The sequence below is a fragment of the Salminus brasiliensis genome, chromosome 12 (genome assembly GCF_030463535.1).
Source record: "Salminus brasiliensis chromosome 12, fSalBra1.hap2, whole genome shotgun sequence".
NCBI classification, from domain to species: Eukaryota; Metazoa; Chordata; class Actinopteri; order Characiformes; family Bryconidae; genus Salminus; species Salminus brasiliensis.
The window spans coordinates 2,854,738-2,925,411 of NC_132889.1; the positions used below are offsets into that span (position 1 = coordinate 2,854,738).

Below are 70,674 nucleotides of genomic sequence, written 5' to 3' on the forward strand. Positions count from 1 at the left end.
GGGCTCTTTTTCCGTGTCTCGACATTAAGCGAGGACGTCTGTTACCTTTTTTTTTTTTTTTTTTCTCGAGTTCACAGAAGCAGCTTAGTGTTTACTGTGGAAACTGTGCTGTATTTTAAACTAAGTGTGGCGAATGCTGGAGGGTTGTGGAAACCAGCACATGTTTATGTAACCCAGGTTTGGAGGAATTGAGGGAGTATTCGTTTTGGAGTTTTATTTTTCCACCAGAGTCTAAACTAGATCGGCCTGAACTGCTGCAGACTTGTTTAGCCAGTTGTAACATTTGGTTATAAACTTTTAATGGATTCAGACCAACGCTCGGCTCAGCCAGGCAGCGGGAGACTTGCCGATTGAGGCTCCAGACAGCTCCGCTTTGGCTCAGGAAGTGGTAGTATCTCCTTGCGTATTGGTTTACATTAAAGGGCTGGTATTTGGTTAGATGGTGTTTTTCTATAATTACGAAGTCTGTAAATAAAAGTATGTAGGATTATTTACTAAACCAGTTGAAATGCGTAGGTATGCACTGCTTAGAACTACAGTGTGAATAGGTGGGGCTGAACATCTGCCCTGAAAACTGATGAATATCTGCGTTAGGTTTTGTAACCTCACATTATAATTAAAATAAAAGTGTCGTCTTATTTTTCAGACTCTGTGGACTGGTAGCGAGTTGTATGTTTTGAAGCTTGCGATGTTTACGTGTTGTGGCCAACTCAACTTTATTAAACTGTTTGTTTTCTAGGATACAAGCCCTTTTGTTTTTACAGCCAAAGCCTCGTTCAGTCTCTGCTAGATGAGTAATTTGGTTTATTGGCAGCAAATGAGGCCGGGGTGTTTCTTTTAAAAAAAAAAAAAAAAAAAAATCACTTCGTTAGCTAGTTTGTTTTGTTTGGCTTTTAAGAGTGGGAAATGGAGAAAGGGTGAGTTCAGCCTTGTCTTGCAACTTTGAGGGGAGAAAAGGTTGATGGTCTCTTGAGTCTTTTGCGTTTTCAGGCTTCCCTCCCCCATCGGTGAGTGCAGGAAGCTGTACCTAACTGTGTTAGAGATTTCCGTTTTCCTGGGTTTGTCCACATCCTCTTGCGTTCTGGAGAAACGCTGTGGCGAGTTCACGTCCCTTAGTCTTGATTTAGTTAACCAGGTTGCAGTGGTGTGATGGATGGTGGATACTAGCTTGAGGGTGGGGGCCTGTTGACCCGTGCTTGGTGTAACTTGGTTTTGCAGTTTGAGGGTTGTTGGTGTACCCTAGTTTAATGTTAAGTGCAAATCAAGCCTGGGACACACCATCATCGCTGCATCAGTGAAACGTGATCTCTGTATTGAGTGTATGATTGTTTATTGCCATATTTTACAGGGATCACTTGGCGCCGGAGTGCCTGTGACTGGTTTTACTACCCTAAAGAGTGCAGTTCCAACACACCTGGCTCTGATATTGGGACATTAACCCAACCAAGAGCCATACCGGAGGAGATATTGCTCTAATGAGTGTAGTTGAGGGTGTACTCGAATATTGAGATGTTTACTAAAGTAGCTAATATGACGTATCAAGCATTTCTTAAGTTCTGAGATGCTTTTATGAATCTTGAAGGCACATTTGGATGCAGAGTTGGGCTCCTGTAAAGTCTTGGCCTTCTCACCTTTGCTTGCCTCTTACAGTTCATCGCAAATCTCTGCGTACATTAGAGATGGTCCCAGTTCACTGTTGAACACTGGGTCCATTGGTGGACTCTTATTAAAAGGTTCCTGTTGGCTGCTGGACTGGTGCTCATTGGTGCTTTTTATCGGCCAGTGCCAAAATATAATGATTTTTACCAGTACACTGCATAATATTGGAGAATGGCCCGGTTTCTGATGGCGTTGTATGTTTAAACACTAAGCTGAATACTCTGAGACAAACCCAGACACTTGGTTCTTTCTTTGCCAAAGTTCCTCATGTTTAATGTTGATTGTAAACATTGAGGTTTCCAGTTTTACTTTTTGGTTAGTTTCACACCACCCTGCTTTGTAGTGTAGCTCTCAAAGGACAACTTCCTGCCTGCTTCTGTTTCCTTCTGGCATGGAAGTCCTTAGACGGTTGTACTCCACCTCCCTCCCCCATCCCAGACATGTGTGCGCTTTTGTGAATTGTCCGTAGTCCTGGTGCTAGCAAGCCTAGTCTTTGTGGCGTGCCTCTTGATACTTGGCTGTCATTAACTTGCCAATTAACACCCCATTCAGAGCCCTCCCACCCAGAGTTGGGAAATCACAGGAACTAGAGTGTCTGAGTCATTACTGATTCATTGGCTGCTGGGAAGAAGTGTAGATCCAGTAGCTTTACTAGAGAGCTCTCAGTTGGTGGGTTTCCTTTTGGGTGTAACGCATTCGAACGCTGAGTTCGTGTTACTGGTCAGTGTTAATATTGCAAGGTGTTTCCCAAAGCCAGATTTTTGCACTCTGGACAGAGGGTGAGGTCATGTTCAGAATTTGTTGAAACATCTCATAAGCTGGACCTGGATAACCCTGGGTTCACTAGCAGACCTGGTGGTTTATTATTAATTTTAATAAAATTTATATTGAGAGGGTGTTGATGAACAGATCAATCTGCTGGTGATCAGTCCTGTTATAGCTCAGCTAGCCATGGAGGAACTCAAACATGGCCATGAACTCAAACATTCAGGACTTTAGGAGAACTTTAAGATGATTAAAACAGCCACCCTACTGAATATGCTCTAATTGAAGAAACTTGCTATACCAAATATACCAAGCAAGCCACCAGGTACACCTTTCATTAGAGAGTGTAATTAGTGCTGTTTAATTGGAGGATGTGCAGCTGATTTTTAAGCAGATCGCTGTACTCAGTATGAGTATCTGTAGTTTAAAAAAAAAAAAATGCTGATGCTACTGCCTGGGAATTTAAAGACCAGCCATAGATACTGCTGAAAATTGCCTTAATATCTGGGGGGGGGGGGAGAAAGTTGAGCCACTGAGATTCCATATTCTAGCTATGCCATATTTAATGTAATTCTGTCTTAAATTGCTGTGCAGTTTAGCCCCTTTTATGCACATGCAAATGAGTGTGCAGCTCATTGAAACTGGTCACAATCATCTTTCCTAAGGCTGTTTACTTTCATTGTTTTTTTTTTTTGTTTGTTTTTTTTTTCCCCTGTATCTCATTGGCTGATGCCGCTTTGTGTCCCTATCAAGTTTTGATGAATGAAGATGACTAACCCCCAGGAATGTTTTTATTGGCAGTGCCAAGATGAGTCACTTTTTTTTAAATGCATGTATATGCGTGCGAGTATGCAAGAGACTGACACGAGTGCGCGCACACATGCAGACACCCTGCTGCTTGAATACAGGGAGTTTCCCTGAGAACACACACAGCTTGAGGCTCTGCATGACTATAGACCCCCTCATAGAGACAGCTGTTGTCTGAAAGGAATGGCGAGCTGAGTATCAGATTTCAGGCAGATTGTAAGAGCCAGTATCGTTTGTCTTCTCCCACAACGTGGCCAAGTTATACTGGTACTGCTGAATTGTCGTCTTTTCATCACATTCATGGCTGGCTTCTTTGTTTTTTGTTTTTTTCCCCTCCCCCAGATTTGGAAGTAGTTCGGACTGAGGGCTTGGCAGTGCGATGGCTACCCAGTGTGAGTATAAATCTACTGTAGTCTTGGAAAGTACTAATTATAGAGGAAAAAATGCATTGAACTTTGATGTTAAAAAAAAAAAAGACCCTGATGAATGCTTATTGAAACGCTGACTCTGTAAGGCGTACATCAGAATGTAAAGTCACTACAAGCTGTTGTATTAATGCATGGCTGACATCTTGAATATTTTCTATTATTCATATAGCTGATCTGATGGAACTGGACATGGCTATGGAGCAGGACCGGAAAGCTGCAGTCAGCCACTGGCAGCAGCAGTCCTATCTGGACTCTGGTATCCACTCTGGGGCCACCACCACCGCACCCTCTCTGTCTGGCAAGGGCAACCCAGAAGAGGAGGATTTGGACAACCAGGTGCTATATGACTGGGAGCAAGGCTTCAGCCAGCCCTTCACCCCAGAACAGGTGGCAGGTACGGGTTTCGTTATTCTTTGATCGCCATGCTTGCACGCGTTTGGAGTGCACTTCAACACCTGTCGGTTAAGTGCACTTGTGCGCTAAGTGCACTTCTTCTCCAGAATAGTTCGCTGGTGTTATTCTTGCATTGATCTTACCACCTGGAACTGGTCCTTTTTAGTTCTCTAGTTTGTATACAAGTGGCCTGGCATAATGGTATCATTTTCACCTGTTCTCTAGACCTGGACGGGCAGTATGCCATGACTCGTGCCCAGCGCGTGCGTGCCGCCATGTTCCCTGAGACCCTGGACGAGGGCATGCAGATTCCCTCCACACAGTTTGAGTCCACCAACCCCACCAACGTTCAACGGCTGGCTGAGCCCTCACAGATGCTTAAACATGCAGTGGTCAATCTCATCAACTACCAGGATGATGCTGAACTGGCCACCAGAGCCATCCCAGAGCTTACAAAGCTCCTCAATGATGAAGACCAGGTTATTATCATTTTTTTTTTTTTATTGCATTAAATCATTGAATCTTTCTTTAGAGTTAAATATGATCAACCGAAAAGTATTAAGGCCCTTCCCATGGTCAGATGCACCAATTTTAAATCCTCTGTACTTTTTTCCTTAGGTGGTGGTGAACAAGGCGTCCGTGATGGTGCACCAACTCTCGAAAAAGGAGGCCTCGCGCCATGCCATAATGCGCTCTCCTCAGATGGTATCTGCCATCGTTAGGACCATGCAGAACACCAACGACGTGGAGACCGCTCGCTGCACAGCCGGAACACTGCACAACCTGTCCCACCACAGAGAGGGCCTGCTTGCTATCTTCAAATCTGGGGGCATTCCTGCCCTCGTCAAAATGCTGGGGTGAGGGGACTTGGTGAATTGTAGCTCCACACAATTTGGTGGCCGCAGTTTCTAAACGTCTGCTTCAGCTTATTGAAAGGGTGTAAATGAGGTGTTGGTGCAGGGAAAACGTGTACCACCAGAGGACCACCTGCTTTGGTTGCGTTAGTCTTAAGATCTTCTGTTCTTAATCAAACTCTAGGATGCAGCTTCTCAATGCATTTTTTTTTTAAATATATTTTTCTACTAAATTTATGAAAATTGGGACCAAGTTTTATTTACTTGATTAGACTAACCAGAGTTTCTCCTGTCATTCAGATCTCCAGTAGACAGTGTTCTCTTCTACGCCATCACCACACTGCACAATCTTCTCCTGCACCAAGAAGGGGCGAAGATGGCTGTCCGTCTGGCTGGCGGCCTGCAGAAGATGGTGGCTCTTCTGAACAAGACCAATGTTAAATTTCTTGCCATCACCACAGACTGCCTACAAATCCTGGCTTATGGCAACCAGGAGAGTAAGGTGCGTGGTGTATCATTATTTAATATGTATTTCTACAAAATGCCTGTGTATACACTTTCTGTTTAAGAGTTCTGGGTTTTTTAATCCATTCTCATTGCATCTGTAGTTGATAATCCTGGCAAGCGGTGGACCCCAGGCCCTGGTAAACATCATGAGGACCTACACATACGAGAAGCTGCTGTGGACCACCAGCCGTGTGCTTAAAGTGCTGTCCGTCTGCTCCAGTAACAAACCCGCCATCGTGGAGGCTGGTGTGTTTACATATACACCCCCTCACACACTGATCAAAGGACTGTCAGTGCAGCCTAGAATAAAGCAAACAGCTGCCTTTGACCTACACACCAGTGCTGTGTAAGTTTGCATTATTTATCTTATTTTTTTTTTCCCCCCCACCCTCTGCGCTGTTTTCAGGAGGCATGCAGGCTCTGGGACTTCACCTGACAGACCCTAGCCAACGTCTAGTCCAGAACTGCCTATGGACCCTCAGAAACCTGTCAGATGCTGCCACTAAGCAGGTATTAATGGCCATACAAGCATTTTTAAGCGCACCTGCCGACTTGCACCATGTGGAGACGAGCTTTCCTCCCTTCATAGCTTCACTCTTTGTTTTCTGAATGCATGTCCTGCAGGAGGGTATGGAGGGTCTGCTCGGCACGCTGGTGCAGCTGCTCGGCTCAGACGACATCAACGTGGTCACCTGTGCAGCTGGCATCCTGTCCAACCTCACCTGCAACAACTACAAGAACAAGATGATGGTGTGCCAAGTGGGTGGAATCGAGGCACTGGTTCGCACCGTGCTGAGAGCCGGGGACCGGGAGGATATCACAGAGCCCGCTGTCTGCGCTCTCCGCCACCTCACCTCCAGACACCAGGATGCCGAGATGGCCCAGAATGCTGTGCGCCTGCACTATGGTCTCCCTGTGGTGGTCAAACTGCTGCACCCACCCTCACACTGGCCTCTTATTAAGGTATGAGTACTTAGCTGGGCAAGACTGTCCGCATAATTTGACAAATCTTGTTTTTTAGGAATTGCTTGACTCATTTTTTAAATTTTTTTTGTCCCTCTTGACCACCAGGCCACAGTTGGTCTGATCCGTAACCTGGCACTGTGTCCAGCCAATCATGCACCTCTGCGTGAGCAGGGTGCCATCCCCCGATTGGTCCAGCTGCTGGTGAGAGCACACCAGGACACCCAGAGACGTACTTCCATGGGAGGCACCCAGCAACAGTTTGTGGTGAGACATGACTGTTCAAATTGGCGCCAAGTGTTTAATTTAAATTTAATTATGGAGAACGTGTACGTTGATCTTGTGGTTGAAGGCTTTCTGTCTCTCTTATAGGAGGGAGTCAGGATGGAAGAGATTGTGGAGGGCTGCACTGGAGCTCTCCACATTCTGGCCAGAGATGTGCACAACAGAATCGTGATCAGAGGACTGAACACCATCCCTCTGTTTGTACAGGTACAACCCACACTACAGATCTTCCTCTCTATACAATGGCTCTGTCACAATTGCTTAGCAGGTATCAATACAAAATCAGGTGTGCAAACAGCATACAGTGAGCCAAGAGCTTTTAAAAGGCTGTGATGAGCCGCTAGCGGTTGAGCCATTCAAATCGGAGGCCATTGCTGCGTGGCTCATTCATTTGGGAATGTGCTTGTGAAAGCAGTATTTACACAAGTGGATGAGAATAGAGAATGGGGAAAGTTTCACTGCCGTTTAATACTGCTTTGACTAACTGCAGTGGGTTTCGATCCAAAATTGCCTGAGGACATTTTTGCTGATGGTTTGAGTTGCATTGAAAAAATAAACGTAGAATCAGAATCAACACCTAAGCGATTCGGGTCTCCTCTCTGTATGCACAGCTGCTATACTCCCCGATCGAAAATATCCAGCGTGTGGCAGCGGGTGTGCTGTGTGAACTGGCGCAGGATAAGGAGGCGGCTGAAGCAATCGAGGCAGAGGGAGCCACCGCACCCCTCACTGAACTGCTACACTCCAGGAACGAGGGAGTGGGTGAGTGTCTCTTATGGAGATCTTGACTAAAGGACTTTAATTCTGTGCAAAATTCAGTTTATTTAGTGAGAAGGTCCACTGTTTAAATGTCACCTTCATTAAAACTAGCAGTGTCATTCCAATACTCAGGATCGGAATCTGTCCAATTTTAGACAAGAACTTTATCGGCTTTTTAATTTGGGGAGGCAAAAAGTAGGAATTTTACTGAACTAAATGCATGGTTCAAGCCAGCTGGTGTCAGTCATAACTCTGATCAGTGTAACTTCACAATATCCTGCATAATCACGATGTTTGCATGCACAGTTGTCTCATCGCAGGATGTGCAAGGTTGCATAAGGCAAATAAAAATCAAGTTCTGTTTATAAAAAACAAAAAACAAATTTGCATAATTTCATGACCTACCAGATTATTTCTGCCCAGTAAAATGTATTTTACTCTAATCATGGCTATGTTGCGTTATCACAACATTAAATTCTTAACTTCTGTATAATTAGATGTTTTGACTTATTTTATTGGGGGCAGGGTGTCGATACATTTCAAATATAGCAGTGTTCATTTTATTTTTTTGCCAATATCGAGCAGCCTTACCTGATGCATGTTATAACACACCGCTAGATTTATTTATGTTATTTTGACCTATCTAACCTTCAACCTATCATGTACTGACCAGTAATCCAGCTTGGAAAGACTGCTAAAAGTTCTGCAAGCTTTTCTCTCCCTAACGGTTATGCTCTCTTGTGCATAATTCTAACTCATGAAGTGTCCACAAAACAGCAGATCACTGTGCTTTTTATTTTTTTAACCCCATTTTAGTGTTTAGTGAGTATTTTTATAGAGGGCTAGAGAAGCATTTCTGTGTTTGTAAAGCTGAATAAAGTTATGACAAGCTTTTAAAACCTGCAGGGTGTTGGGGGTTATGGGGGGAAAGCAGCATCATGCCATTCCTAATAACTGTCTGCAACCTTTGTCCTTTAATGCAACACCCATTAGCAGTTTCACTTTTGGCTTTTTCATCAGGAGCTTCTCAATCTGCTTCTAGCCTTAGGATGAAAAACGGCTGCTAACTCTCAATTGCAATGCCTTCTTCCTCTCTTCTAGCTACTTATGCGGCAGCAGTGCTGTTCCGCATGTCAGAAGACAAACCTCAGGACTACAAGAAACGCCTGTCTGTGGAACTGACCAGCTCCCTGTTCAGAACAGAGCCCATGGCCTGGAACGAGGTAAGTGTGCCCAAACCTGATCTCACATGATGACCCAGTTGGGCGTGCAGTGTTTTAATGTATATCTTATCGCTTTTCTTAGACTGGAGATATGGGTCTGGATATGGGCGCACAAGGAGAGCCTGTTGGATACAGAGCAGATGGTAAGATGGATGCTATTCTCAGAAGCTTCACTCACATGGAGCATAGCGTATCGTACTGTTGGGGAAATTTGACGGTTGCATTCTGATGGGCTGTGTACACACTTGTACCTGGTTGTTGGTCTAAATGAATACACACTTGCTGCCGGCTTTTTAAGATCCCTCAGAAGAAGCCCAGAGATTGCCTAGGGGTGTGTAAACTGACTTGAGTGGGGAGATGCAATAATGCTATTAGTTTTTCTGCCTTGTGGTGTTCGTTCACTTAAAATGTCTTCCCCCTCCTAGACCCCAGCTACCGATCCTTCCACTCCGGCTATGGCCAGGATGGCCTGGGAATGGACGGCATACTCGAGCACGAGCTGGCTGGCCACCACCCTGGAGCGGAGTACCCCGTAGAGGGCCTGCCCGACCTCGGCCATGCCCAGGACCTGATGGACGGCCTGCCTCCCACAGACTCCAATCAGCTGGCCTGGTTTGACACAGACCTCTAAAACACACTCACAGTCTGGAAGAAGTGAAGGTATGGTGGTGTGCGTTTTACCCGTAACTGCACTGGTTTCAGTTCAGTGTCACTTAATGAATCAATAACTTATTCAATTCTCTCTCTTTCCTCTGCAGCTGTTTTGTCTGAGTGAAACTGCATTGTGAATTTTTGGCTGAGGAGTGACGGAAGGTTTGCAGAGGGTGGGCGAGCATATCGGAAAGTGCCTGACACGACGCACACACACGCATACAAACAATACACACACATGCACACTTGCTGGGGGAGAGAGGGAGTTTCTACGAGGAGGAAGAGGAAATGAAGCTGAACCTTTTTCCCACCCTTTGTTTTTTCCTCCCTCTTGTTCCAGACATTTTCTTATTTTTATTTTTTTTGGTTTTTCTTTCTGCCCTGGATGGAGGAAGGGAAGTCGAGAGGGATTTGTGGAGCGGATGCTCTTTAAGAGTGCACCAGAGTGGGATCTAAAGATGGAACTGTAAACTTTTTTAGCCTTGTTTTTATTTCACTGTCTTTTTAAATTTCTTTTTTACCTTTTTATCATCAGTCTTTACGGTACTGACCCCTAGCTTGGTTTGAGCTCTAGTCTGTCTTCATTAACGTCACCTTTTCTGTTTATTTTTCTGTTGCAGCAGTAATTTGTATTCCATTTTTTAACGTCTTCTGTAGTGTTGAGTTCTAGTGGAGTTGCATCTGTTGGTTTCTGAATCTTTCTCACGTAATGGTGTCGAACACTAATATCAGTTCCTATGTAATCTGACAAAGTGTAACAATGTGTAGCTTTTCTTTTTCTCCTTTGTTTTATTTCTTTTTATACGATCAGCTGTTCAAATGGGGGTGTTCTGGGGTGGGAGAAATATATGCATTCTTTATTAAAATACGTTAAAAAAAAAGAGAACCAAGTGAAGAGAAACTGTTTTCAGTGTAAACGGTTGTTCCAAAAAGGGGTGGGGGTGAGCTGAGGGGGGGGGGGGGGGGGTGTGCAGGCGGAAGCACAGACATGGATCTTTCTTCTCTATGCTATCTGGAGGTAGTATCTATTGAAGCAACGTCGTCAGTGGTTTGCCTGTGCGGCTTATTTTGGGAACATGGTTGAACAATAAAATACTTTTATTCCATTCTGTCTCCCAGACCTTTTATTTCACCAGTTTAGATTGAAATTTTTTGTGTGTGTATTTTACATCAATCTACAATTTGGGCTAGATGGGTTTTCTCAAGGCCGAGAAACCACACAGTTTGACTATTTTCCAAATCAGGTTCCAGCCATGTGCATATTACTGTGCTGAAATTACTCAAATCTGCAAATCAGATTGAGGCACTTTCATGTGTAATTGGATAGGATTCATATCCGATTTGCGAGCGTGAGCTATGTATGGGAATGGTCTAATAGTGTTGTGTCTTTTGCCTGTACGTATACGCTTAGTATGGTCCAGCAGTGGAGGGGAGGAACAGCTGTTTATTCTCCTCCTGAGTGAAATGCATCGCACGTGTGCTCCTGTTGTCCATTTGCTGACGTGCTAAAAAAATGTGTCTGCAGGCCATTTCAGTGACCGATTTGTTCACATTACCGACAGATGCAGGTCACTCAGGCCCGTTCACACCTGCCATTAACATGCGTCCTGGGTGATCCGCTCGTAAGTCCCGGCACAAAGGACAGGTGTGAACGGGGTACAGTGTGTCTCTGACTTATTGTAATTTGGACACTTGAGCCGCAGGAGGTGGTGGTCAGAGATGTAAATGACCACATTATTCTTGTAGAGTGAAAAACCGGACGGAAAATGCGTAACTGCTACAATAACCGACTCCCTCATGAAGAAATAAGGCGATACTCCTGGCTGGTGCAGAAGAGACGCAAGGAGCCTCATTTTGAATAATTTAATTATTAATGTGAGCTGTGCCCCTTCCTTAGTGAAAATAATGTGCGAAATCTGATTACAGGAGGCGCGTTTAAAATACTGGGTGTGAACAGCTATGCGTTTTGGCAAATGCAGTAGACAAGCCAGACCATCAAACTCAAATGTTAAAACCTAGACTGATTAACCTAAGCAGATCAGCAAGATCCTACGCGTTTCACTTGTAGCTGGTTTCAGATGGTCCGAGTTAAAAACATGCTCTGTGCTGGAAGTCCCTTTAAGCTCTTGTTTGATGGACTAGCTGGTCTATCAGCATGGACAATTCGACCATACTTGTAAGCAAGCTGGCCATATTGATAAATATTGGCAACTATTTGTGATCGGATCACCGGAGATGCATATTAATGCCGGGTGTGAACCGGCAAGATTTTCAATTTGAGCAAAAAATCAGATTTGAATCCTGTAATGTGAACAGTCATTCTATATGAACTGGATATTTTGGCCATGGCCCAGTTTGACCAGTTGAATCTGGCATGTGTTTATCTGACTTTGAGTGAAGCAGTTAAGCAACAACACAGTACACTCATAGGGGTACACACTTGATGCCATTGAAGAACCATGTTTGTCATAGAGATGTGTGACTGTAAAGAACCTTAAAAGACCCCAAAACGTTCTTTTGCTGCAAAGGTTCTTTATTATTTTCTTTATTTTCTTTATTTTTTTACAATGTACATTTACATTTATCCAGAGCGACTTACAAAAGTGCTTTGCTATTTACTCAAGAAAAACCTCAGCTAGTTAGAATAGACGAATAGTTGAAAGATACCTCTAAGCTTTAGACATTACTAAGCACAAGTCAATAAGGTGACCATAGTACTCTGATATTTGTCCAAGTACTCTCAGAAGAGGAGGGTCTTCAGTCTGGGTTTGAAGACAGCGAGCGTTGGACTCTGTTGTTCGGACACCCAGGAGAAGCTCGTTCCACCACTTTGGTGCCAGGACAGTAAAAAGTCTGGACGCTTGTCTTCCGTGGATTTTGAGGGATGGTGGGTCGAGCCGAGCCGTACTTAAAGCTGGAAGGGCTCTTGGTGCGGATCGGCTTTTGACCATCGCCATCAAGTACGGAGGGGCTGGCTGGTCCGTTCTGGGCTTTGTAGGCCAGCGTCAGGGTTTTGAATCTGATGCGGGCAGCACCTACAGGTATCCGGTGAAGAGAGAACACAGCAGTGGAGTGACATGGCTGTACTGTAGTGTATGAGTGTAGCCCTGCACTTACAGCAGTGCAGTGCATAAAATGCTGATACAGGCCAGCAGCCTCAGGTAGTGTTTACATTAACCACCAGAATGGAGAAGAAATGCGATCTCAGTGAAAACTGGAGGAAGAGTATGAGGAAGACTACTGCAGCTTCTACATTTGAGAGAACTGATGTTTGCTGGTTCATGCAAATTAAAACCCCAGTAGGCCCAACTACAAGGAACCTGCCTGAACTTACTTTAGCAGTAAGTGTCGAGAAGGCGGTGCACTGTTCCACTGTGCAGCATTGCTTGCAGAAACGCAGTCGCCATGAAAGTCCTCACAGAGACCTTGTTGGAAAACTCACTATTTAAAGTATGCTGCAGAACATCTGATGAAGCCAGCTGAGTTTTGGAAACAGTGTGCTGGACTGAGGAACTCAAAATAGGGCCTTCTGACCACAATCAGCTATATCACATTTAGAGAACTTTGAAAAACTGCGCTGAAAAGAACACCTTGCCAACTGTGAAGGGTTGCGCTGCAGCCAGTGACAGTGGCAATACTGCACAGATGGATGGAAGGCTGGTTAAAAGAGGACGGTTTCTACAACAGTATAATGATCCCAAATACATTCCTCAAGGCCACCCTGGACTACCTGTCCTGGACCTAAATGTAACATCATTGTTTCAGATGGACAAATCCAGCACCCAATCACAGAACTGCATCTTTAAACCCAGCTGTAATGCAGTGTCTTGTCTTTAGCAAGAATCTTTAGCTTGGTCTCAGCAGCAGGGCTTTGTGTAACAGAATGCTCTCCTGAAAGTTCTTCTTTCATGTGGTTCTACATAAATCTCTCCCTCTTAAATGTGAAGCAGCGACGGCTTAACATCCCCCTCATCCCTGTGTGAAATTGGAGTGAAGCTTGCTTATCTATAAATCAGCCTTTGAGGGGAATCAACCAGCCTGTCAGTGTGTTAGAACAAACGAGGAGCGTCTGCCGTCCTGTTTTTATAAATAGAAGCATATCTTTAGGCCTAGTCTGATCTATATCAGCATAGAAAAAAGGCAGCAACCCCTGGATGTTATTCTCTTCTATAAATGGAATCGGAGTGGCCGCATAAATATTCACCCCCTGTAAAGTGACTGACCTAATTCACCAGAGGTCCAGCAGGCAGTCAGTGCTAATATTCTCAGAATTCGGGAAATGGAGATCACCTGAGTGCAGTCAGTATGTCTCAAGTGACTGTAGGATAAAGACACCTGTCTGGAAGGTCCAGTCACTGGGTGACCAGTACTCCTATAAAAGTACACTGTGAAGACAAACCAACACTCCTCACGGCTCCAAGAAAGGCTCTCCAATGTCCAGTGTGCTAAAAAGTTCTGTGCTTGAACCCGAGTGGAAGGAAAATCTGGGTTGTTTCTAGGCTTGTAAAACTGCATAACTGATTTATCACCCAAAAGTCACACACCTACTATTCCTACAACAAATAACAACTGACTTACCTAATACATGCGTTCTGTGGGACCTTGAACTATAGGCCTCAATCTTGTAACGTTCATAGCTTGCGAATGAGACTTAATAAATAACAGTGATGTGAACAAACGTACAAACGTCTCGCACTGTAGTTGTAGGCCTCTCAGGTCAGTGCACAGTCGTTTTCTTTGTAAAATAGCTTATTTCATGTGCTAACAAGATGTGATCTGTTCGGAAACCCAGGTATATTCACCGCTTATGCATGTCTAACGAAGCCTGTATGAAGGCTCTATGTCAGCAAACCCAAGTGAACGATATTTCTGGTAAAATACTTTAAAAAAGTAGTCGAGGGGCCCCGAGCGGTCCAGCGGACTAAGCCGCTATCACTATGATCAGTGGATCGCTGGGTCCAAACCCAGTCATGCTCCAAACCAAGGTCCTGAGAGAGCACAATTGGCCTTGCTCTCTCCAGGGTGGGTAGATGGTGCTCTCTCCCTACACCCCTACATCCCTTCATCCCTACATCAGATAAAAATTTGGGGAAATAAATAAATAAAAAAGTAGACGCGTATCTATATCTAGGGTACAAATTACTTGGTACCCTAGTATGGAAAACTGTATTTCCCTTGTGTTTTCCAAGAACTATAGAAGTTCAATACATGGAAGTGACAAATCGTGAACCTCAAACACAGAAAAGCACAACAGCTAGAAAACAGGCCAATTCCAAAACCTCAAAACTGTTACATCACAGTCTGGACTTGTTATATTTACATCTCTAATGTTAACACACATCCAGCCCACCAGGCTGAACGCAACGCCTACTTCGGGAGAATATAGAAGCAGGACTACAAAGGCTAAAAGGTAAGCAGCTTTACAGAAACCCAGTAACAGGACAAAAGATCAACACAACATGAAGACCCCCGGTGAGCAAGCCCAAGGCGACAGTGGCGAGGATTAACTCCCTAAGAGCTGCAGGAGGAAACCTTAGGAGGAACCAAGACTCACAAAGGGGGGCCCATCCTCAAAGGTACTGGGTCAGAACAATGAAAAACTGCTCAGGTGTACCTATTTAATCATACTGGTGATGGTAAGAATAATGTAAGTAATGAAGGTGATTAATGGTATTAATAGTAATATTAATAACAGCAGCTCTTAGAGGATTAATGGTTAGAGCCCATGTTAACATCAGTGTAGTTAGCAACTAGTGGGCTAGTGTAACTAGTGTAGTGGGCAACTAGTCCGAGACAGGTAGTAGAAGCTGGAGGGTGGGCACCTAGTCCGAGGCAGGAAGCAGAAGCTGGAGGGCAGCTGGTCCGACTCTGCAGATCTGACTGTAACAGAGACTGTAACTGTGAGAGAGCCAGAAGGTAACACAGACATGGGAACACCCTGAAACACTGGCATCCATCCGCTCCACTGTCCACAAAAAGAGTTATCTTATGCAAGCGTTGGGGCGACATGACCAGCATCTTTACTACAGTTTACTACAATTCCATGTGTCCGTGAACCCCTGGATCTGCAAACTTGTTAACTGGGCGCCAAACGAACAAAAAATATCAAAATAAAACTACAGTGCTCTCATTACAGTACTATAAACATAGCTAGGCTAGGGTACACTGTGCTATGCTATTCTTTACATCTTCTGTGGATGTTCTGTTTGCTGTAAACCTGCCAGAAATGATATATAATCCCACCATAAAAGGAAAATCTGGGTTGTTTCATTTTGAGGTAAAGTAACAGGGTGGTAACTAGGCTTGTAAAATCTGAGCCTGATTTATCACCGAACCAAAGTCACACACCTACTATTCCTACAACAAATAACAACTGACATACCTAATACATGCCTTCTGTGGGACCTTGAACTATAGGCCTCGATCTTGTAATGTTCATAGCTTGCGAATGAGGCTTAATAACAGTGTTACGAACAGTACAAATATCTGGCACTGTAGTTCACTGTAGGCCTCTCAGGTCGTTTTCTTCGTAAAATAGCTTATTTCACATGCTAACAAGGCGTGACCTGTTCAGAAACCCAGGTGTATTCAGTGCTTATGCATGTGTTATGAAGCCTGTATGAAGGCTCTTTGTAGGCAAACTTAACAACCAAAAAGTTTGAGGGTGTTTTTAGACCCCTCCTCTCTCCCCTCTGTCCGTCTCCCCCTCGTTTCAGGGCGAGAGGAATTTCACTGAGGCTTTGCCAAGTGCTAGGCTGTGGTCTGAAGTTGTGCCAACAGCCATCTTACACACACACACACACACACACATCCACCCCCACTCTCAGACAGTAACAGAGAGAGCATGGGATTGGACCAATCTGGCCTCAAAGGCGGCTGCCTTGCTCTACAATGGGTCTGTATTGTAGTATGAAAAAAGGCATGAGGGTGAGGATATTACTTAGGTCAGCTTTCTAAAACACACACACACACACACACACACACACACATATATATACGGTGAGCAGAATCCCCTCTCCTCAGGCCTGTAGAGAGCATGCTGTCACACACACACACACATGCACACCCTGCCGGAGCAGAGTCATATATCAGTGGATCAAAGGGAAGCAGAGGAAGGAGATAAGGGAGGAGGTTCAGACTGGCCTAGAGAGAAAAGAGAAGGGCTGGGGGGAGGAAAGGTGGGGAAGGTGGTGGATGGGACAGCAGGAGAACTCTCTGACCTCCGCTACCACACATGTACATCTTTCTCGAGGCAACAAACTGCACCTGTGTGTGTGTGTGAGTGAGCGAGAGAGAGAGAGAGAGAGAGAGAGACATCAATGAGGAAAAGGTAACATCTACAGAGAGGATGGTATTAACTATACACTACATGTCCAAATGTTTGTGGACGCCCCTTCTAATGAATGCATTCAGCTACTTTACGATGCATTCATTGCTAAAACACAGATGTGCAGACGCACACACACACACCCACAGCTTGTTTAGTCCCTGTAGAGAGGTACTGCCAATAGAATAGGACTCTTTGGAGCAGATAAACATATTGGCACCATGCTGCCTAATAATGCCAGGTGTGGGCTAGAGGGGTATAAAGCCCTCCAGCAGCATTGAGCTGTGGAGCAGTGGAAGAACTGTGTTCTCTGGAATAATGGGTAGTGCTTCATCTAATACTTTTGGGATGAGTTGGGGAGTTGGGGATGGACAAGATGGGATGGTGATCAATCATCCAACATCAGATCCTCACAGCAATGCTCCAAAATCTAGTAGAAGGCCTCGGCACACTGCTAACTTCACTTTGTAACTTTGGTGACAGCTCGGTATCTCTCAACTTGTCCAAAAATTAACATTTGCAGAGAGTGGCTGGCGACTCCGGCAGATCTGACTAGAGCCAGAAGGTAACACAGACACGGGAACACCTTGAAACACTGGCATCCATCCGCTCCGCCGTCCACAAACCTGAGCGCTCGAGCTCGAGCGGCGGGATGACCGGGATCACCAGCAGCTTCAGCTAGCCAACTGCACCCAAATGCATGCAATGCGTTTAATGGGTGTGGCTCAAATCACAAACTTCCACTTCCCAACTGTAGGGGGAGCCCCAGAGCAAGAAATGCCGCATAATGTTGCTTTAAATACGAGAAATTTGCAAACTACACAACTAAACATCATAACTGGACTTAAACTCACTAATTACAAGAGGCGTCCACATACTTTTGGACACCGTTTCCTTACACTTTTATGCATTTGTAATCCCAAGATAAAGCCATGCTGGGAAGCTTAAATGGACCCTGCGCTACGGTCAGTAAGCTTGCCCTGGCCCACAGCTGTAATCTAGGGTATGTTAAGTGCTGGTGTGCTCTAACTTCCTGTGGAGGGGTAGCCTAATAACACACATGCACACACACATTCACACACACACACACACACAGATGTACACACACGCACATACACACGCAGCCAGCATTCACAGGAACAAGAGTACTGTTGCCTGGCAACCGCAGGGGTTCGTGGCAAGAGAGCTACTTTGCAGCACACACGCACACACACACACAAACACACACTGACAAACACACGTCTGTGCAGGTGTCGTCTGGGCGTCATGCGGTCAGAACAGAGAGATGAAAGGCGCGTGTTACCAAATCATAGAGATGAACTCTGAGATAGAGTCATTTAAGTTCATTGCAAGCCAGGTTAGCACGCAAACTCTCAAACACACACACACACACACACACACACACACTCAGTCTGTCTGTTTCGGTCATCATGTGAGGAAGTGATGTCATGTGTGATCCAATAAATAAATGATGTCACGGCTTTAGTACAGATGTACCCACGAGCTCTAGCGTACTAGCGTTAGCGGTACTATTGGAACCCTCTAGGCCTTCTAGTGGTTTGCTTTCTATGAAACATGTCTGTGACTGTAGTTCATTGACACAGATCAGCCATAACATTAAAACCACCCGCACCCAAGCAGCTCTGACCCAAGGTAATGGACTCCACAAGACACCTTCAGTAGTTTTCAGTAGCCAAGTTCGGTTCATCTACATCTGCTCCAGGGAGTCCTATTCTATTGGCAGTTCCTCTCTACAGGGACTAGACAAGCTGCACGATGCATTCATTAGCAGGGGTGTCCACAAACATTTGGACATCTAGTTTGTTTTAGTTTTTCTTAAAAAGCTATATAAGTAAAGTTTGATGGAGTGATGGATTAACTGATTACTTAATTGATTGATCAGAAAGCATGAATACCTTCAGCCGATAAGGAACGCGGGGGGTTCATTGCGTGGGGGTTGTGGTCTTACTGTGGGGTTTTTTTTCTTTTCTGGAATTCTTGGGAATTCTTGGGAATTCCAGTCTTACGGGAACTCCCTGCACTGCGATTTCGACTCTGTTGGATTTAAGTGGATTCTTGTCAGATCCTTTGGTCTTATCCTGCTCAGAAGCTACACTTTCAGCAAAAAAGGGGTTCTATGTAGTACACAATGGGTTCTTTGACTTGTGACAGTAGTGGAACCCTTTTTGGTGCTACATAAAAGCATTTTTGCAGGGTTGCAACATGTTGTTCATCAGAGGAAATGGCCGTTTAACTAGGCACTGAAGCATTTCATGGTGCGTCAGGTTTTTTACGTTGTGATGGTTCTATTTAGAACCATTGCATTTACTGAAGAACCCTGGGAGAACCGTTTTTTAAAAGTTTACTGTATAATTTGACGAATGGAAATGATATTGATTAATTTATGATATTCATTTCTGTTTAAAGAAGACGATGTATGCAAAATGGCTTTGTAAGACACACACACACACACACATTTAAAGTGTATAAAGATGTAAAGTGATATTCTCAGTAAAGCAGACTCCCACATTTCACAAAGCTTTACACTCCACCTATAGAAATGTGTGTCTGTGTGTGTGCATGCACTCTTGTGTGTGTGAGTGTGTGTGCACTCGTGTGTGTGTGTGTTTATTAATATTAAGCCATATTGCAAAAGTGATCCAGCCATGCCTTGGACAGTGTTAAGAGATAAAAGAGCTGTCAATCATCTGTTGCCGTCGGCGATGGTGTGTCTTACTGCCGGAGGCAGGTTCAGCGTTGGCTCCACCCTCCTTGACCCAAGACAGTGCTTAGGGAAATCAGACACGGTGACCTCACGGCCCATGACCTCTCAGACTACCTCTTCTCAGTCTAATCAGTATTGTGTGAGGATTGTGTGTGTGTGTGTGTGTGTGTGTGTGTGTGTGTGTGTGTGCACAATAGAGAGAGAAAGAGAAGGTGTATTCCTGGCAGCAGAGATTATAGTGATTGACAATCCATACTGAAGTGTAATCCTCGCTTATTAAACACTGCCTTGCACACACACTATACACTAAATGGACAAAAGTATTGAGACGTCTAATCATTCATTGTGTGTTCTGTAATCAAGGCTATTAAAAAGAGTTGAGCCTGGTTTTGTTGGAATAACTGTCTCTACTGTCCAGAGAGAAAGGCTTTCTACTAGAGTTTGGAGCAGCATTGCTGTGAGGATTTGATTGCATTGATCACCACCCCAACTCATCATCCGCAACTCCCCAACTCATCTCAAAAGTACTTGATGGAGCTCCATCATCCATCATTCCAGAGAACACAGTTCTTCTGCTGCTCCACAGCTCCTCAATGCTGGGGGGGCTTTATACCCCTCTGGCCCCCGCCTGGCATTATTAGGCAGCAGCATGGTGCCAATACGTTCATGTTTATCTGCTCCAGAGAGTCCTATTCTATTAATAGTATTTCTTACAAAGATGGTTGTGCATTTGCACATCTGTGTCAGCAATGTAATATGTAATAATAATAATAATAATAATAATAATAATAATGATGATGATGATGATGATATTTTTTTGTTATTGTTGTTGTTGTGGATGCAGTGGTGAGACTGCATAATCCCTCACCCTGAGCTGGAAACTAATGTTCTGTCACCACTCCATCTGCTGAGCAGTGTGTGTGTGTGTGTGTGTGTGTGTGTGAGAGAGAGAGAGAGAGAGAGAGAGAGACTTCCATGATGAGCATCATTACCAACAAACTGTTTTCTCAACATCAACTCTCGTCCTGCCAGCAGGAGAACGTCTAACCCTGTGTGGAGAAACATCAACATGCCCATGTGAGGTGTGTATGGGCAGCCCAACTGGGAACCAGAAAGCTCTGTCCATGGTTTGCACATTAGCCGTACATATGGATGCGCACCAGGGTCAGCAGTGAAGCCAGGAGGGATTAAACATGAGCCCCATCTGGGTTGTACACTGCATGGGGCCTAGATGGGACCCATGTAAAAAATAATGTGGGCTGTAATGGTGGGGTTTATTTGGGAAGCCCAACTGGGTCCCAGTTACAACCCACCCAGAGGCCATACCCACCTGGAACCCACCGAGCCCACCATGTAAGCAGTGTTCTAGAGTCAGTACAACTTATATAGCCAGTACAATATGTCCAAATATCTGTGGACACCCCTTAAATGAATCCATTCAGGCAGGTTGCACCGATTGCTGACACAGATGTGCAAATGCACACACACACACACACAGGTTGTCTAGTACCTGTAGAGAAGAACTGCCAATAGAAAAGGACTCTCTGGAGGACATTAACATGAACCTAACGCCAGGTGTAGGCACTGAATGGACCTAAACACCCTGCCTACAGTGAAGCATGGCGGTGGTTCGGTGTTGCTCTGGAGCTTAAGAGAAAATGCCATGCCTTCTGTGATGAAGCTGAAGTCATGATGATCCCAGGCAAACCTCAAAGTCCAACAAGGTTTCAGAAGAAGTCCTGGAAGATTCTGGAGTAATCATCACAGTCGCCTGACTTAATCCATGGAAAATCTTTGGTGGGATTTGAAGAAGGCGGCTGGAGCAGCAACAAAACCAAGAGTATCAGTGAACTGGAGGCCGCTGCCCATGAGGAATGGGCAATGTAGCTGTTGTTTGGCTGTGCATCACATTATACAAGATATTTAAATTGCTCGTGTTTGATTGGTTTACTGCAAACAGCTGAATGTTTTGTATATTTTGCTGATAAATGTAATTGTAGGTAGATGGATAGTCAGATAGATAGGTAGACAGTCAGACAGTCAGACAGTTATATAAGCTCTAATATGCAGCCACAACAGTGGACAGTGGACAGGGGAACTGGTCTTTTTTTTTTGATTGACAGGTCCTGAGAGTGGATTGAGCACAGCTCTGGCCCAGGGGACTGGGGGTCTTTCTTGATGGGCGGGTACACATCCGCCCCCTTTTGATGCCAGACACTCCCTCTCTGCCCCCAGAGGGGTAGGACAGGGCCTCTCTTTCTCTCAACTTATATGGATGGTTAGACTCAACTGAATTAAGTTATTTAGGCAAGAAGCCTCGAGTCCAGCCAGCGCTTCCGTGTCTACAGTGAAAATGCGGCAAATCAGACGGGAGGGTCTGGAAAACGCTAGTCAGACAATATATCAACTTAATCATCAAAAATATATATGTATAACTAATCATCTAACTTAAATGGCACACTGAAAAGTAATTTTTACAACTACACTATATGTCCAAAAGTTTGCGGACACCCCATTCTAATGAATGCAATTCTGCTACTTTTAGTTGCATCCATTACTGATGATACAAAAGCCTCCCCAGCATTGAGCTGTGGAGCAGTGGAAGAACTGTGTTCTATGGAACGATGGATGGTACTCAGTCCAATACTTTTGGGCTGAACTGGGGAGTTGCTGATGGAGTGGGGTGGTGATTAATCAAGTAACACTCTTGTTGCAATGACACTCTTGAGTGCAATCAAATTTTCAAAGGAATGCTTCTTCAAAATCTAGCAGAAAGCCTTCTTCCCTGAACAGTAGAGGAGGTTACTCCAACAAAAACAGGATCAACTCTTTTTTTTTTTTTTAAACCCTATGAGCAGGTGTCCAAATACTTTTGTCCATATAGCGTGCCTTAAGCAAGAAGAGGCACCTGGCCTTCATTGAAGGCCTCTGATGCTGATTCCGGTTGCTTTTGATAAAGTGGAGCATGGTCAGTGAGTGTGAGTGTTCTGCACATTTGGCCTCCATACACTAATGAGCCCATTGAAACCAATGCAACTGTAATTGCATTAGAGCGGGACTGAAAGGACAGCTCTTTGAACTGGGCGGAATCTGGCTAGCATCTGTGCCGGGCGGTCAAAAAGGAGAGGACACAACAGTGAGTCCATTAAGGAAATATAGATCGCGCTGGACGGCGCAGTGATGATAACATCTGAGCGTGTGAAAGATCTGGCCTTGCTTTCGTTAGTGCTGCTTGTTTAGCAACGGAGTGTGTGAGCGTATCGGTGAACAGATCGGTGTGTAGTAGCTCTGGGGTGGGGTGGGATAGCATAGCGTATTGGTGAATTGGTGGTGTTCTAACACAAACACACACACACACACAGATTCACACTCACATACGTATGTAATGGAGACGGTTCATTCATTCCTGGGTTTTCCCTTAAATATTCATGTTTGGCCACATGGAAGGCCGAATAGGAGGCTAATGAGGACCCCTGAGACACCTCCAGCACTCCCAAGGGTCTTTAATCTGTCCCTCGCACACACATACACACTCACACACTGGACAGTCAATAGTAATGAATGCTGTGAGGACTGGGACCGTCTGTGCTACAAACACACACACACATATATATATATATATATATATTCTCTCTCTCTCTTTCTCTCTCTCTCTCTCTCTCTCTCTCTCTCTCTCACACACACACACACACACACACACACACAGACAGTAAGACTGACCGATCAATGAACTTCTAGGAGGTTACCATGGGTCGAGGTACAGTGCAGTCCATAAGTAAACAGACAGCCGCTCAATTTCTGTAGCACAACAAATCAGTTGGGCTTAAAAGGGAACAGTGTTTCTACGGTTACTGAGCTAACTTTGGCTTTGAACCATTTATCCTAACCCCGCCCACATATGTAATCATAAAGTAGCTAGCTATGCTAACCCAGCATTAACCAACAAGCTATTTAATGCTATTTAGTTTACATCACCAAGACTGCCCACAGTAGCCACATAGCATAGCCTAGCAAACCTGAGCATAGCCTAGCCTAGCCTAGCATTACATTGCAGGACAATACGCTACTCTGTGTCCAAAAGTTTGTAGACACTTGCCAATCCACTGTTTCATCTGACTTCAAAGGTTATCACAGGGAGTTTGTCCCCCTTTTGTTGCTGCATCATCTTCAGACTAGGTACTGGGTGCAAGATTTGGTTGCATGCAGCCACAAAAGCATTAGTAAGGCCAAGTTATAGAGAAATGCATCTAGTCTAACCAGGAGAAACTTCATGAAGACAACGACTGTAAAAGTGACGGTAGACATCATGATGGCCACGGTTCTGTTTCCTTCCATGTTGTCAAATTTGCTCATGTTGCGAAGATTCATCTCCTACTCATTTGGGAGACCCGCCCTCTTCACCCAGACCAAGCCTCAGTGTCTCAGACCGTCTTCATTGAGCAGAAGCAGAGCTGATTTCCCCCTGGATCCCCAGTTTGTCGGCAAGTGGACGCTCCAACAGCAAAAGTGCAGCTTATGGAAGCTCCTCCATTTAATGAACAGAAAGGGGGCACCATACAGGTCTCTTCTAGCCAGGGCTGTGTGTCAATCACTTTTTTATTAAGTGTAGCCCCGCCTTCTTACGATAGAGTTACGGGGGACAAAAAAATGGGCCATTATTGGCACAGGGAAAACAAACTGCTGGAATTTGGAGACATTAGAGATGGAAATGGGCGGGACTGTTCTGTCATTAAAACACATGGGGTGGGCGGAGCTACACGTCTTACTGCAATCAGCCAGCAGAGGCGCTAGACCAGTGGTTGCTTCACTTTGGAGAGACTTTGTGCCGTCCATGCTTTCTACAGTCCTCGGTTTCCCCTCTCAGAGCAGACTCTTGTCATTTGGTGAATGAAGGTCATTAACATAAATAAGGAGAACAGAGCGAGCGATGATATGAGTGAATAAACATGTCCAAACGACAAATCCCCCGACACACACACACACACACACACACACGAAGGAACAGAGTGCTGATATGAGTGATTAAATATGTCAAAGATACCCACTCGCACACACACCATCCTTAAACTCCGCTCACTGTCTCTCTCTCTTTCCCAGATACACAGATTAAATATGGATTAAGCTAATTTGCATATAAATTGTCTTATCAAATATTATTCCTCAGGATTAATGAGATAGGGGGATTTGGGCGGAGTCTGGAAGGCAGAGCAGCATATGCTGACGACGTGATTTACTCACAGCGCTGCAAGAACCCCATCAACTCTCCATCAACAGATGGGGGATCACTGAGGAGAGGAGAGGAGGAGAATAGAGAAAGGGACGATAATATCCACTATGTGTCCAAATGTTTGTGGACATTCATGCATGAATGCATTCTTGAAGCTAATTTGAGTTGTACTTGTTGATGACCTGTGCAAATGCACACACAAAGCTGGTCTAGTCCTTGTTGAGAAGTACTGCCAATAGAATAGGACTCTCTGGAGCAGATAAACATGAACCTATTAGCACCATGCTGCCTAATAATGCCAGGCGTGGGCTAGAGGGGTGTAAAGCCCTATCCAGTATAGTGTATTGCCCCAGTTGAGTTGGGGAGTTGAGGATGAGGTGATCAATCATTCACCAAATGCAATCAAATCCTCACAGCAATGCTCCTCCAAAATCTTGTGGAAAGCCTTCCTCCCTAGACAGAAGAGACAGTTACTCCAACAAAAGCAGGATCCCCTTGATTTCAGAAGAAACTGTGAATAAGGAATGAACAGGTGTCCAAATACTTTTGTCTATAAGTGTATATACGTATATATATATATATATTCATGAACTCTGTTCTCATATTCATAATTAAATGGTCTTATTTTCCACAAGATCATGAGCTCTGCTTTTATTGGCTGGTTTACGTCACCATGACTGCCCACAGCAGCCGCATAGCCTGGCCTAGCCTAGCCTAGCCTAGCATTGTTTTTACTAATAATTACATTTCTGATGCTGATGCATGCTGAATAATAATACGCTACTCTGTGTCCAAAAGTTTGTAGACACCTGCTAATCCAGCATTCATTCTGAAATCAAGGGTATCAATAGGACGTTTGTCCTTGACGATTTGATTGCATGCAGCCACGAGAGCATCAATAAGGCCTGAAATGATCCCAAAAGGTGAAAAACAAGGATAAAATAGAGACCAAAGTTAAGAACGAGATAAGTTAAGATGTCTTAACACTTAGGATTAGAATTAGGACACAGGTTTGGGGGCTGATCTTCTCTGTGAACCTCAGACACTGTGCTCACCTTACCTGAATGGACATTTGGGAATACCGGCCTTCCTCCACTAGAGGTTTGTCATGGTCCAGCCAACATTCATTCATCACATCGCAACAATCGCAGAGGGTTGTTTATTCATATATTTGTATTCACCCTGATGCCTCACAGTTTTTTCAGAGGAGCTCAGGAGGGAGGTGATGGGCCTGGACATGTTCTCGGCAACCCATTGAACCTCTCCCACACCCTAAATCACTCCTTTCTTTCTCTCCAGTCCCTTTGTACCAGCACAGGTGGGATGAAGGCCTGTACGGACCTGAGTCTTCTTTTATGTCGGACCACCCCTACCCCAACCCCCCCCAGCCTAACTCCACTCCAAAACCGCACACCCAAACACAACCCACACACCTGTGTGTGCCCAGAGATAGAACAGGATTTGGCGATAAGAGGCAAACAGGGCTGGGATTTCGCGCAGCTTCAACCGTTCCTACATTTATCCGGCGCAAAACGAGGACACCGTATTCCCTCTGGATGCAAATACTATAATTGCTGATATAACGATGGAGAGAAAAAAATCAGATATGAGGCCTCTCCAACAAACCCATCCCTCTCCCGTCAGTCGAGACTTTCCCATTACAGTTTCGTTCAGCACCAGCTCCCGTCGCAGATACCCACTCAAACCGAAGGGCATTAAAATTCATAAGTTTTCAATGCAAATCTTCTGCCGCCGCATTTCCACCCTTTCAATCCAATTTCGCCCAATTAGAGCTGTTCTCATTAATCTCGGGCCTTCGAGGCTCTGTTGAGGGCTGCAGAAAGAGGAATATTTAATATTCGATGTCACTTATCGCAAAAACACGCAACAAATACAAAGTGTGTTGTGGGTTCTGAGACATTATTGCGGACAGTGATTTTTTTGGTGTGTGTGTGGGGGGGGGGGTGTTGGGGGGGTGTTGTTAATGAATTAATAATTTGCAGACAAGACGAATCAAGCAGCACTCCGGCTCTCTCTCACGCAATTCAGAAAAGTTTCTTTGTTTGGATTTTGGAGAAGTAAAGTTACACTTTAGGGACGAATACAGCGAATACATGTAATGTGCCATGGAATGTCCGAATATTTGTGGACACCCCTTCTAATGAATGCATTTATCTACTTTTTTAAGTTGAACCCATTGCTGACACACACACAGCGATGTACTGCCAATAGAATAGGACTCTCTGGAGCAGATAAGCATGAAGGTATTGTGGGTTAGAGGGGTGTAAACCCCCCCAGAAGAACTGTGAACTTCTCTGGAATGATGATGGCGCTCCATCCAGTACTTCTTGGATGAGTTGAGGTTTTGGGGATGATGAGGTGAGGTGGTGATCAAACATCCTGACCTCACTGACACTGTTGTCGCTGATTGCAATCAAACCCTCACAGCAATGTTCCACTCCAAAATCTAGTAAAAAGCCTTTTTCCTTGAACAGTAAATACAGCTAGGATCAACTCTTTTTAATATCCTTGATTTCAGAAGAAACAGTGACTGAGCAGGCGTCCCAATACTTTTGTCCACATAGCGTATAGGCACAGTGATGCATGTATATACAAGTCAGTTGCAGCAGAGTGCAAAACCATCATCATGGGCAAAGGACACGATTTGAGTGATGTCCAAAAGGGCATGATAATAGGGTACCTAAAGGCTCTACAGCAGCAAAGCATCACACTACCATCGCCATGTTTGACAGTTAGCATGATGTTCTTATTGCTGAATGGTTTGGCATAATGCCTTATACCAGATTTAGGGGGGTCTTTTTTTACATTACTCTAACTGGCTTCACCAAATCAGAACAGAGCTCATTTACATATTTCAGTCTTAAAGGTACAGTACAGCCAACAACAACAGCATCTTTACTGAGATAAAAAAAAAAAGGTTGACAAACAGTATGTGCCAAAGAATTGGAAATATTAGAATTAGAAAAATGATATGTGAGAAAGATTATTAAAATATATATATATAAATATAATATATATATATATATATATATTATATAATTAAATTCCCAGTAAAAATCACAACCGTGTAAACAGTGCCAGACATCATCGTCGTAATATATGAAAGCAGAGGCATTCAGAAGTGAGTCAAAACACATGAGAAGCGGCCGGCCCGTTCAAACATTAGCCCTTTGCCTGGTACGATCAAAACCAGATGAGATTGCCAAAGACGGCACCTGCGGCGGTTGCCAAATTTGGTCCAGGGGAAGCAGTCGTGTTGAGAGGGAAGGTTGCCAGGACACTGTCTGTTTGAACGAGGGCCTGCGTGAACAGATAACATTCCCCCAGGGGTGACGTCAGGTAGGACGATGTCATCTGCGGCCTGGAGCTCTCGGTATACACCTGCGAAGGGCATGCAGTCCCACTCTGTCATGCACGCAGCCTGAAGAAACAATTCCAGGCTTCTCTTTACGGCTGGAGGACTGAGGTCGACCTGAGAAGACTGCTGAGGTCATCATCCAGAAGGACGCCACTTGTGTGACCCTGTGTGTCAGCCCACACTTCTTCCACACCTTCATGACTACATTACTGTAGCAATTAAAGACAGTTTCATAGGCCCCACAATAGAGCCCTGTTTGCTAAATAATTCTAAGTAGTTTCTGCAATAGATTTAATAACTAAATAATAAACCTAGGTGTCAAAGGGGTTAAAGGGCCCATACTGTAGAAATGGGCCCCTTAATGTTTAATTTTTAGTTTTTTTAATAAAATATAAACATCATTAAGGTTTTAAAATATGCCCTTGAGACTGGAACAGGGGGGTGACCCTAGAGGCCCCCCTCACTGGATGTGAGAAAACGGGACAGAAGGGAGGAGACAGGGAAGGAGGTGATTCAGTGTGAGGATGGAGTGAGAATGGGTTCATATCGAGCTGAGTGGGAGGAGTTTGGGGTATGGACCATCTCCAAAATGAAGTCACATCATAATTCCACAAAAACAGCCTGTAATGATTTTTTTTTAAGTCACAATGACATATTTGCATACTGTATTTTTACATATTCAGTCTACAGCAGATTAGCCCCGCCCATTCACACTGAGGTTAAAAGGAGTGTTAAAAGGAGACTGCTTTTTCAATTAGGCACAATATAGGGCAGCCAATCAGAACAGAGGTCATTGAGATCTATGGATCTTAAAGGCACAGTTGCAACAATAATGAAACAGCTTGTTTAATTTAAAGAGGTTTGAAAATGGAAATCTTAAAATGAATTATGATGTTTTTGGTACGTAAACACACTTAAGCCATGTGAGTGACCTTTAAGAGTGGTAGAGCCTCACTGTATAATCCTTATACTGTAAGTATATAAAGTATATATAGAATATATGAAGACTGACAGCTGAGGCAGGCAGCTTTGCTGTGCAATTCCATGCAGCTATCACCATCTACTGGTGATGTTCCTGCATGCTTCTGGGGGGGAGCCCTGCACATATCCCTCCACATATCTCTTATTTTTATTTTATTTTATACATTCATTTTATGTATTTATCTCTGCATATATTTATTTTTGTTTTATTATTATTATTATTATTATTATTATATTGTTGCTTTATATTTATATCTTTATATTTTATGTATATATATTATTTTTTTATTCTACCATTTATTGTCTTATTTTATTAATTTATATATGTGTATATATATATATATATATCCTTACATTTATTTTGTATTTTATTTTAAATTTAATTTATTTATTTATTTTATCTGCATATATTTTGTCATTATTCTTGTTTTTGTTTAATATTTGTATTTTATAGTCATAAATTATTATAAAAATTGATTACTCATAATGAAACAATTATAACTTTATAACTTTATATTGCAATTTTGAAAATTAGGTGAAATTCTCCTGTAAGCTCACAGCACTGGGTTTTTACAAAGGTAATCAGTACTTGTTCTGGCCTGGAGCGAGTTCTGGGCAACACAAGGGTTGTATCTAGTCCCAAAATAGGTTCTTTTTACTTACACAACAACAGAGAAGCACTTTTTGGTGAGAACCATTAAAACCTTCAGATAAAATAAGAGTTGTCATGTTTCCCCCCTTTTAAAGAGTGTGAGACACTTTGTCCCGAGCCTGAATCAGTGTTACGCTGATCAAGCTCTGTCCAAGTCCAAACGGACTTCCTATTGTCTCCTAACTGCAGAACATTTGGGTGCCTATAGTATGCCACACTGTCCCACAGGAACATCACATGCACATATCTGTCCTGGCCTTTCCGTGGACGGCTGGGCAGCAGACAACACTACTCTCTGTCCCTCTGCCCACAACCCCTCCTCACGCCATTTAACAGACTGGAAGACAAAGACACCTTTGTGTGTGTGTGTGAGTGTGTGCGTACAGTTCAGTCCATCAGGCCCTGCAGGCACTTCGACAGGCGTTGACCTTAACATTATTCAGACCTGTAGCATTTATTATTTTATTTTATTATATTATTGTTTAGCCTTTATATTTTATACATTCTATTCTTTATTATCTTATTTTATTTATGTATATATTTTGTAATTTTATTTATTTATTTATTATCTTTGCATCTCTTTTTTACTATTATTGTTGTTGCTTTTAATTTTTATATTGTATGCATTCTATCCTTTTTAATCTTATTTTATTAATTTGTATATCTGTATATATCTTAATTTTATTAATTTATTTTATGTATTTATTTATCTCTGCATATATTTTGTTGTGTTTATTTGTTATATTATATGCACTATATTCTTTATTATATTATTATAATTTTACTATTAATCATTATTATTATTATTATTACTATTATTATTTTGTTTTATATATACGTATCGGAATTTATTTTTAATTTCATGTTTTATTTTATTATTTGATTTATTTATTTCAGATCTCTGCATATATTGTTTTTGTATTATTATTATTATTATTGTTATGGTTGCTTTTCATTCTTATATTTTATGCATTCTGTCCTTTATTATCAAGTATATTTAATATACACAGTATATCTCAGTTATAGCAACTGAAGCTCTGTGTAACATATTTTGACCTCACCTCCTCCTCTCATTGCAGTCTGACACACTGCAGATTTAGGTGGCGTCACGATCTGCCCTGCTGACGTCCTGTGATGTGACCAGAGCCCGTTTACAACCAACCGGCCCACTTGACATTCCCTGCGTTTTACCACGTCTACACTAGAGGGCACCTGCGAGTAAGACCACATAGAACGGGGGTGAATGAAGCTAAACGGCTAAACGGGGGAATTAAGCGTGTTTCCAAACACTTTAGGAGGAACTTCTTTTTAATTTTGAAAGGTATACGAGTGTAATACATAAAATAATCAATACACCCTTACCAATATCGATCCTTTTTTCTTTAGAAAACAGGTTTTGGGCCGCCAGATGCTAGCATCACTGCTACGGAGCGCTGTAAGGAGCGCAGACGCTGGTGAGTGCTCATTGGCTGTTCGCCCTCACTGACGTCATGGGTGTTCCTGTTAGTTAAAAAAAAACTATAACAACAGTGTTTGAAATATATTATAAATAAGAAATATTATATTAATAATATATAATAATAATAAACAATTTACGAGGTTAGATTTTGTGCAAAAAGCGCCATAGGAACCGTTTAATTTTGCACTCGGTCGGGAGCGCCCTCTAGCGCCTGACCAGGCTGACGCACTGCAAGTGGCAGATCTCCTCACCACAAATTCTCTGCTGTGACCTGAGAGGAGGAGAACGGGAGAGAAAGAGAGAGAGAGAGAGAAGAGGGATGGGTAGAGGAGAGGCGAGGCGAGGATAGGATAGGATAGGAAAGGCAAGGCATGGAGGATTGGCCAGATAGCTCCACGTTGTTTTAGGAGTGTTCAGGGGAGGTCACAGTGGACGTCTGCTGCTGTTGTTGATGTTCAGGTGGGCTTAGAGCATCGCTGTGTTGCTCGGAGACGAGACCTAAGACATCAGCATCCCAGCCGACCCTCCGGGGTTTTACCCCACAGCATCATCAGCATCAGCATCAGCATCATCGTGGACCTCAGAGATCCCTATCCACCTCTTCAGCTAGCTATTTATCTACCACACGAACCTGTCGTCCTTCCCTGCAGAGGAGCTGACTAACAGTGAGTTTCTGGGCAGTTCTGTGTAGTTTATTAGTGAACCGCTGCAGTAATCTCCGCTCATTTGGGGGTTTTAATGAGCTGAATGTGTGTTTTCATTGTTTTTGAATCGGGGTTGTTTACGCATGCGCACACCGAACCGCAGCGCCGGCGCAGGACACGCCCATTACACGGAAGCGACAAGTCACGTGACGACAGGTTGTTAGCTAGCACACGAGGCTAACGGAGTCCGTGCTTTTAGCAGAAGTGACCTGAATTAGCGCCATTAATCTGCACCTTTACCCCGTTATAACCACTGACTGGGTTATTAAAGCCACCAGTAAAGCAGGCAGACAGTAAAGCTGGGTAATAAAGGTTCAGCAAAGTAAGATTAGCGTTAGCTTTAGCGTTAGCTTTAGCAACATGACTGAATAGTACATATGGGACCTGAGAGTAACGCTGCAAATCTCCCTAAAAATGCAAATCTCCCTAAATCAGACATAAATAGAGAGAGGTAGAGAAGTATTGCCAATAGAATAGGACCCTAGATCGATGCAGATCGATGATAGACTGGCACCATGCTGCTGCCCAATGCCAGGCGTGGGCCAGAGGGGTATAAAGCCCCCCAGCACTGAGCTGTGGAGGAACTGTGCTCTCTAGAGTGATGGTGTTGGTGCTCCACCCAATACTTCTGGGATGAGTTGGGAAGTTTGGGGGTGAGGTGAGGTGGGGTGCTGATCATCCATTCAGTGTCAGTGAATGCAATCAAATCCTCACAGCAATGCTCCTCCAAAACCTAGTAGAAAGCCTTTTCACCTGGACAGTAGAGGCAGTTACTCCAACAAGGGCAGATAGGTAGATTTTTTTTGCTGTATAGGCTTGATTTGAGAAGAAACCATGAATGAGCAGGTGTCCCAATACTTTTGTCAATATAATGCAACTGTTTAAAGTTGGATGTACTTGCAGTTCTGAAATGAATGACAGCAATGCTTACAAATGTGAAGTAAAACAATAAAAATAAAGACATATTTCTGTTTACAGTGGGTTTCTTGGACGTGGGTGGGGTAAAGGTGTCATTTCGTAGGGCTGGGTGGGGTTTAATGCAGGTGGAGTTTGACAGGGGGTCAGTGGGGTGCAGGAGTGGGGTGTTACTCAGTGTCCCACAGTGTGTAACAGTCTGCCCCCGTTTGTGTAACAGGCTGCAGGAGGCGAGGCGTCCCATGGCAAGAGTATTCGCCCTGAGGTGAGAAGTTGCCAAGCTGGACGAGTTGGGCTCTGACCGGTCGAGAACGGATCCAGACACTCCTGTCCACCCCGGGTCAGGTCAGGAGGAGCAGTATGTAGGGGAAGGAACAGAAGAACCTACACCTCTGCCTCCACACGCCGCCTACCGGGACGCAGAGACCATCACAGGTTTGTGTGTGTTGTGTATGTTGGCGAATGTCATACCAGTAAATAAGAGGCCAGCAAATTTCAGAAGTCAGGCCAGCCAGCACTTTATTATGAATTATTTTACCTTTAAAGTATTAATAAGTGTTTTTAAGTATTATTATTTTATCTCTTTACCTCTTTTAAGAAAAAAAGATCAGCTCTGCTCTGATTGGCTGGTTTTCGCCCCCGTGGCAGCTCACAGGAGCCACATATTACGGCATACTTTTTACACTGTAACAAAAACACTCGAATTATTCCCAATGTTAGCATGTTAACAAGCTGAAAAGCTTGTAGCCGGTTAGCTTTTAGCCTTGCCCCCACGCTCACTTCCCTGGGCTTGACTTACCTGTAGAAAATCGTACCTTTCCCTTATCTTTCTGATGTGTATTTCGGCTCAGTGTGGTTCAGGCGAGGGTGTCCAGTGCGTTTTGGAGGGAGTGGACATTGGATAGAAGAGATGGTAAAAGCTAACATCGGCTAGCATTAGCTTTTAGTCTAGCTCAGGCCCCTAATTGCTCCCCACGGCTTTCGTGTTGTCGTGTGCTGAGTTTAAGCTCCCCTTCCGTGGACACTGGCACCGGACAAAGCCGTGGTCACATGGCCTGGTTCTCTAGGAACCCGTATTCCCATAACTAGCACCACCAAATTGTCCTGAAGTTTCACCTTTTCTTTAGCTTTGACAAGGGCTTTCGCTAGTGGGTGTGTTTCGTTTTGGTATATATAGCGAGTCTAGACTGTGATGTAACAGTTTTAGGGTTTTGAAATTGGCCTGTTTTCCAGCTCAGAGGAACAGCAGTGTTTGGGGGTCAGTGTTTGTCACTGTTTCCATGTACTGAACTCCCATTATCCAATAGTTCCCCATTCTAGGAACCCATAAAAATCACTGCACCTTTAAATGTTAAGTGTTTAAAAAGACAGGTTAAGGAGAAGAGCTGAAGGATCTGCAGGCTGATCATTACTGCTAGATTAACCTGGGCCTGCCACTAGGTGGTGCTCTTTATTTGTGTATACCTAGCTAAGACTCTGCAGCGCTGCATCTCATGCATTAATGATCTTCTACCTATGCCACTAGTCTCCAACTCTGCTCCTGGAGAGCCACCTTCTCACAGACTTGTGGTGCAACCCTCATCCACCCCACCTTTCCCAACTAAGTACTGTTTTCAGAAGTCCTATATATATATATGTGTGTGTGTGTGTGTGTGTGTGTACAGATGTGTGTAACAGCACTGAGCTCCCTGAGGTGGAGATCATTAGCCTGTTGGAGGAGAAGCTCCCCGTCTACAGGCTGAGGGCTGACTGTGTGTACGGATATGACCACGACGACTGGCTGCACACGCCGCTCATCTCCCCGGACACGCGCATCGACCTGACCTCCGAGCAGATCGAGGAGACCCTCAACTACTTCTGTGAGTGATCTGGCATGTCTGAGAGATGCTTCTGCAGCGTTGTATACATACTGAGCTACCTGGCCCAATGATGATCCAGGGGTACTCGGGGGTCTTACATCACCAAGGGGTGGGAAATAGACCGTAGGCATGCCTTGACAGGTCGGAGCTGTTTCGGCAGTATGAGGGGGACCTACACAATATTAGGTGGGTAGTCTTAATGTTATGGCTGTCAGTGCAGGCAACTGTTAGCTGATGTAACGGATCTGGCGTTTAGTGCTCTCCTCCAAGCATGTGTGTTCAGCCAGCCACAATAATCTACATGTCCTTTAATTGATGAAGGTATAAAATGATGGGATCTTGCTACACCAGGGCCGTAAGCCTGTTATGCAGGGTTTATTTTCTAAAATGTTAAATAATTTAATTATTGCAGATCAGATCGTTCCAGAGAGGTCCATCCTGCACTGCACTCAACTCTTACTATTTAACTACCAATTATTCATTTAGCCAGTGCTGACGGATACAGCAGGTCAACTGAATGTTGTATTGATAGAACAGAGGAGGTCACACTTGCATGCGAACCCTACTGATGGGCCCACTCATATGCCAATATACAGTCTTAAATATAGCCATGATATTGATATGAACTTTCCAATGTTCGTGTCAGCCACTACTGCAGCGATCGGCCCAGCCCTGGACACACTTTTAAATGGTTCATTTCTGTTAGTTCAGTCATATAAAGTGCCGTGCAGAAGTCTTCAACCCCCCTAAAAGCCCCTTTAGCAAACCAGTCTGTGCTCAAAGTTTGCGTAAGCGCTCTGCGTCGTCCTTAAAGTATTCAGATCTGTTCCAGGTTGGCCAGTTTGGTTGGATGACGCTTGTGGAAACTCTGAGCTTTCAGATTGTTCCACAGATGTTCCCCTCGACTGTACTGAGATCTGGACCTGACTTGGCCATTGCAGACCATTTAACCGTTTTGTTGTTCGGCCTTGTGCTTGGGATCGCTGTCCTGCTGAAAGGTGCTGAACGTTCCTCCCAGGCTTTGGTCTAGCTTGTTTATTTTAGCAGAATAAAGAAGGTGGGAGCTTCCTACAGCAACGTAGCTCTTCAGTAGCAGGGCTGGAGACCACTGGTCTACTCATCACCCAGCTGTTCAGTGTTCTACACTTTTCTAACACCACAAATGATCATAAAGAGCCCACTTAAAGTATCTCTCTGTATTTAGCACCATCAATCAATCAATACATCCATCTAAAAAATCCCAAAGGTATTTGATGGCGCTCCATCGCTCCAGAAAACCCCACAGCCCAATCATTGGGGGGGTTGATACCCTTCTAGTAAACCCTGGGTTTATGTGCGGCTGTAATGTAATAATAACAGTTAGTTAATATATCACTTATGGAGTACTTAATGACTTTAATGATTTATTATTTTGTACTTATTCCATTGCTTTTCCTTCTAACTGGCCCTCATTAGGTACCCTAGATGCCTTCACCAGGTTTAAAGGTTACTATAACATACAGTAGTCCAGTAAATGGGAACTGGTCACTGTGGCTTTTACACGTACATGCTTTACACACATGTCCACCCACCCACCCACATCCACCATCTAGGGCAATCAATCGCTGGCATCAATAACAGAAGGCAGGACCATCATCACCCATTTCCTCATGACGCAAATGCAATGCCATGAATGGATTTCAAGGCACCACCTCTTGCGTATGTATGTATGTGTGTGTGTGTGTGTGTGTGTGTGTGTATAAAATAGTATGACCGTTTTTAATGGTTACGTAGCTAGAGTTATTTAATCCTCTTTCTAAATGTAGGAATCTGATGGGTCTACAATAGAAGTCAAAGGGCAGTTGGCAATTGCAGTGAATAATACAGAATACAGCCATAACATTAAAACCACTGTTGGTGAAGTGATAAGCATTGATAATCTGGTTAATGTGGCACCTGTCAAGGTGGTGGATATATAAGGCAGCAGTCAGTTCTTCAAGTTGATTTGTTGGAAGCAGGAAAAACAGTCAAGCGTAAGAATCTGACGAGCCAAACTGTGATGGCTAGACGAGGGCCAGAGCATCTCCAAAACATCAGGCAGGTGTTGTGGGGTTTTTCCAGTATGCAGTGGTCAATACCTTCCAAATGTGCTTCAAGGGAGGACAATCGTGACCGCACCATGGACGCCCAAGGCTTTTTGATGCTCATGGATGACTTTAAGGATCTAATGCTAATGTCGTGAAGGTGTCCTGTGGTATCTGGACACCTTCAGCAGATCCTTTGTGGTCTTTGCAGGTCTTCATCCATGCCTTGATGGGTCTGAGCTGTTTTGGCGGCACAAAGGGGGAACCATACAATATTAGGCAGCGGGTTTTATTGTTGTGGCTGATTGGTGTACATCAAGTTGGTGTCCATATAGAGCTCAATGTGCTGCTTATGTATTTATTTCTTTATAATAATGAATTGAAAGGAATTGAATCAAATATCGGTGAGTGATTTTAAATTCTATGGCACTTCGTTTCAACAGTTCAAAAATGTATGAATCAAATTGATTTGAATAATGTTGATTCATTTGAGAGTCTGACTCATTGAATTGCTGAATCACTTCTTTATATTAATGAATCTGAAAGAAATTGAATCGGATCATGGTGAGTCATTTGAGACACGCTGAATTGTTACATTGTCATATGAATTGTAATATAATTGAATTGAGTCATTTGAGGATCTATGACACGTTAAATCATTGAATCATTTATTTATGATAATGTTCATTTGCTAGTTATGTAAGATTCCATGACATTGAATTGTTGGATCATTTCCTTGTAATAGTGAACCAAAAAGGAATTGATTCTTTATAAAAATGAGTTCAATTACATTCGAACCGAATCGTGGTGAGTCACTTGTGGTTCTATGACACACTGAATCGTTTGCCTTCACTAATAATAATGGTAATGAAATCATGAGGTCAGAGATTTACACCCCTGTGCAAAGAGGCACGATCCCACCCTTTGACCCCCGATCTCTCCTCCCACTGCACATCACTTGTGTGTGTGTGTGTGTTTGTGTGTCTGGCTGTAGTTGCAGTAGCAGTCCACACACTCAGAGCGCTGCTAGCATTTCTTTACAGTGTTAGCAGAGCAGCTATAGCATCCGCTCTCTCAGGAGAGCTGGGGCGAGCGAGCGAGAGAGAGAGAGTGGGAGGATGGACAGGAGTGCTGAGGAGGATTACTTTGAGCTGGAGTGGTTCTACGAGGAGTACGCTGAGGCTACTGATGGTAAACTGTGTGTGTGTGTGTGTGTGTGTGTGTGTGTGTGTGTGTGTGTTGTCTTTCTCTCTACTGCTCTCTCACTCTTACTCTTTCCCTCACTCTTACATTTTCTCCCATTCTTTCTTTCTCTTGCACTCATTCTCTCACATTCTCTCCATCTCTCTCGCTCTCACTCACACTCTCTCTATTGCTCTCTCTCTCTCTAATTTGTCTCTCGCTCAAACTCTCTCTCCCCTCTCTCTCTCTTGCTCTCCAATGGTCTCTCACTCTCACTTTCTGAATCTCTCTGTCTCTCTCTGTGTCTCTCTCTCTCTCTCCCTTTCTCTATTTCTCTCTCGCCCGGTTAGAGTGTAGCCTTGGGTCTTTGACCAACATTACAGCACACAGTGTCTGTGTGTGTGTGCGTGTGTGTGGTCTGTCTCAGACTCGGATCTGTAAAAGAACATGCTGGTGCTCCTCTTTCCTCTTTTTTTTCCAGCATGTTGTCTTTATGTAACGACACATTCACACTTACCATTGAGATTCTTGAGAGAGCACGGCCAGTTGTGCTCGCTCTGGCTCCAGCTGCTGATGGCCGCCCATCACCGCCCTCCCTCCACTTCACTTTCAGCGCCTGTACCCCTTCCCACATCAAGCGTCCTTGACCCAAAGCTTCCAGCTCACACCTACGCGCACAGCAGCTTCAATGGATGTTCCTGACTGCAGCGAGTCGGGAGGATCTGTACAATAGCTGACCTTGCTTATTTGTTACACTGTTATGCAAAATCCCTTCATCTCCATTTTTGCCGTAAAAAAGTCTGGCTGTCGTTGTTTCCAGTGAAAGTTAAGATGGTAACGTTGCCATTTTTGAGATACGCTATATGGACAAAAGTATTGGGACACCTGCTCGTTCATTGTTTCTTCCAAAATCAAGGGTATTAAAAAGAGTGCTTTTGTTGGAGTAACTGTCTCTACTGTCCAGGGATGAAGGCTTTTACTAGATTTTGGAGAAGCATTGCTGTGAGGATTTGGTTGTCTTCAGTGAAGGTGTTAGTGGGGTTAGGATGTTGCATGATCACCACCCCACCTCATCTCCAGCTCATCCCAAAGATATTGAATAGAGCACCTCCATTATTCTGGAGAACACAGTTCTTCCACTGCTCCACAGCTCAGTGCTGGAGGGCTTTATACCCCCCCCCCTACCCCACGCTTTGCATTAGGCAGCATGGTGCCAATGGGTTCATGTTCATCTACTCCGGGGGAGTCCCATTCAATTGGTAGTACTTCTCTACAGGGACCTTAAAGTAGCTGAGTACATTCATTGGAAGGGGTGTCCACAAACATTTGTATATATTGTGTGTGTATAATAATCACTTGGCATATCAGTAGGATATGAAATGCCTTTGTGTTTTTATGTTTTAATTTGAGGGGATGTAATAATTTGAGGTCTCTGTGAGGTCATTAGAGGCCCGTCATGCCTTCTGGTTGAGTGTGTGAGTGTGTTCTTGCATGTGTGTGTGTGCATGATGAAACCCTGGAGTTAGCTGATCTGATTCTGGCTGACTGTGGATGCGGTTGCCGAGGAACGTCGCCATGGCAGCGGTTGCCGGGGCGATCACAGCTGATTGAGCAGCGCTGTTGCTGTTAGGAGGATAATGTGAGGTCAGCCAGGGAATAGCTTGTGTGTGCTCGCACAGGCCAGCGTTCTGCGGTCTAGGACTTACCATAACAACTTTCACTGAACCTTTTACATCTGTACTGAACACTGAGCGCCGGGTTTGGGTCGGAAATGGGCTGGTAGCGGAATGAAAGGTATCTAGATCTTCACTAGATAAAAGCACTGGATCTTCCTGTGATTAATCGCTGTTCCTCACTTGCCTCGTTCGTTTCATCCTGACAGCAAAGAAGCTTCATTCAAGCTTCAATCTTTTTTTTTCCTTTTTTTTTTATATCCATCCTTAGTGCTATGCGCTGAACGAGTGGGCCAGATGACTAAGACCTACAATGACATCGATGCCGTCACCAGACTTCTGGAGGAGGTGAGTGGCCCTATCAACTGTTGCTAATCATGTCCTAATCATTGCTATTTACACCCCCAGAAATAGACAAGGGCTAGTTTACCCTGAGATTTGCATTTTGTGCTTTAGTGAATGGCCAAGAAAGCACTATTGCACATGCAGTACAAGACAAAAATTCAGGCTGCAGTCAGGTGAAAAAGTTAGGACACCCCATAAAACCTTTGAAAGTCTTTAAAACATATTTAAAGATCTGGATCATGTGATCAATACTAAGAGATAATGGTCACTAATCTCATGCAGCTGAAGAAATGTCTTTACTAACATCATTAGTAAATTTTAATTTGTGAGGAAAAAAATAAGTGGTATTTCCCACTGAAATGACATTGACCAGGAATAAGTGTTTCCTACTCCTCCAAGCAGAATTCTGCCCTGCATCGCTCTTAAGCTGGTGTGGTGGAGCTTGGGACCCGGCACTTTCCTCTGCATGTCGGCTGCCTGTGTGGCTTTACATGTATCTTAGTAGACGTGTGTTTCTAACCCTCTTAGTGTTGGGAGCAGTGTTATTGCTAGGGGGAGCTTCGGACAGGTGGGTTAATTGGCAGTAGGAAAAAAAAATCCACAAACAAATAATGGGGCCAAAACCCAGAATATGAATAAAGAGAGGTTGGTCATGTAAAAGTTCAAAAATTATAATTATTAAATGTATTTTAGACAATGTGGAGGGATGACATTCCAGAAACAGCTTATAAGACCTTTAATCTTAAACTCTTAGATCAAAATGGCTATAAATGGCTGTAAAGGCATCCATGTTATTACTGTTGCTATTTATAATGAAAGGCCCTTATACCTAACCCCATTCTAATGAAAATCAGCTCTGTTGTGGGTGAAAATGTCAAGAAGAATGAACAGAAATTGTCCAAATCCAGATGCCAGGAGATGCCAGTGAAGCGTGTGAGACTAATCACATGTCTCCCTGGCTGTACAGAAAGAGCGGGATCTGGAGCTGGCTGCTCGGATCGGCCAGTCCCTCCTGAAGAGAAACCGGGCCCTGTCCGAGCAGAACGAGTACCTGGAGGAGCAAGTGGGAACCATCAGAGAGGAGGTAGGCAGGGTCGACCAAAGCATCCCCACACCTTAAACTACCACCACCGTGTTTGACAGTTGATATGTTCTTATTATAGAATACGTCCGCTTTAGCCTTCCAAAAATCTCATCAGTCCTCAGAGCAGTATTTAAAAAGGCTCGGGGGGTCTTTGGTGATGTGAGATGAGCCTTTATGCTTCTCTTAGTGAACAGTAGTTTTTGGCCTTCAGCTTTCGGTAGATGGCATTTTTGCCCAGTCTCTTTGGCCCCCTTTCCTCTGCAGGGGTTGAGCGCAGTATGCTTACAAACTGGGCTGAGCCCAGTTTTCTCAGCACGGTTAGCTAACCATATTTTCAGTGTGAAGGCTGAATGACCTAGGGACCTGCTGTTTGGCTTCATATTGGTGTCACCTTTGTGCCGTAAGATCCTGGGTCTTTATATTTCCATTACTGAAATGGTGGCGACTGAATCTAACAAGTACGAGAATAGTTAATAGCCTCTTCAACTACACTGGTCATTAGTGTTCCGATAAGTAAGTTTTAGTGCACTGTAGCATCATAATATTTAGCATACTTGAATCGGCTACGGGCCTTGTCCAACACGGATACCGTGGCATTAGCATGCCGGCCACAGGGCTCATCCAACATCACTACCAGCCCGCTTGCTTAGTGGAAACTAGCATTAGCTCGGAACTGCCAACTGCAGTGTTTCTGTATTAACAGCTGAAGTGTTTAAGAGTCTGTGATCGTTTGTCATCTTTTATGCCAGGACCACGGCTATATCGATCTATTAGCATAGTGCTAACTGGATGCTGAAGTCGTTACACGCTCCCGTCAAACTTTGTTTAAGTTAAGTGGCACCGCATCTGTAAAAACGGCCTCCTTGGCGTGGTTTGAGATGAGGGAGGTTTATGCATGTAGATTACACCATGCTAAAAGATGAATTATGGCTTCGGTAAGTTAGCTAGCGTTAGCTAGATTTAGCAGGGAGTCGGCAACGGCACAGATCGGTACAGCGTTTCTAAGTAACCATCTGGTCATGCTGTGGGAAATCTGGTTAATTGGTTGAAGAAAGCAAGTTCTCGTTCATGCTGGGCCAGTCAGAGCTGCTTTATTAACCTGATCATTTAAAGACTGCCGTCAGATCTGATGATATTATTTCTATATGCTTTCTTCTTCCTACCTTCCTAACTTCATCTTCTCTCTCTCTCCGTCTCTTCCTCTCCCCCTCAGGTGGCCCAGCTCCATCATGAGCTAAATCTGAAAGATGAGCTTCTGCAGTTCTACACCAACACAGCGGAGGAGAGTGAGGAGGAGGCCTCGTCTCCCTCGTCAGTCTGCTCTTTTATTCAGGCCTTTCATTTCTTTTTTTAAAAACCTCCTGATCCCAGTGTTGGAACTACCCTCCTGCCCTGACGCCCCTGATTCAGCCTGGAGCTGAGTTTAGCAGTACAAGTAGAACACTCAGCCAGCATGCTTATGTGGGGCTCACATGGGCTCAGTGGGTTCCTGGTGGGCGTGGGCTGTGAGTGGGTTTCTACCTGTGTTGTTACTGGAATCCAGTTGGGCTTCCTAAATGGGCCCTCATCATTACAGCCCACCCTAATCCCACATGTGCCCCATCTAGACCCCATCTGCAGTGTACAACCCAGACAGGACCCATAACACCTCCTAGTGGCCATACGGGCCTCACATGGACATACATGCTGCACATCTAGCTGAATGCATTCATTAAAATGTCCTAAACTGTGGACTAAGGTGCTGCCACTATATTCAGAAGCTTGCTGGTTCGAATCCCTTGCCATCAGCAGCCAGAATTGGTGGGTTGATGGCACTTCCTCCTCAAATCACTCGTAGTGTGATGTTGCTCAGCACAGGCGGCTGTTGTATCGGAGCCCGGGAACCACACTGTCCTGGCAGAGGACATGCGCTAGCCTTTACCCTCTTAGTGTTTGGGCAATTGCTAAGGATAGGGGGAGATTTTATATATATATATATATTCTCATATTAATTCGAAAAAAGAGATTTTATTTTATTGGATGTGTGGAGTGGATTTAAGATTATTGGACTTCACATAAGAGGCTTATATTTGTGTTTTCTGGCTCAGGGCTCGGCGGAGCAGAGTGGTCGGAGGACCCCCCAGCGGATCCTCCTTAGACATTCTACAGAGGAAACTCCAAGACCTGGAGGAGGAGAATCTCTCACTCAGATCAGAGGTACACTCACACACACACACACACACACACGCACGCACGCACAACGCTAGCGGTCCCGACCCGACCGATAAGGCTGGACCGGTGCTGATTCATTTGAAGCCCAAACTGGACTCAAGCCCATTACTCTGAGCACAACCCTGTAGACTGTAAAATTGAGAGAGTGACCAAGAGAGCGTGCGACAGTCAGTTTCAGATAGAAGCGAGAGTGAGCGAGAGTGAGCGAGAGCTAGAGTTAGAAAACAAATCTAAATTGGAAAAAAAAAATCACTCAATAAAAGAGAACCCAATGTACATGAACAGTTGGTCAGGTCATGCTCGTGTCAGCACACACACACACACACACACGAACAGTCAGTCACACAGATGAGCACGTGTACACAGTCATGCACACACATTATTTAACAGAGTAGACTGGCAGCACACTCTCAAAAATCAAGCTTCTAGTAATGGTTCTTGAGTGAGGCTATAGAGGAACCGCTTTTGGTTCCATTAAGAATATTGGTAATATGAATGTTGGTAATAGAGATGTGTAAAAGAGTGCGAAGAACCTTTAAATTGATGAAGAACCTTTAGCTACATCAAATCAAGGTTCTTTAGTTTGTAATAGAGATGTGTGGAAGGGTGCGAAGAACCTTTAAATTGATGAAGAACCTTTAGCTACATCAAATCAAGGTTCTTTAGTTTGTAATAGAGATGTGTGGAAGGGTGCGAAGAACCTTTAAATTGATGAAGAACCTTTAGCTACATCAAATCAAGGTTCTTTAGATCGTTAAAGGCTTCTTCATACTCACACTCATTACAAACATGCTTCTTAATGAAACCAGAAGTGGTTCTTCTATGGTGTCATTCAAAGAACCGTTTGAAGAACCGTTATTTTTTAAAGTGTAGCGGTCCATTAGGCTTTGTCATGTCATGTGTTCCTCAGGATTGGAAATCAGGCTAAAACAGAATATATATTTATATACACATGTGTGTTAGAGGTGTGCGATATTGACAGAAAATTATATCTTGATATTTTCTGGGATTCTGCCGATAACGATAATTTTATCGTTTAATAAATATAGTTATAATTTTATCGCTATCAGCAATACTTTTCATCCTTCAAAATGTGTTTGTAAAAGTCTTGCGTTGCGCTAGCTTGTTCTACTTATTTGTTTACTTAAAACCGAAGCATTCAAGTAAAATGAATACAAAAACAACAGTGCAGGTGTAACTCACAAATCACATAAATCACAATCTTGTATTTATTTCACATTAAATTGTAATTTAATATGAATGTACTATATTTATATTACATTATATTTATATTTCATGTTATTTATTGCCATTTTCAAAGCTTTTAAATTTCAACATTTAACTTTATGTTTGTGTAAACATCTGCAATGCAAGCTCTATTTCACTTAAACTGTAAATGACGTGACTGCACTGTTTCTTATAGAAACTTATAGACTGCACTGTTTCTTATACAGAGGTCCCACATTTCATCACCCCTCTATACGTCTAGAAGAAACAGTGCAGTCACATGATCAGATAACGTCTCTCTGTCAGAATATGCGACTGTGCACCAGTAGAAATCTCAGAATCTACCATCAGATCACACAGAATGGCGATGTTCACAGATTACGGCCCAACAGGTGCTTGGCTGGTTTCAGCCTGTAGTGGGCAGCAGACTTCCGAAGTTTTTAATAATCTTCATATTCAGCACGGAGGTCAGTTCACAGATGGTGAAATACATTCGTTGTCAAGCTGCTGTCTTCAATTGCAACTGGTTTTTGACATTTCAGTTTGCAGAAGGCAGTTTTTTGAGACACCTCAGGGTTTTCAAAGCAAAACGAGCTCAGGCTAGCAGCTAAATCTAGCTAAATCTCATTTTTAACTCCAGTCATTCCTGGACATGTAGGTGGACATGTAGGTTATGCTAGGCTATCAGGCTAACGGGCGCAGTGAATACGTGAAATATTAGTAACAATTAAGATATTATCATAGACGATACACATCGCACACCCCTAACGTGTGTGTGTGCTTTTTAGCGTTCTAAGAAACAATGTCCCTGTTAATTAGTTGGTGCTGGGGGGTGATTTGAGGGGACAGATTGATCTGTGGTGAGTCCAGCTGTGAAGGGACTATAACTCCAGTCTGGGTGGAAGATCCATAATGTCCACACCTTGACCTCTCCACCACATAATTATGGTTTTATGACTGGACATTATAAAACATCAATCGGCTGAGCAGACAACCCCTCCCGTCACTCGTCAGTTCTTGAAGTTCCACATTAGACAGACCGAAGCTTCAACAGCTGGATCTAACACCAGATGTTTGAGTGTTTAGAGCATCCACCACCTTCATTACAGCTTCCACTCTTTTTAGGAGACTCACTTTCAGATCTTTCCACATCTCAGCTTTCAGAGTTCAGCTTCTCAGACACATTCAATGATGTTGAGGTCTGGAGTCCAGTTGGCCGGGCCATTAATCTGAGAACAGCATCAGCTCCTTTTGTTTGTGTCCTAAGAGCTTCTTCTTTATCAGCTCCACGTCCTTTTAGCTCCACGTCCCCCAGCATTGAGCTGTTTTCTCCCAGTGGAAGGATGGACGGAGAAACCTGTAGATGCTTGATTTGGTGCTCCTTATTTAATAGAGGGCAAAGTTGGTGGTCTACCAGGTCTTGCATGGTTGTTAGGAGTCCCACTTTCCCACCAGGAATCTCTCTTCCATACTTACTGGCTTAAATGTTGAACACATGAAGGTGTTGTGTGGTAGAGTGAAAGTAGACTGGATGTTGACCCCACTGTGTATCTGTATCTGTACAGGCGAGTCACCTAAAGTCAGAGACGGAGACGTATGAGGAGAAGGAACAGCAGCTGGTGAACGACTGCGTGCAGGAGCTCAGTAGGTTCCACAAGCCCCCCTTATGCTGTGTAGATACGTGTAGATACAGGTGCATGCAGTGTCTTTAGTCCTGATAATCCTCTCTCGTCCTCTGTCCAGGGCAGTCCAGTCGCCAGATCTCCACCATAGCGGAGGAACTAGCCAGGAAAACCGAGGATGCTTCTCGCCAGCAGGAGGAGATCACACACTTGCTCTCGCAAATCGTTGACTTGCAGAAAAAGGCCAAAACTGTGAGTATCTACAAATGCACACACACCATGAAGGCTCCTACAAACAGAGGGAGCAATAGATCAATAATATATATGTGTGTGTGTGTGTGTGTGTGTTTCCAGTATGCGGTGGAGAATGAGGAACTCTCTCAGCATCTCGGAGCAGCTAAAGATGCCCAGCGGCAGCTCACTGCTGAGGTACTGAACTCAGAGCTACACACATGTGAAAGGACCTGTCAGACATCCCATAAATGAGTCTTTTGGAAGCTTTGAACTAACTGAACTGGCCGCCTCGAAAAAAATGATTCACTGATTCAAAGTGCTCAAACCCTGCTCACTGGTGCCACCTACTGGGTAAACTGGTGTACATGCACCACAAAACCCACATTTATCAGCAAGTATTTTCACTATATATTTTTTATTGTTGTTGCTGAAGCCAGTTTTCATTACATCACTTATTAAATATTATTTAAAAATAATATTGCTGGCTTATCTTTTTACTGTTATTACATTAATAAGCGACTTACATCTACTACAGCTGCACATGATCTCATTGGTTAATCACTGCAATATTCATGTGAATATGTGTACTGGTATTTTCCTTTAAATGGTTAAAATCCTAATGGTTAGAATCCTAAATTCCTTGCATTTTATGTTTTACTTTGAGGTCTGATTTTACGTTTCCACAAGTTTATGTCCCAAACATGGTCATAATTCATTTTTACAGGACTAATATTATATATACAGTTGAAACCAGATGTTTACATACACTATGTAAAAAGACATAAGCATTTTTTTCTCACTGTCTGATATAATTTAGAATAAACTTTTCCGACGTTTTAGATCAATTAGGATTATCAAAATTATTTCTATTTGCTAAATAGAAGTATTTGGTATTTGGTACCATGAGCCAGACTTGTGCATGCCCACAATTCTCTTTCTGATATCTTGGCTGATTTCTTTCGACTTTACCATGGTGTTACACAAAGAAGCAGTGTGTTTCAGGTGTGCCTTAAAATACATCCACAGGTGTGTCTCTATTTAACTCAGATGTTGCCAATAAACCTATCAGAAGCTTCCAAAGACATGACATCATCATATGGGCTGTCCCAAATTGTTTAAAGGCATAGTAATTTTAGTGTATTTAAACTTAAAGTAATAAAAATTGCCTTAAAAAGTTCCCTCTCTCATTATTCTGGCATTTAGCAAATAGAAATCATTTTTATAATCCTAATTGACCTAAAACGGGAAATTTATATTCTAATTTCATGTCAGACAGTGAGAAAATGCAAATGTGTATTTTTATATAGTGTATGTAAACGCCTGGTTTCAACTCTATATACTTTTTCTTTTGTCCAAATGTTTGTGGACACCCTGTCTAATGAATGCATTCAGCTCAGGGGCTCTGCCAGGGATTTTGGGCCTCATTATGTCAAAATGTTACGCTGTCCCCCACAACTCTACCAATTCAAAAATACATCTTCTAGGTCACATGAATCGTCATAACTGCCCCCCCCCCCCACACCCACTCCCATGTGCGGACACAGAGTTGGAAGACAGAGAAGCCATGATCCTTAATACACACAATGTGCCATAAGGATGATCCCTAAGCTAATACACTATATGTCCAAATGTTTGTGGACAGCCTTTCTAATGAATATCTACTCTGAAGTAGATAACCATGAACCTGTTGGCACCAGGGCACGTCCAAGGCCAGACATGGGCATTGGAGGGGTATAAGGCTCCCAGCATAGAGCTGTGGAGCAGTGGAACAATGTTGGGGACGAGGTGGGGTGGTGATCATCCAACACCCCACAGCAATGCTCCACGACAGTCTAGTAGAAAGCCTTCTTCCCTGGACAGTAGAGACAGTTACAGCAGGATCAACTCTTTTTTTTTTCCCCCATTCCATTCTTCCCTTGATTTCAGACGAAACAATGAATGAGCAAGTGTCCCAATACCTTTGTCCACATAGTGTGTGGATACATACATATTTATATAGGTATTTATTCACATTACAGCTTCAGGAGCTGGAGGAGAAGTATTTGGAGTGTATCGAGATGCTGCATGAGGCTCAGGAGGAGCTGAAGAACCTGCGGAACAGGAGTGTATCTGCAGGAACACCCAGGCGCTACCACCCCCTCGGACTGTTCCCTATGGTAGACACACAGCCTAATCACTTTGTACGGATTTTAGTAGAGTGGGCCAGAGTTCACCTGCACCTGCTCACCAGGTTCTTTTGTTCTTAACATTCTAACACTTGTGTGTGTGTGTGTGTGTGTTTGTGTGTGTGTTAGGACTCTCTGGCTGCTGAAATTGAGGGAACTATGAGGAAGGAACTGAGTCAGGAGTGTCCTGAGCTGGACGAGCAGAAGTACATAGCTTTTATTTATTCATTTATTTGTTTATTTACTTACTTCATTAATCTTGCTGGTTTTCCCATTTCCCACTTTTTCCATTTTTTACTGACACCCCATGATGCCACAGTGCTGCAGCTCTGAATTCAGTGACACTTAAAGGACATTTGCATGGAAGTAAACAGAAGAAACTGCTGAAGTCGTACACTGATGTGGTTCTGTGTATGCTGTGTGTTTGCAGAGTCCGTCATAAGCGCGTGTTTGAGACGGTTAAGAACATCAACCAGTCAGTCAGACAGCGCTCGCCGGCGCCGCCTTCAGCTAATATCCCAGGGTCCAATCAAACGCTGTCCTCACTAAGCTCTGCCCTCTCTGACAGCAATGGGAACAACACACCCACTCTTGACAATCGTGCTCAGAGCTTGTTATTAGAGGCGGGGTCAACCGAGTGCAGGTGGGTGGGGGTTACAGTTGACCTTGTTCACAGTGCTGAATGTGTTTAATATATATATATATATATATATATATAAACAGATGTTATTTTAATGCACATCATGTCAATAACTTCATAAATCATCTTGTCATTTTGCAAATTGTGACATGCACAGTTCATAAATACTTATGTGTTCCTTTTTACGTTATAAAATTTTACATGTTATTAACCTAGGGTGTATATTGTGCTGTGGTTTCTGACACGTGTGTGTGTGTGTGTGTGTGTGTGTGTGGTTGGTACTTGTGCTCCAGTGCGGACGCCCCCGAGAAGCGCTCGAGTTCAGAGGACCTGAAGCTGGCTCTGCGGCGCCTCTCTCTGCGGAGGCAGAACTGTCTGAGCGAGCGGCGCTTCTTTGAGGAGGAACGAGAGAGGCGTCATCGGGACCCCCCGGGGATCCAGGACGGGGTCTACCGCTCGCGTGGCCTCGTGCCCAGCGAGAGCATCATGTCCCTGGGCTCGTGGGCCAGCCGGCCCTACCTGCCCGACAAGCTCCAGATCGTGAAGCCTCTGGAAGGTGACCGAAAGTTCAGGCCTTGGCCGTTGCCCCGGCGCCGCCCCAAGGCCCGCCCCCCGTCTATGATGCTATTTAACTCCTTCTGGTCGCTCATGCACCCCCGCAAACACACCTACATCAGGGAGCCACGCCCCTGGTTACAGTTACCTTAGCGCTGCACAGTTAATGGGTGGAAATGTACTGTAGTCACCAAAGCGTAACCTCAACATCCTGTTGGTACATGGGTTGCAGATGTTGTTTTTAAGAAGCAGCGCACATAACTAATAATAATCAAGATCAATCAATCAAATCTGTCGATTTGATTGATTGATTCATCACCAGATTTTTCCTATTAGCCAATCAGAGCAGATTCTTTTTACACATGTATCTTATTTAACATGTTTTGCTGAGATATGACAGTATATAAGTTTAAAATATACACTATAAGGACAAAAGTATTGGGACACCTGCTCATTCATTGTTTCTCCTAAAAATCAAGGGTATCAAAAAAGAGCTGATCCTGCTTTTGTTGGAGTAACTGTCTCTACTGTCCAGGGAAGAAGAAGGCTTTCTATTAGATTTTGGAGGAGCATTGCTGTGAGGATTTGATTGCATTCAGCGACAAGAGTGTTAGGGAGCTCACCACCCCACCTTATCATCCCCAACTCCCCAAGCTAAGTGGTTGCTACTGTATCCCAAGTGGTTACTATGGTGTCCCAAATGGTTGCTGGTTATGTGGTGAAAATCTGACAAAACAAGCAGCCATAATTTTACAGCCACAGAATGCTCCTATATGCGAAGTGGAGCTGAGATGTAATTCATTCCATAAAGTTTATTCCAAACCGGGGGTGGTCATAATATTCTGATATGACTGTATCTATTTAAACATCCATATTTAATCGTGTATTATATATTTTTCTTGTGTTTACTGTGGTTTGCTATTTTGTTTGTGGTTCCTGAAGATGTGTAGTGAACTGAAGCACTGCAGTGTTCGGAATAAGATCAGCCAGTTGCGGCTCTTATTCCAGTTTTCATTTCTTTCTCTGTCCTGTAAACTTCCTCTCCTCTTTTTTCTCATTTTTATCTTCTCACATCATATTATGGCAACTAGTCTAACTTTCTGTGTACTCCTTCCCCCCCCCCCCCCGTTTTCAATAAAGTCATTCTTTCATTATTCATTCCCCCTCTTTTCTTCTATTTTTAATATCAATCTTAATCTCTGTTTGACACCTTTTATATTCACATCTTCAATAAAGTCTTTCTCTCATTTACTCCATTATTCAATCTCCTGATTCTTTCTTCTCATAGCAGCTTCTCTCACATTTTCAGTAGGCCTCTGTCTCTCTGCCTTTCTCTCGCTCTTTTAGTCTCTCACGGTCAGCTTCACTTCTCGTTCCTCTATCCTCACCTCCCTCACTCTTTCTCCTTGCCTCTGTCTCCCTCTCATAGGTTCGGCCACCCTGCAGCACTGGCAGCAGTTAGCTCAGCCTAACCTGGGTGGCATCCTGGACGCTCGGCCTGGGGTGGTCCCCAAAGGCTTCCGGCCGCTGGAGCTGGACCTGGAGGAGGTGTACCACTACGCTGACTATGAAGAGGACGAGCCGGGAGAACAGTACTTTCAGAACCTTCCGACCACCACGGCCAATCCCAGCGTGCCTCCAGGCCTCAGTCACGCCTCCTCGGCTTCCCCCTCCCCCTGCCTAAGCACAGGCCATGCCCCGGTTGACCTGTCAGGTAAGGTTGTTCAACTGGTAAAGCAAGTTTTGTCCATAGGGTCAATGTTGGCTCCACATATAGATGCCCACCAGGATCAGTGATGGGATTAGGAGAGGTCCAACATGGGCCCCATCTGGGCTGTACATTGCATGTGGTGCCTAGACAGGACCCATGGGAGATTCACGTGGGCTGTAACAGTAGGGCCCATTCGGAAATCCCAACTGGGTCCCAGTACTGACACATGTACAAAACCACTCAGAGCCCATGCCCACCTAGAACCCGCCTGGGCCACGTTCCACACATGTGAACCCACATGAGCATGTTATAGTATTTTACAGCATCAGTGTATCTTTGATGGTGAGCAACCATTGCCTACTGTTAACAAACTACATCAGTGCAAGAAATGTCTGTTTCTGTCTTTTTTATGAATAATGACTTTTTATCATATTATATTTAGTCATATCTAGCATCCTTTAATCTAGCTAAAATCACTTTATTGGATAAAATGCTTTATTAATGCTTTATTACCTTTTATTTATTATTGCAGTGTACTATCCAGGCAAGTGCATGGCCCACACCAGCTCCACCTACACTTTTACTACCTGTAGGATTCTGCACCCTTCTGACGAACTGACCAGAGTGACTCCCAGGTGAGAGATGGCCTTCTTAGTCTGTTGTATAAGAAACGATGACTGAGCAGTTGTCCCAATACTTTTGTCAATACATTGTTTTTCTCCTTTCTCTTCAGCCTAAACCCCGTCCCCACCTCCTCCTGCGTGATGTCGTCCAGTATTCGCTCCACTCCTGCCGCTACGCCCTGCACCCCTCGCCGCTTGAGTCTGTCGCAGTCCCAGTCCTTCACCAACCTGCGCGACTCCACCAAAACCTTCAGCACTTCCCTGGGGTTGGTGCGCCTCCTGCAGGAGCGGGGGATATCTGCGGCGGTCTACCAGCCCAACAGCTGGGACAGGGCAAGTGGAGGGGGCGTCCTTTTCTCCACTTCCGTCTTGCCCAGGCCCACTGCGGACCCTCAGAAACCCACGACTCCACCTAACTCGCCCACCCACCGCAGCCCCAGCCCCCACACCTCCTCTGCGGACGCAGACCCCTCCGCAGCGTTCTCGTTCAAAAGCCCATCCTACGAGAACTTCCTGGCCTCCAAGCCAGCCCGGTCCATTCTGAAGGAGGTGGCGGGGGTGTCCGGGACCCAGGCCAGAGACTGCGAGAGCCAGACGGACGTTAGCGTGTACAACCTGAACCTGGTGGATAAGCTGAAGAGGCTGGGCCTGGCTAGCCCAGGAGCGTCCGGAGCCACAGGGGGAGGCATCCCAAGGCCCAGTCCGATTGTAGGACCCCTCAGTGGTCTGAGGAGGGCCGGCTCACCCTTTACTCCCTTGAATGAAGGCATACGGCGCAATCGGAGCTACCCGGCTGTGGTGGGAGCGAGCATGGCCATGAAGGGTCCTGGACCACAAGGGGACGAACTACTCCTGGCTCCGAAGCTGCCCAAGCAGACTAGCCTTAAATGACCGATTGAGTGACCCCCACCCCCCCAACCCTACAGTTATATATATATACATACATACATATATATACACATACTTCACAATTGCGATGCACCTTGTATTACATTAAAGGGACAGTCCACCAATTTTTTAAATGTAAAAATTTACCAATTTTATTTAAAAATGGGAACCTTCTCAAAACTATTGTTAAAAAGGTGTCTCAGGCATCAAATGGTGTATTTGTTGCTATTGTAGTTTTATGTGATGTAGCTTTCGAGGCATTTAGCGCCATGTGAACAATTCTGACTCCATATGTTTCTTTAGAATCCGGGGGGGTCGTGAGTTTTAATCCCGAAACATGCCACTTTGCCATCAGTGGCCGGAGTCCGAGAGAGCACAATTAGCCATACTCTCTCCGACTGGTAGATGGTGCTCTTTCCCCTCATCACTCCTAGGTGACGTTGGCACAGGCACAGGTGTCTGTTAGCAGGGGGACCCGGCGCTCCAGGGCATCTAAGCGTGTCGGCTGCCTGGCAGTTATTAAAAAAAAGGCAGTGGCTGGCTTTTCCCAGGCGGTAAAAAAGGTAGTGGCTGAACCCTCCTAGTGAACCTAGAAAACACACTATAATTGATTATTGATCTATTATTTATCAACAAGCCTTGTAGCTCAACCTGGACATTTTTAAGCTAGGTTAGCCTCTAAGCACCAAGTTGGCTTGTGAGTTGGCTTGTATTTCTGCAGTTCTGGCAATTCGGCAATAATGTCAATTCTGTTTTTTGGCTACATTCTGTTGACAAAAGTATTTGGACTAATGCCCCTTGTTTAATCACACACCTGAGAAACACCTAAATGGGACAGTGATTGGTCAGGATTGTCACAGCACGGTAAAACACACTATAATTGATTACAGGGCTTCGCAAAGGCCAGTAATGATTAACGATAGGTTAAGGATATATTGTGTAGCTCTATACCTCATAGCACTGAAGCACTCCACCATTCATTCACCCACTGAGTGCTGTTCTCTCCACCCTTTCCATCCTTTTGTATATACAGTAAGCTCCATATCTCCTCTGTGCTGTAAAATATATCTGTAAAGTTTCTGCTGGAAAGCCCAAAGCACTGCTTCAGCTCTGACCTTTGACCTCACATCTGTTTATCTAGAAAGTCCTTAGAGAGACAAACATAAGGTAATAAAGGAGAAGTTGGGTGAAATATTGAATGTACATAATTGCAACCCTTATCCCAGATGTAGTTGACCACCTAGTACAGTATGATGTCCAAACCGTGCCCCTGTAATTAGCAGAAGCGGCTGTAGCGACGAGGCTTGTTGCTAACAGTGTGAATGCTAGCAGTGAACAGTCGCCCAAAATCTATTCCATAAACATGTACATATAAATACACACCTCTCACTTCTCTCATCCTGCCTCAGCTGCATCCAGGTCTTCACTGTCTCCTTAAACCCTGTACGTAGGCCCACACTTTATTTATTCACCACATAACTGCGTTATTCACATAATCGTCATCAGTGTCATAGGCCCCAAGATAGAACCCTGTGGGGCTCCAGAAAATACATTAAACAGGGATGTATTTCAAAGTAGTTTCTGCATTAGGATTAATAGCAGAGCAAGAAATCTTAAGTATTAAGGATGTGTGATGATAGGAATAATTCGAATAAGGAAGTCCTGGATGAGATTTGAACGAGATTTGGCTCGTATACATGGAAATGATTTGGGTGACTTCTAGTATTTAACAACAAGCCTTATAGCTCAGCCTGGATATTTTTAAACTAAGTTAACCTTCTAGCCCCAAGTTGGCTTGTGAGTTGGCTTGTATTTCTGCAATTCTGGCAATTCTGTTTTTTTGACTACATTCTGTTGACAAAAGTATTTGGACACTCTTTTATTCATTGTTTCAGAGTCCTAGACAGTACTTCTCTACAGGGACTAGACAAGCTTAGTGCCAAAGCTAGACTAATGATGCTAACGAAAATATGCCATAGCTGGTGGCCTACAGCTGAGGGTAAGTGCAAAGTTGTGTCAGTTTTTTAAGTCGGTTCTTCAAGAAAGACAAAATCTGTGTAAGTTAACTATTCGTGGCTTATGTTTTGGCTAATATGTACAGTTTTCATGCGTACCAGCATAATTCCAGAGTCCATTGGTGATTGCTAAACTGTTAAAACTCTTGATTGACACATCACAAAGGCCTGGGTTGCCAACTTCCATGTCATTAGCGGATTTAAAGTATGTCGCAGGTACGTTAAACTCATATACGGTGCTTTGTACAGTTATACAGTTATACTAACTAAATATCACAAAGGTGACCATGGAAATCTTCTTTACCGACTAAGCTGGGTGTAGTTTGAAATAATAAAAAGTAAAGCTGGCATTAGCATGATCTTGTTTAGCATAATTCTAATTTATAGTGACACGCTTTCGTCCATTTACCTAGAGCTGTGCTTTACTGCAGGATTTAAAAGCTGAGCGTTTCCCATTAGAAAAGCTATTAGACCGTAGTAATACAGCTAATACAGTAATCACATGTAGAATAGGTCCTGAGATCAGTCTTTACAGAGGCGAGGAGGTGTTTCCCTGAGTCCTCAGAACTTCATGTACGATATACTGTACAGTAACACTTTACTTGAAGGCTACCTTCATAGGGACTTCATAGCACATGCATAAGCATCGACCGAAGCTACCTGCCTAGTATTGGGCCTAACAGCTCTGACCTGTTGAGGAACGGACCACACAAGACCTCTGAAGGTCTCCTGTGGTTTCTGGACACCATCACACATTAACAGCAGATTCCTTAAGTCCTGTACACAAATCAGCCATAACATTAGTACCACTGACAGGTGGAGTGATAAACAGCGGCTTCCTCGGTCAAGGGGTGGATATATTAGGCAGCAAGTGAACAGTCGATGTGTTGAAAACGGGACAGGACCTGAGTGTGATGGCTAGATGACTGGAGGGTCAGAGCATCTCCAAAACATCAGGCAGGTCTTGTGGGTTGTTTCCGGTAGCAGTGGTCACAAGGTCTTGGGCACCTAAGGCTTATTGATGTGATCCATGGAGGCCCCATGTCACGACTTACGGGACCCCTGAAGGTGTACAGATACCACAGGACACCTTCAGAGGTCTTGTAGAGTCCTTGCCTCAGATTTGCTATGACTGCACAATGGGGGACCTACTCAATATTAGGTACTAATGTTATGGCTGATTGGTGGGGCCTCCATAAGCATCACCATAAACCAACGTTTGGTGGGTACTGACCACTGCATATTGGGAACACCAGTATGCAGGCCTGATGTTCTGACCCTCTATTCGTCTTATGCTTGCTTCCAACACATCACCTTCAAGGACGGACTGTTCACTTGCTGCCTAAGCTATGCCCTATGTAGGCAGCCTTCAAATAAAGTGCTACTCAGGATGCTTTCTACCATTGTAGGTACTTCAGATGTTATCACAGCGTAGGACAGCGTAGGTTGATCTCTGCTTTTCTGTAAACTAGTGGGTTCTCAAGCAGAACCAGGTTAATAGACTAGTACTCGGGGTCTGGTGAAGAGCGCTGTCCGAATGAATATATGGTTAATAATAATTCATATGGTAAATAAAGAAATGGCTTGTCTTGATCTGTTGAGATCAAGTGGTTTAGATTGTACTCATCATGTTGATGAGCATTGCTGCTTCTCACCGTGCATTACAGTGAGGGATGGACCGATTCGGACGGTTGAGGCGGCGCCTGCGGTTCGAACTGTTAGAGTGTTGATGCTCATGTTTGTTTTGAGATGCTGCAGAAGGACCTAAGGACATGTTTAGTCCATGCACTGTATACTTTGTTGATTGCTTGTTTGTTTGTTTGTTTGTTTGTTTGTTTATCATCACAGGTAAATACTCTGCACCTTTACTCTAATTTAAATGTGATGAGTTTTCAATTTACGTCATTTTGATGTTCTTGATGTAGTTGGAATCATGCCTTTCCAAATCTGCATTGTCTACAGTGCCAGTCAAAAGTTTGGAAACACCTGGTTAAATGTCTTAAATCATCTTAACACATCATCCTAAAAACGTCTGATCCAAATGCTAGGGTGACCGTATTTTTAATTAAGTGGACACTGGAGGCACACGGGTATCCACTGTAGCTTGGGGGGCTGTCAAGTGGGCCTGAGTTGTAGGTCGAACTCCATATAGGCTATTAGGGCTCTTTATTGGTCTGTTGCTAAATAAGTAAATATATATAATATATACTGTAGATGCATGGTTTGAGAGGTATTTCCACCCTCTCTCTCTCTCATACACACACACGCACACACTGCCACGGTCCTACAACTTAGGCCTACTGAACACCCCCCACCAGCCAGGACACCTGTGTGTCCCCAATGTCCTTTTTTTTTATGGCATTTTAAAAAATATGATCGCCCTAGATGATGATGATCAGCACACGTTCGACCAGGGGTGTCCGAACATTTGACTGGTATTGTAGGTCATACCACCTAATATTGGGTAGGCTCCACTTCTGCCACCAAAACAGCTCTGACCCATCAAGGCACCTCACTCCACAATGTCTCTGAATGTGTCCTGTCATATCTGGACACTTTCAGGCATCATAGCAGATCCTTTAAGTCCGTAAGTTCATGACGCTCATGACCCTGTCGGTCACCAGGTCAGGACCAGGTACTGCAGTGGTCAGTACCCACCAAACGTTGGTTCATAGGAGTGCACAAGGCTCAGTGATGCTTATGGAGGCCCCACCTCACAACTTCTGCCAATCTGCCATAACATTAGTACCTAATATTGAGTAGGTCCCCCTTGTGCTGTCATGATTTGGGGCCTCCATGGATCACATCAATGAGCCTTAGGTGCTCATGACCTTGTCACCACTGACAAGACCTGCCTGATGTTCTGGAGATGTTCCGACCCTCCAGTCGTCTAGAACATCACAGTTTGGTTCTTGTCAGAGTGGCTCAGATTCTTAAGCTGGCCCATTTTTGTCAATGTTCTGCTTCCAACATCTACATCACCTTTAAGACCTGACTGTTCACTCGCTGCCTAATATGTAGATCCCCTCCCTTGATAGGTGCCCCCTAGGTTCGCGTCACTCAAATTTCTAATGATGGCTTCTAACTCCACTCCATGAAACGTGGTCTCCTGGATTTTAACCGAGTTCGGTCTCAGGTAGATGTTGTACAGGGTGGTACCTAATTGGAGTGGTCTGTATGCAATAACATTCACTGTACATTTGCAATAAAACCAAAAACCCACTACACCTAGATCAACTCGTATGTACTTTCTGTCTCTTACCACTAGAGGGCACTAGTCTGCTTTGCTTTTTTAAATGTCCTCCCTGCTGGATGCATTAGTGTGCCTGATTTCTTGCGAACTAGATACAAGGGTCAGACCATGACTGACCATTTTGTCAGGCCCAGTCTAGACGTCTGGACGTCTGAGAAGTATAGCACTGCTCCAGGTCTGTCTGCCTGAATCTAAAAAGCTCTAGGGGCAGTGGTGGCGTTTTTGGTGGGGTCAGTAGCTAGGTCTTCTGTCTAAGCTGCCAGTGTTGGGCCCCTGAGCAAGGCCCTTAACTCTGCATTTCCCAGGTCAGAAAGCCACCAGTGTGGCACCACTAGAGTAAGCAAAGAGGGCATTTTGTTGTGCTTTATACTGACCATTAAGGTACGAGAAGCTATGTTATGTGGACAAAAGTATTGGGACACCTGCTCAATCATTGTTTCTCCAGAACTCAATGGTATTAAAACAAGTTTATGCTGCATTTGATAGAGTATAACTCCGTCTCCACTGTGCAGAAAGGGATTTTACTAGTTTTTGAGCACTGCTGTAAGGGTTTGATTGTATTCAGCCACAATGGATAGTCATCATCCACCCCTGACCTCACCAGCGTATCCCAAAAATACTGGACGGAGCACCACCGTCACACCATCGTACCACTGCTCCACAGCTCAATGCAGGGGGGCTTTATGTAACTCTATATAAGCACAGTGCCACTAGGTTCACAGCTAAATGGTAGAGGCATTTGTTAGAAGGGGTGGCCACAAATATTTGGACATATAGTGTATGTCGCCAACATAAGCATACTTCAAAAAGTATTTGGACACCTGTTCTAATTAGCAAATTGGTCAGCTTCTCTAATAGAATGGGATGCCCTGGAAGCACAATACCCAATGCTGAGCATCACTGTGTTCCCTGGGAGTGAACTGAATGTGCCGAAGATCCAGTACATTCAGGACGAGTTGAAGTGGTGTTCCCATCATCTACCAGACCTTACTAAGGCTTTCGAGGTGGAATGCAGTCAAATCCTAGCCTATATGGTCCAGAATGTAGCGTAGCCCCTATTTTTTTTTGGAAAGACGTTACTGCAGCAAAGGCAGGATCGGACTCCAGGTTAATGCCCTTGATTTCAGAAGAACATGAGAACAGGAGAAGCAGATGTCTGCCCAATTTTGGACATATTTTGTACAAATATCCCGCAGCCGATGTTCACCGAACATTTCTGCGAATGCTTTAATATACTGACGTCTAAAATCGGTTGAGTTTCATTTGAGAGCCTTTGAAGCCCTCATTTCCCATCAGTTGTGGAGCACTTGAGAGGCGCTTGCGTCACTGGGCAGGATATGAAATACCAGAAGTAATTGCTTGTCGAGGCCGTTGGGACTTGGGGTTTGTGCTTGAAGTTCCAACGTCTGGAGTCTTACCTTTTGGCCCATGAGCGATTGTTCCCAGATGTGATCCTCTGTCTATACCTTCATCCAACCGTCCATTCACCATTCACTGCTGGAGGCCAGGGCCTTCTCCTCAGCAAAAATGAGAAGCCAGTGGTTGAGTTAGCAATCAGCTATTGCTGACATGGATGTGCAAATGCACATGCACAACTTGTCTAGTCCCTGTAGAGAAGTAGTACTATACCAGGAGTGGGCTCGAGGGGGTATAAAGCCCCCCAGCATTGAGCTGTGGAGCAGTGGAAGAACTGTGTTCTCTAGGTGGGTCGATCGCTCCAAGAACCATTTGAAGAAAAGGTTCTTCACACTCTCATATCATTACCACAAACAGGGTTCTTCATGGAACCAAAAGTGGTTCTTCCATGTTATGGCTACAAGAACTATTTGAAGCGAAAGTTCTTGGCATTCACACATCTATACTTCAAACATGGTTCTTCACGGAACCAGAAGTTGTTCTTCTAGACCATCGCTCTAAGAACCAGCTGAAGAAAAGGTTCTTCACACTCATACAACATTCTTCACACTCATTCTTCCATGTTGTGGCTCCAAGAACTATTTGAAGCAAAGGTTCTTGGCATTTACACACCTATACTATAAAAGTTCTTAATGGAACCAAAAGTGGTTCTTCTAGAGCATCGTTCCAAGAAACATTTGAAAAAAGTTTCTTCACACTCACAAATCTCTAGTACAAACATGGTTCCTTATGGTGGTTCTTGCATGTCATGGCTTCAGGAACCATTTGAAGCAAAGGTTCACACACCTATACTTCAAACATGGTTCTTCACAGAACCAAAAGTGGTTCTTCTATGAGTGCACATCCCAGGATTGACAGGGTGCTCTTGGTTGTGCCCTTGGGCATGGCATTTAACCCGGGCATGGGTAAGCCCCTTTACCCCATAGGATGCTGTGCTTCCTCCAGACTGGGCATAGTTGGGCAGCAGAATGACCAGCGGGTCAGTGATGTACTGGAGAGCTGAAACTGAGAAAGCAGTAACTGGTCTTTCACTTACGGGAACCCAGACTGCCCTTCCAATTACTTGTGGGACAGCTACATGCAGTAGAAGCCACTCAAGAACGAAACAAAGGGCGGAAAGCAGGGTCAGCCTCTGATAATTGCGCTGCCAATCACGTCACGCTAAGTCCAATCCAATAAAATAGTAATTTGATGGAATACGCTCTCGCGTGTTTCTCAGTGCTGCGAGTGCTGATACATTAGATCTATAAATGAGGACCATAATGAGATTAACATTTGTTCATATTGTCCGCTATTGCATTACGGCTGCTGCGCGCATGTGCACACTTTGATTAAAGGTCAGTAGAGGTGAGGATATGACTGCACACTTCAATATCGTCTGACTGAAGAGTGAGGGGACTGGAGAGAGTGTGTGTATGGGAGTGAGGGAGGGAGCGAGCAAGCTTGTGTTTGTGTGGGCAACCAGCCTGTGAATATGCATCAGACTGAACCGTGGCTGAAGAAACTGCACCATCATTCTGAGACGCCGCTGTCTCTGAGTGTGGGAAACTGGTCTATTCTGGGCTCAGAGCGAGTCAGACTGCAAACTCCTAAACATAAAGGTTCTTGGTGCAACACAAGAACCACTTTTGGTTCCGTAAAGAAGCTTTACACTGTCAGGTTGTCAAGTGAAGGTTCTTAGGACCTCTACATTTGAAGAGAAGGTTCTTTACACTCACACATCTGTGTTACAAACATGGTTCTTTATGGGTCCGACAGTGGTGCTTCTATGGTATCGCTCAAAGAACCATTTGCAGATAAGGTTCCTCACACTCCCACATCTCTACTACAAACATGGTTCTTTATTGCACCAAAAGTGATTCTTCTAGGATGTTTATAGGATGTCCATGAACCATTTGTAGAAAAGGTTCTTCAGACTCACACAGCTCAATTAAAAACATGGTTCTTTATGGAACCTACAGTGGTTCTTCTATGACACAGCTCCAAGAACCATTTGCACAAGGACAATGTGTTTGAAACCATGTTTAGAGAAGTTTAACCAACTTATTAAGTTATCGAGTGAAGGTTCTATAGACCTTTAGAAGGTTCTTTACACTCTGCTATCTTTAAACAGGGTTCTTTACTGAACCAAAAGTTTAGTCTTCACAGCTCCAAGAACAATTTGCAGCACCTCTATCTCTATCACACTCCTAAAAATAAAGATACTACAAAGGGTGCCTTGAAAGAACCACTTTTGGTTCTATAAGGAACCATGTTTAGAGAACCTTTTAAAGCTCTTAACAACCTAATCAAGTTATCCAGTGAAGGTTCTTCAGACATTTATAAGGTCCTTCACGCTAATACTCTATAATAATCTCTACTACATACATGGTTCTGTATGAAATCAAAAGTGGTTGTTCTAGGACACAGCTCCTAGAACAATTTGCAGCACCTCTATCTCTATTGTTTGAAACCATGTTTAGAGATGTTTATCCACCATTATTAAGTTCTCAAGGCAAGGTTCTTTAGACCTTTAGAAGGTTCTTTACACTCCATCTTTAAACATGGTCCTTTATGAAATCAAAAGTGGTTCTTCTAGGACATTGCTCCAAGAACCATTTGCAGAAAAGGTTCTTCAAACTCACACATCTCTACTACATAGTTCTTCATGGAACCAAGTTATTACGTTATCAAGGGAAGGTTCTTTAGACCTTTAGAAGGTTCTTTACACTCCGCCAACTCTAAACATGCTTCTTTTTGGAACCAAAAGTTTAGTCTTCACACTCACAAATCTCTTTCACAAACATGGTTCTTTATGGAACCAAAGTTGGTTCTTATATAGCATCGCCCAAAGAACCTTTGGAAGCACGTCTATCTCCTCGATTGATTGGAACTTGCCTTTTTCTATCTCAGTGTGTGTCTGATTGCACACTCCCAAAAATAAAAGTGCTACAAAGGGTTCTTTAGGCACTGCCTTGAAAGAACCACTCCCATGTTTAGAGATGTACGAGTGTAAAGAACCTTTTAAAGCTCTTAACAACCTAATCAAGTTATTCAGTGAAGGTTCTTTAGACATTTAAAAGGTTCTTCACACTAATACATACAACAAACATGGTTCTTTATGGAATCAAAGGTGGTTCTTCTATGGCATAGCCCAAAGAACCGTTTTCATGCCCCATTATTTTTAAGAGTGCAGGGAAGCTTCAGCGTCTACTGTAGAGCGGCTGACTTCAGCCCAGAGTCAGGGCAAGTTTTTTAACACACCCCACCTTCCCCTCCCCTCCCCCTGCCCCCTCTTTCTGTCTGTCACTTCGTGATATTCTGCCATCCTCATTCCCACCAATCGATCGGCAGCGCTGGACAATGTTTAGTTCCTCTCCTTGGGAGGAGGCTGTTGTTGTTCACACGGTCTATTTTCTCAACCTAACAGGTGCTGACATGTCAGGACGCTCAACACAGTCCAGCACGCACCGGACATCAATGTAATGTTGGGCAGACGTTGAATTTCAGTTCTGGAAAATGAAAATCGGGTTGACGTCAAAACCCAACGTTGTACAGATGTTGAAGTCACATATCGTCGAAAAAAACAAAATGTGTTGACATCAAGCTCTAATGTCGGATAGACATTGAACTGTGGTTGCTTAACACCATGACAACATGAAAATATAACAACCGGCATAACATCTAACATACGTTAGAATTTCTCGCTGTGTGGAACTTAACATTATGCAGTTTAGCAGATGTTGGGTTTGGTCTCCATACAATGAATTACGTCATATAGTTCTGGTATCTTTTTTTATGGTATTTTTGAAAGACGTTGGATTTTGGTTACAACTCAACTAAATCAACGTCCGCTGTCGTCACTTTTCTACGTCAAATAGACGTTGGCATTAGACCCTGACCTGAGATTGCCACCTGACGTGGCATTTAACCTACATTTATCAATATTGGTGGCCATTTGGGTGTGGTCAGATCCTCTGGGTGTGGTCAGAGCCTCTGGCTCTACTCGCTACAGTGGTGGCAGTGGTGGCTCAGGCAATTGATGACAGGGTTGTGGTTTCGATACCTGGGCTCTGTAAGCTGCCACCGATGGAGACGTCAAGCAAGGCCCTTCATAGCTCTCCAGGCATGTATGCTCACTTTAATTGTGTGTTTGCTCAGTAGCGTGTATGTGTGAGTCTGCAGGGATGGGGTGAAGGCGGAGGCCAAATTCCATCTGTGTCCAACAATAATGGTGAATATTGTTGTCTTGTCTTACTCTCATTTCATTTGACCTTATTTTTCTCTTTGGTAGGTTTCAAAGAACTCCTCAAAAGCACCAGTGGTTCCTGGCTTTTTTCCAACCGTTATAACCTGGGACCAACTCATGCTTTGCACGTAATTACTGGTTAGTGATCCATAGGGTGTAATAAAATGTCACAAAGCATAAGGGGTTAAACTTGTATGTGGTTTCATACATCAATTCCTTACTTTTAAAACTTGGAAATAATCAATTGTGCATCGTTTTTCCTGTGACTAAATGATGAAGCGATTTGTGAAGTCAGATTTTAGAAAGTGTAGGTTAATAACAGTACCTTCAGTAACCTTCAGTAACCTTCAATGTTCTCAATGTTCCCAAAATCGAACAAACCTCTAACGTCATCCCTTAGAGTGGACATGTCTGTGCTGTTCTTTGAGGGACGGTGAGAATTGAAACGGCCCTCTTGAACAGTCTGCCATCCTGAGTGTTGCATTTCCTGTGGTTTGTTTCATTTTCATCCACAAGAACACATCTGTGCTCCACCTGATGTAGCTTTAACCTCAAAGTACTCAGCCTTTGCACCCACATCCTTTAACGTGTCTACAAAACTTATTAAATCTTATGCTCAGGCTTTTCTTGCAGGCTCTCTGCGGTCACCTGCTTCCATTAGTGCTACTTCCACTTAGTGTTTATGGGTAATGTAGTGTTTGTTATGTGCTGCCCAGAGGTGGATGAGCTTGATGGATAAAAGTGCCAGAGCCCACAGCGTTTAAGGCCAAAGTTGAATGCTGACCTGATTTATTTTCAACACATCATAGAAGGCCGTGGCTTAAGGTGGTCTACGGACACTTCCTTGCGGTGTGACCCGAAGTCGTTTCGGAAGGTGACAGGACATCAAAAACCGTACATCGAAAAAAACAAACACAAACGTGGAGAGGGATGTTTCTGAAAAATTTGGCATAAGTGTATATTGCATCATATCAATTTACAAACAAATGTACATCAAATACATCATCATTATCATCATCATCATCATCATTGTAAGAAGAAGAAGAATAGTAATAAATATATTATTTTATTTAGGACGGTGAGCCGGCCGCTATAGTGGGGTTCCTCATGAAGAGTACTCGTACTCCTCGGCGCTCCGGCGGCCAAAGTCCATCCAGCCCAGGTAATCCCGATCTTTTATCCGGTGTTTAGCTGTCAGGGCGCTGGCCTTGCTGTTCGCCGTGGAGTTACGACGGACAGAACCTGAGAAAGAGAGATAGAAAACAGCTCATGTGTCTTGCTCAAGGGCCCAACAGCTAAGCAGACTAGAGTCTCAAACCCACAACAAGGGAGGGTATCGAATGCGCAACTCCGTGGTTTAATAACTGGTCTTCAGAAGAGAGAGAGAGTTTTCTCTGGTTTCTCTCTGAGAGCTGATTAGATCTGTACGTCAGGCGTGACAGAAGGACAGACAGTCAGTCAGAGATGGACGAGTGCCGGGTTTCATCTGTCGGATTCAGTCTCTCAAACGGATGTCTGCTCCAGAAATTCTGAGTTTCCGCCTGATGCCATATCTCAAAGCCTCAGACCCAATTCACCCACGCGCATTTCTCTTTTGCATGTTATTGGCTTAAAGCAGCGTTCGGTTGCATCATTCGAGTGTCTGTGAGACGCCTCAGCCTGATCATCTGCAACAACAATTCTGGGGGTCTCATCAGTTTCCCCTCCTGCTGAAATTTGTAACACTTTAAGGACTTTCTCAGGAACAAGTGGTGAACCGCCGGCAGGGTCACGGGCGCCCAAAGCTCTCACTGATGCTAATGGAGGCCCCACCTCACTATGTACAGGACTTAAGATATTGGAAATCATGTTTTTTGGTGATAGCTCATACTGAATGTCTGAACCGTTTACCGATTTAAATGCAAGTAAACAAAAAATAGTCTGTCCAAGACATGGATGTAACACTGCATGTGAAACTCCGCCCCTAGGCAGAGCTCTGTCTACATACAAACACTCAATTCAGCAGAATATGGTGTCCAGTATATCAAAAATGTTGAGAAAGATGATAGCTACGCTAACTGTTCCAGTCCACAAAAAAAAGGAGACGAACATGGACAATACGGTTCATCCATTTTGGAGAATTGGAGGTAAGCTATGACTGTACTGAGTGTGTGTGTAGGAGTGTGCAAAAGTTCCAGCTCGTTATGTGTGTTCTGAAACTTGCAGACAGATTTTGTCAGCTGGCAAATAAATTTTTCTGTATTAGAATGTAACTGTCCATAACCAATACATACATCTAGAACCTGCAGCTTGGAAATGAGCTACAATATACTAAACTACTACTATACTGGATGGCTAAAGAGTAACTCTACAGTTAGGATTGTTATGATGGACAGTGTCAGCAATTCCACATCATCTTCACATTAAATCATTGTCATCCTTCAATAGGTTTTGGGAGAACTGGTCGTTACGTCAAAGAAAAAAAAAATGACTCACAAAACTGCTCAGACTGTGAGAAGAGTATGCAAAATTTCTGACACCAGAAATCCATCCAGTCTTCCGACTGGAGCTCGTAAGTTTGGAGGTTATGTAGTTAATTGCATCATTTCCCCTCTTACACTGCACGTCAAACGTCAACCGATTCTAATTCAAATTTATATTTGATATTAAATAGACAAGGAAAAATGTGCCCAACACTAACTAATAAGGAAGAGTTCCTAGCCCACCAGGTGAGGAAGAAGTTGACATTATGCTGTCACCTCAGTGTCAAACATCAAGCTACATCAGCAGAACTATGACTTTTTTCCGTCTTGGTCATGTGACGTCCATAAGAGACCAGTTCACCTGCATCAAAGAATTTCAGCAAGAGGTTTTTTGGCAGTAGCTTCAAAAGTTGCCTGCCAGCGTTCGACTGCCTATGAGACGCCAACCTCTGAGTGAACAGCTCTAATTACCATCTAATTAACCTGGACAGCTCAAGAGAGATGGCGTCCAGCCGTGGTGATCCCGAGAGAGGTCATTTGGACGTTCACCATGCGCAGCAGATCTGCAGCTTAGTTAAAGAGGGAGGCATAATCAGATGCCCTAAAAGCGTTGCAGACGTGGCTAATGTTCTGTTGGTTGATTGAACCCGACATCATCAGACTGTGCCCTTCAGTCATAATATTTAAGGATTACAGGCAACGGCCAAAGCATTAGGTGATTATAAAGCTTATATTAATCCCAATGCTGAACTGTGTCTCGAACCACACCCTACCTAGCTACCTTCCTACCTAGTACCACTTCTGATGGGTATACTGTTTGTTCTTAGTGTACTGATGTGTGGTTTGGGATGCTGCACAATTAACAGCGTGAAATCTCCAGTATTTAGCTTTCGGTTGGTTTTAGCTTCCATTGGAAGGATCAGGCTGGTCATTAATCGCTTCATCTTCCAGATTTAAATCCCAACAAACGTTTTCAAAGCCAGAAGATTTTAGCTGTGTTTTTGTCTCGTAAACCCTGGCGTCGTCGCTAGTTTACGGGTGTATGTGGCGGAGAAATCCTTGAAAAGCCTCGGTCAGAGTGCCATTATCGTGCAGTATTGGCGCTCCTAGAACGTCTCTCAGCCAATCCCATTGCGGGGTTGGAACTAACTGTGGTATAATGAAGAGCATTTTATGCAAGAAATTGAATCAAACTTAGTTGATATTGTTTTATTATGCAATGCAGTGCAATAAATAATCATTTTATTATCTTATGACTTTTCTTTTATGAGAAACGTCGCAAAAATAATTGCTGTGTGCAAAGTTTCAGGCCCTGCAGTGGGCGGCTAGCGTTGCTGAAGCTGCTATCGGGGGTGTGATACTGGTTCAGCAGATGGCATACTTTCTACCACCAGACACCCACTGTGAAACACACACACACACACATATATCCATGTGTCCATAACCCATTTTGATGAAATTTATAGACCTGCTCTGACACGTGCAAAATTCACACTTCCCACACAGACACAAACACACACAATAGCCCACAAAGAGAGAGGGCTGAGTGTGGGTGTGTATGTGTGTGTGTGTGTGTGTGTGTGTGTGTATGTTGTGTTAGGAGTATTAGGAGATCAGCACTAACTGGTTTCTACTGAACATTGTTGTCTTTTAAATGCATTTCCATCCACCACGCACAATAGCTGCTCCATCCACTATGACCACAGCTGCACTGCAGAGCAAACCCCATTAAGAGCGCCGCTCCGAGGCCCTCGCCGCTGTGTTTACCTGTGTTTACCACTGTTGACTGTTGCGATGGAGTTTGTGTTGAGTTGTGATTGAGGAGGAACAAAGGGAAAGGGTGAATTACGCCCTGGGAGGGCTGGCGGTTAGGCGGAACGGTACAGCACAGAAGCACAAATCCACAGGTGGATTTAATGATTTTCGGGCCCTAGGCTAAAAGGGGCCCTCCTTGAATTAGCACTCACACCTAATTGAAAAATGTGGAGTTGTGCAAAATGTTTTCCTGAGCTGTTAAGAGTTTCCTCTTTCTGAGCTTTATTGCTTGCCTGCTGGTACCTGTCTGGTTTTACAGTTGTCACGCAGTCACGTAACTACATGGAATAGTCCATTCCAACCTGCGGGTGGAGGTTGCAGCACATCAGCTGCAGATGATCAGAACGTGGTTAGAGAGGATTCTAGAGGAGCCTGTCTTATTTAAACTAGGTTTAGTCTGCTCTTGATTGAGGTTGAAGTGAGTGCTGAAGATCAGATCACCATGGCCAGATACAGAGAGCTCTCTGAGGTCTTCAGGAAGAAGGGTGTAGATGCCTGATCAGAAATCAGCCGTTCCACTGTCCGCTATATCATTTACTTTAAGGGGAGAACATTAAAACAACTGACCAACATGGCCAGATCAGACCGTCCCAAGATCAGAGACCAAAGGATGTGTACAGAAGTCATCAGGAAGCTCAGGATTGCAAAAGTTGATGTCAAAGTACAGCATCTACCTCAGAGGAAAGCACCGGCCAACATCGCCTTAAAAGTGATTGGGGGAGAGAGCGGCATCTACCCACCTGGAGAGAGAGAGCACGGCCAATTGTGCTCTCTCTGACTTCGGCCGCCGATGGCAAAGCGGCATGGCGGGGCATGGTGGTAGTGCATTAGACCGCCGATTGGTTTCGGATGCCATATGTTTGAGAGCTCACTACTGTACACGCAAATCTCAGAAGTGATGGATTATGAGTATTCCATGTCCACCAATTTACATCGTTTGTATAATATATATAACGATGCATTGTGGGATTGTTACTGTGCACTTAAATAAGTTTGCCACTATGTTTTCAGGCAAAGTAGTGCACTATATATATATGGTCTTAGTCCGGTGGGTTATGGTTCTTGGTTTTTTAATTATTGTTCTACCTGTGTTTGCCTTTGTTTACCACAGTTCACTGTTGACTGTATGGAGTTTGCGTAAGGCAGAACTTGCTAGGATGTCCTAGGATGTCAGTTTGTTGATTATTTGGAACGTCTGATTTCTGATTGTTCTGAGATCTTTTTAAACCCTTTCCCAGACCCTCAGCCTACAGCCTACAGCCTTCTTTCTGAGAGCTCTTTGGATCTGGCCATGATGGTGGTCTTCACCACTCACTTCAACCATCAATCAAGCACAGACCAGACTAAACATCTGAGGTTTTAAAAAGACAGGCTCCTCCAGAATAATCCTCACCAACCACATGCTAAACATCTGCAGCTGATGTTCTACACCTTTATATGTTTGGTAATATTACCTCCATCTCTTGACATTGTCTCACAATGGAGATCAAACATCCATATGTTTAATAATTGGTTATGTAGGATTTATAATATTTATTATTTAGTAAAGTATTTTACCTGTGTATTATTTACACTTAAGTTGTTACTATTTCTGATCTATTTTAAATGTAACTGTCAACAATAATTGCCATGCTATTTAGTTACTTTAGCGCAGGCCAAATCGCTGTGTGTATATTGCTTATTCGGTCTGACCCAGAACTAGCAGCACCCAGGCCGAGCCCTCAGGCACGCACCCGGCCCCTCCGTCTTCGTGTTCGGACGTGTTTGTTTTGGTGCATGTTCAGAAAACTCCTTAACCTGTGATGACTGTTTATTATGTCAAGCTCTTCAGTTACTCGAAACTCCAATGACTCGGTGGAGGACTGAGTGATAACAGACTGAAGACACTGGAGCCGAACTCTCACTTAGAGATAAACAAACAAGCAAGTAAACAGATACTCTGCAGCACAGAGCTGGCGTAGGCTGCTGAATATGTATTTCTATATTTCTTGCCGTGGAGATTCTGGCATGTGTGAAAGGTTTCACTTCACTTGGGCCTGGCATAAACATATGGAGCCATAAGGCAACATGACCCCACATCTGCAGCTCCATCACTCTGGTGTGAGAGTGGAGAGTGGAGTTATGGCTATGGTTATGTGAGGCGTGGGAGTCTCAAATGGACTCGGGTTGAGTAAAGAGGAGAGCTGGTCAAGTAACTCATCCAGAGACTCTATTAAAGAGGAGATGGTCGCTGGTTTAAATATGAACAGGAGTTCTCGTAACGCTCAACATGGTGTCTGGTTTCGGAGAAAGCCCCGCCCTTTAACAATAAGAGCCAATCAACTTGCTAGTGACATATAAAGCCCCGCCCTTTAACAATAAGAGCCAAACAACTTGCTAGTTACGGATAAAGCCACATCCTTCAAAAAGAGCCAATCAACTTGCTAGATACATACAATACACCACCCTTTAACAATAAGAGGCAATCAACAAAAAGAGCCAATTAACTTTCTTGTTACGGATAAGGCCCCACCCTTTAACAAAAAGAGCCAATCAACTTGCTAGTTACATATAAAGCCCCGCCCTTTAACAAAAACAGCCAATCTACTTGCTAGTTACAGATAAAGCCCCGCCCTTCAACAGAAAGAGACATTTAGCTTGCTAGTTACGGATGAGGCCCCGCCCTTCAACAAAAACAGCCAATCGACTTGCTAGTTACAGATAAAGCTCCGCCCCTTCAACAAAAAGACACATTTAGCTC

At 44.0% G+C, this 70,674-nt stretch overlaps 3 protein-coding genes across 7 annotated transcripts in view; 2 read left to right on the forward strand and 1 right to left on the reverse strand.

Annotated features, from left to right (window-relative positions):
- LOC140573543 (catenin beta-1-like) overlaps positions 1-10,400 on the forward strand; it is a 36,607-nt gene extending 26,207 nt beyond the window's left edge. For all 4 annotated transcript variants that reach the window (XM_072692969.1, XM_072692971.1, XM_072692968.1 and 1 more), the window contains exons 2-16: positions 3,574-3,623; positions 3,829-4,053; positions 4,278-4,531; positions 4,671-4,909; positions 5,207-5,408; positions 5,515-5,659; positions 5,820-5,923; positions 6,038-6,376; positions 6,485-6,643; positions 6,749-6,868; positions 7,273-7,423; positions 8,522-8,643; positions 8,726-8,786; positions 9,069-9,303; positions 9,402-10,400. In XM_072692969.1, coding sequence (XP_072549070.1) covers positions 3,611-3,623; positions 3,829-4,053; positions 4,278-4,531; positions 4,671-4,909; positions 5,207-5,408; positions 5,515-5,659; positions 5,820-5,923; positions 6,038-6,376; positions 6,485-6,643; positions 6,749-6,868; positions 7,273-7,423; positions 8,522-8,643; positions 8,726-8,786; positions 9,069-9,274 — 2,340 coding nt within the window. In that variant the 5' untranslated portion in view covers positions 3,574-3,610 and the 3' untranslated portion in view covers positions 9,275-9,303; positions 9,402-10,400. The remainder of the gene's footprint in view (positions 1-3,573; positions 3,624-3,828; positions 4,054-4,277; positions 4,532-4,670; positions 4,910-5,206; positions 5,409-5,514; positions 5,660-5,819; positions 5,924-6,037; positions 6,377-6,484; positions 6,644-6,748; positions 6,869-7,272; positions 7,424-8,521; positions 8,644-8,725; positions 8,787-9,068; positions 9,304-9,401) is intronic.
- A 22,534-nt stretch (positions 10,401-32,934) lies between these two features.
- Positions 32,935-57,985, forward strand: LOC140573676 (trafficking kinesin-binding protein 1-like). 2 transcript variants are annotated; one of them, XM_072693169.1, is made up of 16 exons: positions 32,935-33,098; positions 34,328-34,522; positions 39,712-39,788; positions 40,753-40,869; positions 42,083-42,180; positions 42,957-43,065; positions 45,873-45,951; positions 46,051-46,181; positions 46,284-46,358; positions 48,182-48,319; positions 48,458-48,534; positions 48,759-48,971; positions 49,262-49,524; positions 50,953-51,237; positions 51,767-51,869; positions 51,968-57,985. In XM_072693169.1, the coding sequence occupies exons 3-16, from the start codon at positions 39,738-39,740 to the stop codon at positions 52,746-52,748; spliced, it is 2,520 nt and encodes an 839-aa protein (XP_072549270.1). In that variant the 5' UTR covers positions 32,935-33,098; positions 34,328-34,522; positions 39,712-39,737; the 3' UTR covers positions 52,749-57,985. The 2 variants fall into 2 exon arrangements, with proteins under 2 accessions (XP_072549270.1, XP_072549269.1); XM_072693168.1 differs by lacking the exons at positions 32,935-33,098; positions 34,328-34,522 and adding an exon at positions 37,600-37,776.
- Positions 57,986-64,416: 6,431 nt separating this feature from the next.
- The window catches only part of cckb (cholecystokinin b), a 9,566-nt gene continuing 3,308 nt past the window's right edge, over positions 64,417-70,674 (reverse strand). The window contains exon 3 of the mRNA XM_072692966.1: positions 64,417-64,899. Within this exon, the coding sequence (XP_072549067.1) occupies positions 64,763-64,899 (137 nt within the window). The 3' untranslated portion in view covers positions 64,417-64,762. The remainder of the gene's footprint in view (positions 64,900-70,674) is intronic.

Excerpts from the sequence above, each read along its gene's own strand:
- LOC140573676 (XM_072693168.1), top strand. The coding sequence starts at position 37,704 with ATGGACAGGAGTGCTGAGGAGGATTACTTTGAGCTGGAGTGGTTCTAC. Across the intron at positions 42,181-42,956 it reads GAGGAGGCCTCGTCTCCCTC|GGCTCGGCGGAGCAGAGTGG; the intron begins GTCAGTCTGCTC and ends TTTCTGGCTCAG. Across the intron at positions 46,182-46,283 it reads TGCAGAAAAAGGCCAAAACT|TATGCGGTGGAGAATGAGGA; the intron begins GTGAGTATCTAC and ends GTGTGTTTCCAG.